General features: G+C 37.4%; 2 protein-coding genes across 2 annotated transcripts in view; one reads left to right on the top strand and one right to left on the bottom strand.

Moving 5' to 3' along the window:
- The window catches only part of LOC113314365 (AP2-like ethylene-responsive transcription factor PLT2), a 3,579-nt gene extending 275 nt beyond the window's left edge, over positions 1–3,304 (bottom strand). Inside the window, exons 1-8 of the mRNA XM_026563162.1 lie at positions 2,856–3,304; positions 2,378–2,768; positions 2,209–2,291; positions 2,053–2,061; positions 1,549–1,637; positions 1,374–1,447; positions 751–878; positions 1–639 (exon numbers count right to left, since the gene is read on the bottom strand). The exon at positions 1–639 is cut by the window's left edge and continues 275 nt beyond it. Coding sequence (XP_026418947.1) covers positions 1–639; positions 751–878; positions 1,374–1,447; positions 1,549–1,637; positions 2,053–2,061; positions 2,209–2,291; positions 2,378–2,768; positions 2,856–3,000 — 1,558 coding nt within the window. The 5' untranslated portion in view covers positions 3,001–3,304. The remainder of the gene's footprint in view (positions 640–750; positions 879–1,373; positions 1,448–1,548; positions 1,638–2,052; positions 2,062–2,208; positions 2,292–2,377; positions 2,769–2,855) is intronic.
- Positions 3,305–41,242: 37,938 nt separating this feature from the next.
- On the top strand, positions 41,243–41,629 carry LOC113312179. Its single transcript, XM_026560932.1, has one exon. It carries the CDS (start codon positions 41,243–41,245, stop codon positions 41,627–41,629), a length of 387 nt encoding a protein of 128 aa, XP_026416717.1.
- Positions 41,630–72,089: the final 30,460 nt, after the last annotated feature.

The raw sequence follows: 72,089 nt of genomic DNA, 5'->3' as shown, positions 1-72,089 counted from the left end.
GATCTGTCATTGATCCAATACCAGCACCAGCATTTCCTGTTGACGATGAAGTTGCCGTCAATCCAAGCCCGTTACCAAAATATGCAGCCTCATCATAACCATTGCTGGAACTTCCATTACTTCCCATCAACGATGAAGATGAACCCATTGTCATTAAACCGTGTAGCATGGTAGGTTGATTTTGATAAAAACCTTGATGAAATTGAGACCCACTTTGGCTTGAATGAAGTAAAGAAGAAGTGCTATTAGGGTTATGGAGCAACTGATGAGTTTGCATGTAATTTTGAAGATGTGGCGCCTCTTGGGTATAATGATGATAACTCTGTTGGTTTTGTAAAGCTAGTAATGGCTGAGAAGTTTGTTCAAACGGAGGTACCATTGGATAACCTTGGAATCCACCAACCGTTGAATTTCCATCGTAGAAGCTCGAACCAATAGCTTTAATTTCCTCTCTCTTACGCAGTGTTTCGGTGTCCTGAGTCTCCTTTAATCGCTTAGATGCTCCTCCAATGGGTAGTGTGTTGCTTTCAAGTATGCTTTTAACATCATATCTGTTCATGTCGAAGTTAGTTACCGCATTCAATCCTCTGAACTTTATTGCAGCAATATCATAAGCCTCCGCTGCTTCCTCTTCAGTACCTGCGCATTTTCATTGCCATATGTTGGTAGTAAGCATCAACCGCCACGTACATAGATTAATTAATTAAAGTATGGAATGTACAGAGAGAAATGAGACTAGAAAGAGCTTACTGAATGTGCCCAAGTATAGGTCCTTGTTTCCAGCCACCCTCCCAATCCTTGCTTGCCATCTACCATGTTGATGGTGCCTTGTAACTCCACGATACATGGAAGCACCCCTAGAAAAACCGCTACTTTTCCTGAAAATGTTTCATAGATGCAATTAATACTAATGCTTCTGTTACCACATAAATTGCACAAGTTCACTAAATCACATGACTGGGTTTTAAAGAGCAATGAATGTTGCTGTCACATATCAGCTAACTATATAATATTACCAGTTGTCATTAATGCTATCAGCATTGCAAACAAGAAACATGTCGATCGATGCAGAGACTATAAGACATACACGAAGACGGGGGATGACTAGGTTTGAAAATGTAATTAATATCTTTGTTGTTGTCTATGAAAAGAATCTGTTGATGCAAGACAAACTCACCTGCTAAAACAGTGCACAAAAATCAAGTTGTTCTTAAATATTTTGCTGTCACTAACCTAATCTATATGACATACTACTATATAGTAGTAGTGGTTTTCCGGAGTATCGATTTTGAAAAAAAAAACACATCAGCATTATATATATAGTGTTTGAGGAGAAACTCTAGCTAGCTAGCCAAAGTTTGGAATCAACTTACCTTCTGAGAGATGCAACAAATTCTTGCCTAGTCATATTCTTCATTTCTTCTAATTCCTTTTCATAAATACTTATCTGGAATCAGCACAACAATTATTTAAGAGACTAATAATATTGAAATATATAAGCAAAAAGAACAAATTAATGACAGTCGAGAATAAATCAGGATAACAAACAGGAAAATTTGTTGTTGTAGAGGTTCCCCAGTACTTCAGAGCAGCCAAATCATAAGCCCTGGCAGCTTTTTCTTCCCTGTCATACCCACCTGTGGAAACACCAAAACAAACAAATGAGTTGATGAATTTGTTTAATCTCTAGTATGATACTCTACTGATTTTATCTTAAACCTTTTTAGAACACTGATTTTAAATGACAATTTTCTGACTTAAATTTATAATAAAAAAACCATTTCTTAAAACTTATTCATTATATACAGTAATGGATTTCTTTTTTCATCATTCGTAGTCCAGCTTTGTCAGGACTCCGAATATATATATCAGAAGAAATATAGAAAAGAAATCTGCTATTCTACTTCCTTGGATCCCAGTGGCAGTGAGGTATATTTTTAGCTATTTACACTATTATGAAACAAACATAAAAGTGTAAGAATCAAATTAAATAAGAAAAATAATTCCATATGTAGGTAGAACTAGAGAAAAGTACAAACAAAATCAACTCACCAAGATAGACTGCAAGAATGAGGCAAGAATCAACCATGTAGATACCAAGATGAAAACCGAAAGTTAGTAGATTGATCATCAAAATGAAGGTCGTAATTTGAAAATTATAATCAAAACCGCGTCGAGAGATCGTCAAGAACCCTAGATAGTTTTTACCTTGTCGACCTTTTCTTGATTGACCCTCTCTACGGCAACTATTATCCCAAAGATGAGCTTCATATCGACCAGTCCATCTATGCCTACAAGTGATTTGTTTTAAATTAAGTTTTGTGAATTCAGGAACTATATCATCAGTAAGTAATGTTGTAACTAGTCTGCTACCTACTTTGTTACACCTCGGTATATAGAAGTTCGTTGCCCAAATGTATCAATAGCCCTTCTTGGTGCTTCTTCAACAACAGTGGTGGTAATAGCGCTATTTCCTTCATCAGTTGTGTTTGAACCCTTACCAGTGCCCATAGACAGTGTTAGTGACTGCAAATTTCCAACATTTCCTTGAGAAGATTTAAAGTCTTTGGCACTGCCATCAGAAGGAGATATGTCGGTAACTTGAGGATTGCAGTTAGACAAGAGATAATCTGCTTGAGTTGGTGTAGGTATTTGATTGAATACTAATGAGTCATTATGGTTATCTGATTTCTCAACACCAAGAAAATCTGCAACTTTCGGGACTTCATCGCCGACACCGCCACCATGAGCATTCATCAAGTTCCAATCTAAAAAAAATGAAAGTAAGAGGTGGGTTATTTCATGAATGAATATATGCATCAATCCAATAGTAAGCAAAGATAGAGAATAATTACCAGCAGGGTTTTCGAAAGAGTGGTCCATACCATCGGTTACTAACCCAAGCGAGAACTGATTATTTTGAGATGAATGCAAATGAGATAAGGAAGAGTGAACTGGAGAAAGAGGAAATGAAAGCCAGTTATTGTTCATTGAACCCATTTTTCTTGATGATGTTTAAGATAAGGCAGGTAGCATGCACCGAAATTGTACTAAAACGATAATGATATAAGAACTATGTCTAGATAGGTATTCAAAGAAAACCCAAGCTTGAAAGTGGAAGGCAAAAGAACAATTGGTTATAACTTTGGAGTTGAATTGTGCTTAAGGGAAATGGATCATGTCAGATGTATATATAGATAGTTGTGTCTATCTCTCACAAACTCCACCCTTAAGTTTCTTACTAGGAATGTCTCTCAGCTCTCACTCTTCTCAGTCTAATGGAGAAGAAGATGGGATTGATCACTCAGAGAGAGAGAGAGGGAGACAAAGAGAGAGAGATGATGTATATAAATATAGTGAAATATTTATATATGGGGGATATACGAGTTGGGGGCTGTTTTCAACTTTTCTCTCTTAGAGAGAGGGGATATTCCTAGACAGTTATATTAGTTAAATAAGAGATGTGATATTCTTAAACAGCAGTTTTGACAGACCTACAAGAGATGGATGCATGACTGAAACCCTAGCTAAGTAGGTCTGTGTTTTCCCAAGGCAAATCTCCTCATTGTGTGCATATGTATCCTGATCCCTATTCCAACTCATCTGATCTCAAACTTGTAACCCTAAAATATCAAAATTTTATGAAAATTGTCTTCTCGATTGAAACTTTTAAGACCCAATCAATGAAATGAATGCATTTCTCAAATTTCTTGAAGTTCTGAAATAATCCAAACCTCATGCTGTGACTGAGTGTATCATACACCTATCAAGTTGCTTTGTTTTTGAACATCACCATGAAGATAAGAGATGATCTAATTCTAGAGTCTGTTATTTATTCTATATATATGGGATCCTAGATGAACAATTACTTAAAATATAAGAGCTTCCAAAGATTATTAGTTAGTATTAATTAGATTTTAATGTGTATTTCACTGTGTGATCCCAAGCCTTGTTAAATTAGTCTCTTAACCTTAAATTTCATAACTTTCCTTAATTCCCTGACCTCCTAATCTTAAAACTACCTGATAACCCTACTGTTCAAGGTTCATACATAAATTTATGGCAGGTTGAATAGAAGGTATCATAGCATAGGTATTTCATGCATGTTTTAAGTTTATGATTATATTATTTTCTTTGACCGACATTAATTCTTAGATTTTGCTTTTTTTAAGTGGAGAGTTAATGTATGTATAGATCATCTATATATATATCCAGACAGAGAGAATGAGAAACAAATACTAACAATCAAAGTATAAGTCGTAATATATCTATTAGGTCGAAGTTTTGTTTATATCTTTTTGTTGGATTCTAACTGCAGATAGTATGAAAACAGATAATATTTCATGGACCAGGAAGATCAAATATATCTAGGAATATGAACTCTTCCGGCATATCTAATTTCCATTGAAATATGCAAATTTGTGTTTCTTTTAGTTTCACTTGTAATATTTATCCTTTAGCAAGAAATATTAAATACTAATCAATCAGAAAAAATCCGTGAAAATGACTTATATATCGTCCGACAAGTATAAATTTTCTGAAATAAATATATCAACCATGAAATAATATGATTTAATGAAAACTTTTAAGATATTGGGGAAGACTTCCTGACACTGTATATGCTAGGCTAGGGACATGCATGCTTCAAAAAAGAAAAAGATAAAGGGCATGCAAAAATATAGTTACTGCATGGGCATGGATGGCTATGAATTCCTACGCCTAATTTAAGCACTTGCAAGATGTACATACACTTTTTTCTTGGCCAAAAGATATATAAGAAACCGTAGAGTTGTAGTGTAGCTTCGATTTTCACATTTCCAAGAGTTTAGCCATTGAGGTTTTGCAATATAGTATAACACATCCTACCAGTGGAGCCTTATTCCGCCATGTTACCTTATGTTTTCGGGAAACTGTGTTATTGATGTACATGATGTTAACATATGCACTATGCATAGGGAAGTTCGTTAATTATCTACATCATTAATTCATATACATTAGTCATTAGAAACTAGGAATTCATAATAAACTATATTCAACGTGGACTTAATAATAGAAAGGAATAACATTGGTGCTAGTAAGCAGTAACTACTAAAGGAAGAAAGGCATGCTAATATTTTGGAACCCATCGATTTTTAAATAATCCCAACCCATTCCTTTAACAAAAATCTCATTAAACCTCTAAATTATTACAATCTTAAATAATCAGATACCTTAAGAGAATAGGCTGCATGCACTGTCTTTCGAGATGAAAGATTACGTCAAGTCTTCTACTACTATTGAGAATTGATTGCACATTTACACAGTTATTCATCTGTCTCATAGTTCAAAATGATCGGTTGCCAGCCGAGCAAATATAATTTCACTTTCTCAATCTACTAAATATAAATATAGTATGTGGTAAGAAAGAGTTCGTTCCCACAGAGAGGCTTTTGTTGTTATAAAATTTCAATTTCTTAATAACCAAGGGGGGATTTTGTTTTAGCAAAGCAACAAAAGTAATTGAAAGCAATAAAATAATTTGAATAATCAATAAGGAGAAGATATTGGTCACGGGATAGTATCATTCACAAACATGTATTTTCATCAATGACTAGAATTGATATTTTAATATCTCATTTACTAAAAGTCCTAGGATACCTTGATCGCAAGTATATCCCGTTAATTTCCCGATTTTATCACAAACAACATTAAAAGATGCTATTGTGAAATCTACCTAGAAAACAACCTAAAGTGTAAAAGCAAAATTAAGTTTAACTATCCAAGAGCAATAAGTTCTATGAAATAAGACTAATCAATGCAAACAAACGTGTAAAAGCACTAATTCGTTTTAACAAAGGTTATGATTCATATGTGACTAGTAGGATATATCACTACAAGCACTACTCACATTTATGCTACTTGTAATCAGGAATTATCACTTTTTCGTATAATAACCCTAATCTAGCAATAGAGATGAATATAAATCGGATTGATTCCGGACTCAACCAAACAAACAATCAAATCATATGACAATATTAATAATGAATCATAAACAATAGAGTATTGAGACAAAACTAATTCATTAAATCAAAATAACATGTTGGAAATCAACTTTATCCCATAACCAATAATATGTGTTTAGCTACTCATAGCTTTTGAGTTCATCATAATCAAAAATAAATTGAAGAAGATGAAAAATAAACGAAAGCAAACCCTAGTCGCGGCTATCTCCCCAAAGCTCCAAGAATAATACGTGATCCAAAGAAAGTAGAAAACTTTCCTTTTTGTAGCTCTTCTTAGGTCAAGTCTTCAAAAGCCCATCACCAAGAAGTCCACCAAGCCCGTGTGTGTGAAGAACCCATGTAGGAAATATGTCAAAAAAATGTCGTCGGAAATCGGCCGAAAAAGTGGTCGGAAAACATCTCAAGTGACCGGCAAAGTCCGCCCGGTCACCGGTCAAACGGGTCAAATCAGTCAGAGTCACTGAGTCAACTCGGGTCAACTCAGAAGTCAGACCGATTTGAAGTGAGTCAGGTGGTCTAGTCATGTATGTCAGCTCTGAGTCAGAGTCTTATCAGCTAACTCATCTGAGTTGGCTGAGTTGGTATTGGCCAAGGCCACTGCACTGGCTTGAGCTTGCTATTGCACCATGATCGTGCATCACTGCTAGCCATGACCACATTTCTTCTCTTCTGTTGCTTCAATAGCAGCTACATGTTGTAGTAATTCGATTGCGGTAAATAAGGATTCGATGCTCGGACTTGAAAAGATTTTTAAAGCAAAAATATATACAAAATTGTCACAGGATCAAGAGACACTAGGACTCAGGATTCCACCATAATCATTCATATAATTAATATATTTATTTCCAAAACAATTATAGCTCACATAAAAATAGGGACTCTAATTCTTGCCAAGGTAGATTTTTAGAAGATTAACTGTAAATCTAAAGCATGGCATATCAAAAGTACTAAGACCAAGCATAAACCATCAAAAGAAATGACAATCAATTAAGAAAAAATCATAAAACATTTAATAAAAATGCAAGAAGTCATAAAAGAATTAAATATAATTTTTATATGTGTAAAATATGGCTTCCTCCATCATCCCAGTATTGGGGTTTAGCTATTCATATCAATCACACACTCAAAATATTAATTCAAAGTTCAAAGTGTGATTAAAAGAGTCAAAAGTTATAAAATAGTGGTTCTGAGACTCACAAAACACGTCCAACAGAAACGATAGAAGATAACTGCAGCTAACTGCGACACTTCGCTGATGCTGTTGACGCTGCTGAAAATAAGTCTGCCCTGGAGAGTCTGTTCTTCGTGTTCTTGAAGCTTTTTAATGGCAGCAGCAGCAGCAGGTGAACATTGCTGTTTTTCCTTCTTCTTCGCTCCTCCTGGCTCTGGCTCGACCCCAAACTCTTCATCCCCCTTCTCTCACATAAAACCAACTATTTATAGGCTTTAAATCCCCTTGAAACTCGATCAAACCCCTTGGAAATCTCCATTATTCTTTACGGGTTGTTTGAAGAATAATCTTCTTCTTGTTGCGTTACAGGCTGTTTCTAGCTATTCTCTCGTCTCAAATATCTTCTAGGACTTTTACCCAACTGTTTTGATGTATATCCCACGCAAGATATCCCATAAATCTCTCAAACTAATCTCAAACCCTAAACAGAAACCGTGTGCACTGTCTTGACTTTGTGTGGATTTTATGACTTATCCAGCCCAATTAGATGGGTCTAATCGCTTCTAACAGGTCCCTTATGTCTTGTAGAGTCCGTGGGTACCAAATTTGCCCATTTAATCGCCTCCTAGGTCGCTCAAATCATTGATCCAAAACTGTTGACGCTGCTGCCTTTTTTCCCGCCAAAATCCAGTTTTGAAACTTTGAAGATGACCTCCCCCTATCCAGTTCCGGTGTCCCTTTAGTACATGCCCTGAAATGGGGTGCCCCTTAGTAATTAGGTTACCCCTTATCCAAAGTGAGAGTCCGTATAGTAATTTTCTCCCACGAGCGCAAAAACCACTTTTTAGCCAATTTCGCCGCAAAAGCTTATTTCTCCAAAAACACCTACAAAGACATAAAATAACCAAATAAGTACAATATCGAGTACTAACAATATATACAAATGAGCTATATTAGACACATAAATGCGTCTATCACTACACAAACCCATTCTGCTCTAATTTCCTTTGTCAGCAACACCAGCATTACTGCTTGCTTCAAACACAACAACAATGCCTGCAACCCCAGACCACCAACAATTCTTCTCTCGATGTGCTCCTTTCCACCAACACTGCATCTTCACCACCAACAAAGTGACCCTAGATTATAGTCCCTCACTGTTTCAACAACGGCGCAACATCAACTCCATTCTTGCTTCTGAAACCTCATCAATTCAATCTCCAACTGCAGCTTCAACCTCAACTGCCAATCAGCTACCAGCACAACTCCATTTGAGTTTCACTTCAGCTGCAATAGCCTCCACTTAGCTTCATTGCCATTCCACTGCATCTGTAGCTTCTTGCAACTACAGCTGCACTTAGTCAAGACCATCAGCTGCTCAAACCCATTGCAACTCAGGCCAACCTACACCATCTCTATTCAGCACTCAAGCTTGAGCTAACACCACCAGACCTTCTCATATATCATCACAGCTCCAATTTCAACCACTTTGCAGCTTCAGTTCTGTACCACCAACAACTGCTTTTCATCCCTAAAACATACATCTAAGAAGTAAGCCGTTCCACCTCAGCTGTACCTGCAAATGCATCTCAGGCCATCATTCACTGCTCATACAATCACCATCAGTTGAGACTATCATTACCACCACACAGAATTACACTTCCCACACTTCAACATCTCAGGCTCCCTTAGCATCAACTGCCTTGCTTCACCAGCTGCAATGCATATCACTGCCATCTTCTTGTTCATTGCAGCACCAATTTCTGCAACTGCAATGCCTCCATTTAGCTAACAACTGCATCACTCTGCAACAGAATCTTCTCAATACCAACACCTGCAACATATTCATTCCAACTGCTTAATCCTTGACTGCTCCATTGCCTTGACAGAACCAATTAGAGCAACATCACATCATTTCAACATTACAGCAACCACAAATCCCATCAATTGCAGCTCTTCCCTGGCTAGCTTCAGACCATTCAACCATTCTCATTTAGAACTGTAGTACTCATTATCACAGCACCACCCTGCATTATCATCACTGTCAACACCTGAACTGCCTGTCTCCATCTTCACTGTTCATTGCAGTAGTATAACATCACCAATTCTCATTCAATTGCAGGATTAGTTCAATCCATTCACTGTCACTTAAATCAATACACATGAAGACTCAACAAGCACCAGCAAGCACCAATTTCTTCTCCATTTGAAACTGCATAGCATCAAACCTGCAATCAACATCACTACATTGATCCATCCAAGTTCAGTCCCGTTCGTTCCCTGAATTCACACCCACTAGCACCATTTGAATCTCTTCACAATAAAAAACAACCCATGTCTTCTCGCAACTCAGATTCAAACCTATTCAAGAACAACACACAACTTCACCACCATGAGCAATTGTATCTCACTGCCAAGTTCACTTCTCAACTAACCTGAACATAGCATACAAACCCATCTCTGATTCTTGACAATTTCTTCAAAACATCACCAGATTCATCAATTTGTAAACATCTTTTCTCTAGCCATCACCCTGTAACACAATCGACCAAACCCTAATTTCTTCTCAGTTCAGCCTCGAATTCTTCCACCAACATCACCAGATTCAATTTCTAAATCACTCCAGGATTCATCCTCGATCTGAATTCTTCCGGTTCTTCTATTTAAATCGAAACCCTAACTGTAAATAAGAACCCATATACCATCACAAACCCATTCTCGAATCTCTAATTTCTTCATATGAACTTTCACGAATTCTTCCATTGATCCTAGTCGATCCCCACTGATTTTATTATCACCACCAACATCAGCCACTCCTCTCTCGATTTTCAGGTCGAAAAAAAAGAAATAATGAGAAATTGATTTCTACTGAATTCTAGGGCTTGTGTAATGGCCAAAACTGCTATAGGCACCCAGCAAGTTAACATGGCCACCAAACTCATATTTGACTTGTCAGTTTCGCAGAACTGGCAAGCTAATTCCTTTCTCTGCTCAACTGTCACCTTCGAAGAATTGACAGTTCATTCTTCACATCTTTCTCGTGCACCTTAGCCCGCTCCAAACATCGTGTGTGAATTGACCTTTTTGCCTTTCTCGCTCTAAATGGACGCTTTTCTCCTTCTTTTGCTCCCAGGGACTCCATTGCACCTAATAACTCAAAACTAAACATAAGAGATGCAATTCACAAGGATAATCACAAAGAAAGCATAAATACTAGATATAAAATTAGGTGTTTTATAACACCTATCAAATTACCCCACACTTAGACTTTGCTAGTCCTCGAGCAAATCAAACGAAACTTATTCTAAAGGATACATACAACTCCATGTCATGAGGGTTTACTAGAGATATACCCACAAAACTTGCTTTTCCAACTTACTAGTTCTCCGTAAAGATATCATCCAACGCGCTAAGAAGACATAGAGATTCTTCATACTAGTCATAAGAAGTTAGACATATAAATGAACACAATCTCATCTTTAAAAGTTGAGAGACAAATAACCATCCCTTCTCGAAAGAAATTCGGATTCAGAGTGATCAAAAGTCTCGACTCTGCCTCACAAGAAAGGGTTTTATGAAGTTTCTCTCAATAATAAATAGATCTTTATGGGTCACACATGTGTCAGGTAGGAGTGAAGAGAGAATCCTGCGACACGTTGAATGGTAGGAAGGCAAAAACCCTCCGAATCGTTTTGAAAACCCACATCTTTTATTGTTTTGAAAACCCATTTTTCTGACGTTCTCTAAGAAAGGAAATCAACCACTTAACGAAGGTGGGAATATGCTTACTTACCTCGTTATCCGTTCGACGTGCAGTTAGCACCACTCTCACAGCATCCATAGAGACGTCTTCGGTCTTCAATCGGCGTCTTCATCTTCGTCTTCGGTCTTTTACTAGTGATGATAACTCTTGAACTTCGTAGAATCTTGACAATGTGATTCTTTCCTCTAATTCCGTGTTGCTTGAAACTTCATTACGGATATTTCTTCTTCCATTGGCTTTATTGAATGAATACAAAACCAAAAACGAACTAAACAAACCAAAAATGATGCAATGATTTTTTTTTATTTTTTTTAATGCAATATAAAGTAAATACAAAATAAAAATAAACAAAAATACGAAAACTAATGATGAGCCTAACAAAAATTTTCTCTTGTCTTTTTTTTTTTTTTAGACAAGAGAAAATAATACAAATACAAAATAAAGATAAAATAAAAATGCAAGTACAAAGGCCATGGTGTAAGTACTTTACCGCTCGATTCTTCACAACTTGTATGTCTCGATATCATAAACTTCTTGAATTCTCATCTTGATAATCTTCATCTTGTACAATAGTCTTCAACTTGTAAAAATTCTGCTCCTTGTCTTGTTGCTATACTTAATCTGAAATCTGCTCTTTCTGTACTTTGCTTGTAAACCTTAAACGTCTTCAACTTTCCTTCGAATTTGTGATGCTCCTCTTGTTGATGATGATGGTGTTTCTATGGACCTGTTGGTGTAGAGAGATAAAGTGGATGGTGCTAACTGCGAACAAGATTACAAGTGGTATGTAAGTTAGCAATTCGATGTCACCATTCATGATTGATAAAAACACTCAAGAGATCAAAATAGTGCTTCTATTGGTGGGAGGTTGGGTAGCTCACCATTCTACCCGGAGTTTACGTACGGTGACACACACTCTAAAAGCACATATTTAGACAGGTACAAAGAATGAAGGTCGGTGCCTCTCATGATGTAACATGGGTAGTCTCCACTATAGGGGATCACAAATCTAATACCGAATTCAGTCTGCACCTCATTTGCCACTGGGATGGTTAAATCCAACTTTAACTCTCATACAAGTAAGAAACCCGATCATGTTCTCTGTCATCTCTAAGTTCAGCCACTCTTATGAGAATCTCGATGTAATCTTAGCGACATGTATACTATGTGACTCTAAACTAACCACAAGTTGGAGTTTTCTTATTCACTATTTTACACAAAAATCGAAAAATTTGAAAATTTTACAATGCAAATGCTTAACCACTCCCCCACACTTAAACTTTACATTGTCCTCAATGTAAATTGATTCATCTAAAGTAAGTCAAGGTGGGAAATTCTAACATGATAATGTGACAAGAAATCAGAAAAAGTAAATGCAAGACAAGACGAGAAAAACTAAAAACAAGACAAGAAAATAAAAATAAGACAAGAAATACTCATTCTATGGGTTGCCTCCCATTTAGCGCTTGGTTTAAAGTCGTCAGCCCGACTATCTCCTTGTTTTCTATGCCTCCTCCAGAGGGAGTGCATCCACAAAATTAGCTCCTTCCACCACTTCGAAAGTGAAATTCTCATAATATGGTTTCAACCGATTCCCATTAACTTTAAGTTCCTTGACTGTAGCTATGCTACGAATTTCCACTGCACCATGAGAAAACACATTAGTAACAATGAAAGGTCCGATCCATCGTGACCTTAATTTACCCGGAAATAAATGCAAGTGAGAATTAAACAAAAGCACTTTCTTCACAATGCAAAATTGTTTCCTATAAATCATGTTATCATGAAATGCTTTCGTCTTTTCCTTATAAATGCGCGAGCTTTTAAATGCATCATTGCGGAGATCCTCTAGCTCTTGGAGTTGCAACTTCCTTTTCTTTCCAGCCCCATCCATCTCCATATTGCATTGCTTAATATCCCAAAATGCCTTATGCTCAATTTCAACGGGTAAATGACAAGGTTTACCATACACAAGCCTAAAGGGAGACATCCCGATAGGCGTCTTGTATGCGGTTCTATAATCCCATAAAGCATCATTAAGTCGCATGCTCCAATCTTTCCTTGTTGGGTTCACCGTCTTCTCAAGAATGGATTTCACCTCACGGTTGGACACCTCGGCTTGTCCATTTTTTTTTTGGGATGATAACGTGTTGCAATCTTGTGCGACACATTGTACTTCTTCAACAAGGTTTGTAAAATCTTGTTTTTGAAGTGAGAACCCCCATCGCTAATTATGGCTCTTGGAATTCCAAACCTTGCAAAGATATTAGCTTGCACAAAATCTGAAACCACTTTAGAATCATTAGTCGGTGTGACCTTAGCTTCCACCCATTTCGAGACATAATCAACAACAAGTAAGATATAAAAATTCCCATGAGAGTTGACAAAATGACCCATAAAATCAATACCCCATACATCAAAAACTTCAATAAATTGAATAAAAGTTTGTGGCATTTGATTTCGGGCACCTAGATTGCCTGTTCTTTGGCACCTATCACAAGTTGTACAAAATGTATATGCATCTTTAAACAAGGTTGGCCAATATAAACCGCTTTCAAGTACCTTTTAAGCGGTTCTCTTACTCCCAAAATGTCCTCCACAAGCATAGGAGTGACAAAAAGTCAAGATAGAATTAAATTCAGAATCGGGAATGCACCTTCGTAATACTTGGTCGCTACCTTGTTTCCATAAGTATGGATCATCCCATATGTATTGGTTCCCTAACCTCTTAAGTTTGTCCCTCTCATCACGAGACAAGTTCTTTGGGATTTGTTTAGACACCAAGTAATTCAGAATGTCAGCATACCATGGTTCTTCAAAGGCAATTGAGAATAGTTGCTCATCTGGGAAACTTTCACGCAGTGGGATAGCTTCCTTGTCCACAACAAGACGGCTCAAATGATCCGCAACGGTGTTCTCAATTCCTTTCTTGTCCTTGATTTCAATATCAAACTCTTGCAAGAGTAAGATCCATCGTATAGGCCTCAGTTTCTCTTCTTTCTTCATTAGCAAGTACCTAAGTGCTGCATGATCAGAAAAGACAACAACTTTCGTACCAATTAGATAAGAGCGAAACTTTTCCAAAGCAAAAACAATAGCTAATAACTCTTTTTCAGTGGTTGTGTAGTTTTGTTGGGACTCATTTAACGTTCTAGAAGCATAATAAATAGCATGAGGTATCTTCCCCACACGTTGCCCAAGCACCACACCAACCGCATAGTCACTTGTATCACACATGAGCTCAAAAGGCTTGCTCCAATCCGGTGGTTTAATGATAGGAGCTGAAATCAAAAGTTATTTCAAACGATTGAATGCCGCCATACACTTTTCATCAAGGTTAAAAACCACATCTTTTTGCAATAAGTTGCAAAGTGGTGATGCTATCTTAGAAAAATCCTTGATAAATATACGATAAAAACCTGCATGACCAAGAAAAGAGTGTATCTCCCTCACCTTAGTGGGAGGGGTTAAAACACGAATAAGGTATATTTTAGATTTATCGACTTCCAAGCCTTTAGAAGATATTATATGGCCTAAAACTATGCCATGTGTTACCATGAAATGGCACTTCTCCCAATTTAGCACAAGATTTGTTTCGACACATCGTTCAAGGATTAGTGACAAGTTGTGCAAGCAAAGGTCAAATGAATCACCAAAGACACTAAAGTCATCCATAAACACTTCGACTATGTTTTCAACATATTCTGAGAAGATACTTACCATACACCTTTGAAAGGTAGCTGGAGCATTGCACAAGCCAAAAGGCATCCTTTTATAAGCAAAAGTACCAAATGGACAAGTGAAAGTGGTTTTCTCTTGATCCTCTGGTGCTATCATGATCTGATTGTAACCTGAATAACCATCAAGGAAGCAATAATAAGAATGTCCAGCTAAACGTTCAAGCATTTGATCAATAAAAGGCAATGGAAAATGATCCTTCCTAGTGGTGGCATTCAATTTCCTGTAATCAATACAAACTCTCCAGCCGGTTTGCACACAAGTTGGGACAAGTTCGTTCTTATCATTCTCCACCACCGTCACACTTAATTTTTTTGGTACTACTTGTACCAGGCTCACCCACTTGCTATCGGATATGGGGTAGATAACACCCACGTCCAAAATATTTAGTATCTCCTTTTTCACAACTTCCATCATGGGAGGGTTCAAACGACGTTGCGCATCCCTTGTAAGCTTTGCATCGTCCTCCAAGAGGATTTTGTGCATACATACGACAGGGCTTATACCCTTGATATCAGCAATTGTCCATCCTATGGCCGTATTGTACTTCCTTAGCACCCTTAGAAGTTTTTGCTCCTGTAATTCACTAAGCTTGTTAGAAACAATCACAGGTAAATCTTCCTTGTCACCCAAGTACAAGTACTTTAGGTGATCGGGAAGAGGTTTCAATTCTAACTTTGGAGATTTAACAATGTAAGGTACAAGCTTTGCATCACTGCATGGTAAAGAAATAAAAGAGATATTATGAGTTTCCGGGCATCCTTGTAGTGAATTAAGATCACTAAGGGCTTCCTTGACTTCATTACCACACTCTACACCATTATCCATGGATGTAGTTAAAACGGTTTCCAAAGCATCATCACCATTCAATTCAAACACTTGTTGTGCCAATGTATCCATAACATCAATGGAGAAACAAGAGTGGACATTGCTAGGATATCTCATCCCCTCGAAAATGTTGAAACGTATTGTTTCTCCATCAAACTCCATATTTAGTGTTCCATTGTCCACATCAATAATGGTTTTCGCCGTTTTCATGAAGGGACTCCCAAGTAGCAATGGAAGAGACGAGTCCGGTGAACCTTCATTCATCTCTAACACGCAAAAGTCAGCTGGAAATACTAATTGATTAACCTGAACAAGGACATCCTCAACAATACCCATTGGGTAGCCATTAGAACGATCGGCTAATTGCAATACAATTCTAGCCTTTTTAAGAGGACCTAACTCAAGTGAATTGTACATAGATGCAGGCATAACATTTACGGATGCATTTAAATCCAACATAGCTTTGTTAAAAGTAGTGTTACCAATTGTGACTGGAATGTCAAAGCTACCGGGATCCTTACATTTCAGTAGGAGTTTGTGTTGTAAGATTGCCGAAGCATTCTCCCCCACACTTAGCACTTCGTTATCTTTGAGCCTTCGCTTATTGGTACACAAGTCCTTCAACACTTTCGCATACTTGGGAACTTGCTTGATAGCATCAATGAGTGGTATGTTCACATGAATCTTCTTTAGAACGTCTAAAATCTCCTTTTCTAGTTCCTCTGTCTTGGAACTTGCAAATCTGCGAGGGAAAGGTAAAGGAGGAACATAAGTAGAAACCGGAGTTTTAGAGTTAGGAATAGGTACCTCGGGTGTTTAGGGAATTTCATCCCTCTTTTCCTCCAAAACCGGCTCCTTTGGTGTTTCCACCTTGCCCGAATCGGTAACTTCGGGTTACACAAGTTGTGTACCACTTCTCAACGTAATAGCATTGACACCCTCTTTTGGGTTGATAGGTTGAGAAGGGAGTTTCCCACTATTTTGTTCCTTCAACTTGTTTATATCAACCGCCATGGATCCCATTTGTGTCTGCAACTCCTTGATAGCATTCTTAGTTTCTTGTTGACTTTCCTTAAACATGGTAGAAATGCCTTGCATAAAAGTTTGAAGCTTTGCATCGATATCGAAACCCTGATTTTGCATCGATTGTTGTGGTTGCTGAAATTGTTGATGTTGCGGCTGGAATTGTTGTTGTTGTGGTTGAAATCCACCCGGACGGTTGAAAGTAGGTTGTTGAACCGCGCCTTGCTTGTTTGCATAGATAAAGTTTGGGTGATCTCTCCATCCCGGATTGTAAGTGTTGGAGTAGGGATCATACCATCTTTGTTGATTTGGAAAGACCGCACTAGCTTGCTCCAACTTTTCACCATATGAAGGTAAAATAATCGCAGCCATCTTTTGCATCACTTGCTCCATGTTATCCATCCTTTGATCACAGTGTGATGATGACTCCGTAACTTCATGCACTCGCCTAAACATTGGTTCACCTCTTGTGTAGAATTGTTGCGAGTTCGCAGCCATGCTTTAAATCAAATCGGTAGCTTGGGCCACCGTCTTGTTCACTAGATCTCCACCACCCGCTGCATCAAGAAGATATCAATCACTTGGTTGGAGACCTTCGTAGAAGTATTGTATTATCATAGCGTCACTGAATTGGTGGTGTGGACAGCTTGCCACCAATCTCTTGTATCACTCCCAACATTCATACAAAGATTCTCCTACGTGTTGCTTTATCCCACAAATGTCTTTGCGAATTTGAGTAGCATTTGATGCAGGAAAATACCTCTCTAGAAAGAGTTTCTTCAACCCGTTCCATGTAGTGACACTTCCGGATGATAAATAATACAACCACTCCTTAGCATTGTCCGCCAAAGAAAACGGAAAAGCTTTCAACATTGCTCCATCCGCATTAGTCTCCGGTGGAAGCATAGCCATGATAACGTTGTGGAAATCCATGAGATGCTTGTTTGGATCTTCATTCGCCATGCCATGAAACTTCGGTACTCTCTAATCAACCCCGGCTTGATCTCGAAGGTTGAGTTTGTCTCAATACACCACCGTTGTGCATCAACCCTATGAGAAGCCAAGTCCTTGAGTGTACGATTTGCATCACCCATTGCTTCTTCTTCTTCTTCTTCTTCTTCAACTAGTGGTTCTTCTACAAATGGAACCTCTTGTTCTTCTTCTAGTTGTAATTCTTCTTCCACTTCTAACTCTTGTTCTTCCATCGTGTCTTGACTTGGTTGGAGTATTGTTCCTCTTCGAGTAGCTATCCCGCACCTTGGATAGTTCCAATCTTTAGAAGCCAGGGATTAGGTACCTGAAAAAAATTCTCGCAAACAAGTGAAAAACAAGACAAGAAAACAAAAAGCAAATATGAAAGCATAAATGATGATAAGAAACTAAAAACTTAATAACAAGCTGTATGCCTCCCCGGCAGCGGCGCCAAAATTTAATCGGTTGTCAGCCGAACAAATATAATTTCACTTTCTCAATCTACTAAATATAAATATAGTATGTGGTAAGAAAGAGTTCGTTCTCACAAAGAGGCTTTTGTTGTTATAAAATTTCAGTTTCTTAGTAACCAAGGGGGGATTTTGTTTTAGCAAAGCAATAAAAGTAACTGAAAGCAATAAAATAATTTGAATAATCAATAAGGAGAAGATATTGGTCACGGGATAGTATAATTCACAAACATGTATTTTCATCAATGACTAGAATTGATATTTTAATCTCTCATTTACTAAAAGTCCTAGGATACCTTGATCGCAAGTATATCCCGTTAATTTCCCGATTTTATCACAAACAACATTAAAAGATGCTATTGTGAAATCTACCTAGAAAGCAACCTAAAGTGTAAAAGCACAATTAAGTTTAACTATCCAAGAGCAATAAGTTCTATGAAATAAGACTAATCAATGCAAACAAACGTGTAAAAGCACTAATTCGTTTTAACAAAGGTTATGATTCATATGTGACTAGTAGGATATATCACTACAAGCACTACTCACATTTATGCTACTTGTAATCAGGAATTATCACTTTTTCGTATAATAACCCTAATCTAGCAATAGAGATGAATGTAAATCGGATTGATTCCAGACTCAACCAAACAAACAAACAAATCATATGACAATATCAATAATGAATCATAAACAATAGATTATTGAGACAAAACTAATTCATTGAATCAAATAACATGTTGGAAATCAACTTTATCCCATAACCAATAATATGTGTTTAGCTACTCATAGCTTTTGAGCTCATCATAATCATAATCAAAAATAAATTGAAGAAGATGAAAAATAAACGAAAGCAAACCCTAGTCGCGGCTATCTCCCCAAAGCTCCAAGAATAATACGTGATCCAAAGAAAGTAGAAAACTTTCCTTTTTGTAGCTCTTCTTAGGTCTAGTCTTCAAAAACCCATCACCAAGAAGTCCACAAAGCCCGTGTGTGTGAAGAACCCATGTAGAAAATATGTCAAAAAAATTTCGCTGGAAATTGGTCGGAAATCGGCCGGAAAAGTGGTCGAAAACATCTCAGGTGATCGGCAAAGTCCGCTTGGTCACCGGTCAAACGGGTCAAATCGGTCAGAGTCACTGAGTCAACTCGGGTCAACTCAGAAATCAGACCGATTTGAAGTGAGTCAGGTGGTCTAGTCATGTATGTCAGCTCTGAGTCAGAGTCTTATCAGCTAACTCATCTGAGTTGGCTGAGTTGGTATTGGCCAAGGCCATTGCACTGTCTTGAGCTTGCTATTGCACCATGATCGTGCATCACTGCCAGCCATGACCACATTTCTTCTCTTCTGTTGCTTCAATAGCAGCTACACAAACCCATTCTGCTCTAATTTCCTTTGTCAGCAACACCAGCATTACTGCTTGCTTCAAACACAACAACAATGCCTGCAACCCCAGACCACCAACAATTCTTCTCTAGCTGTGCTTCTATCCACCAACACTGCATCTTCACCACCAACAAAGTGACCCTAGATTATAGTCCCTCACTGGTTCAACAGCGGTGCAGCATCAACTCCATTCTTGATTCTGAAACCTCATCAGTTCAATCTCCAACAACAGCTTCAACCTCAACTGCCAATCAGCTACCAGCACAACTCCATTTGAGTTTCACTTCAGATGAAATAGCCTCCACTTAGCTTCATTTCCATTGCCCTGCATCTGTAGCTTCTTGAAACTACAGCTGCACTTAGTCAAGATCATCAGCTGCTCAAACCCATTGCAACTCAGGCCAACCTACACCATCTCTATTCAGCACTCAAGCTTGAGCTAACACCACCAGACCTTCTCATATATCATCAAAGCTCCAATTTCAACCACTTTGCAGCTTCAGTTCTGTACCACCAACAACTTCTTTTCATCCCTAAAACATACATCTAAGAAGTAAGCCATTCCACCTCAGTTGTACCTGCAAATGCATCTCAGACCATCATTCACTGCTCATACAATCACCATCAGTTGAGACTATCATTACCACCACACAGCATTACACTTCCCATACTTCAACATCTTAGGCTCCCTTAGCATCAATTGCCTTGCTTCACCAGATGCAATGCATATCACTGCTATCTTCTTGTTCATTGCAACACCAATTTCTGCAACTGCAATGCCTCCATTTAGCTAACAACTGCATCACTCTGCAACACAATATTCTCAATACCAACACCTGCAACACATTCATTCCAACTGCTTAATCCTTGTCTGCTCCATTGCCTTGACATAACCAATTAGAGCAACAACATATCATTTCAACATTACATCAACCACAAATCCCATCAATTGCAGCTCTTCCCTGGCTAGCTTCAGACCATTCAACGATTCTCATTTAGAACTGAAGTACTCATTGTCACAGCACCACCCTGCATTATCATCACTGTCAACACCTGAACTGCCTATCTCCATCTTCACTGTCCATAACAGTAGTATAATAGCTCCAATTCTCATTCAATTGCAGGACTAGTTCAATCCATTCACTGTCACTTAAATCAATACACATGAAGGCTCAACAAGCACCAGCAAGCACCAATTTCTTCTCCATTTAAAACTGCAAAGCATCAAACCTGCAATCAACATCACTACATTGAGCCATCCAAGTTCAGTCCCGTTCGTTCCCTGAATTCACACCCACTAGCACCATCTGAATCTCTTTACAATCACAAAAAACCCATGTCTTCTCGAAACTCATATTCAAACCCATTCAAGAACAACACACAGCTTCACCACCATGAGCAATTGTATCTCACTGCCAAGTTCACTTCTCAACTAACCTGAACATAGCATACAAACCCATCTCTGATTCTTGACAATTTCTTCAAAACATCACCAGATTCATCAATTCGTAAACATCCTTGCTCTAGCCATCACCCTGTAACACAATCGACCAAACCCTGATTTCTTCTCAGTTCAGCCTCGAATTCTTCCACCAACATCACCAGATTCAATTTCTAAATCACTCCAGGATTCATCCTCGATCTGAATTCTGCTGGTTCTTCTCTTAAAATCGAAACCCTAACTGTAAATAAGAACCCAGATACCATCACAGACCCATTCTCGAATCTCTAATTTCTTCATATGAACCTTCACGAATTCTTCCATTGATCCTAGTCGATCCCCACTGATTTTATTATCACAACCAACAACAGCCACTCCTCTCTCGATTTTCAGGTGGAAAAAGAAGAAATAATGAGAAATTGATTTCTCACTGAATTCTAGGGCTTGTGTAATGGCCAAAACTGCTATAGGCACCCAGCAAGTTAACATGGCCACCAAACTCATATATGACTTGTCAGTTTCGCAGAACTGGCAAGCTAATTCCTTTCTCTGCTCAACTGTCACCTTCAAAGAATTGACAGTTCATTCTTCACATCCTTCTCGTGCACCTTAGCCCGCTCCAAATATCACGTGTGAATTGACCTTTTTTCCTTTCTCGCTCTAAATGGACGCTTTTCTCCTTCTTTTGCTCCCAAGGACTCCATTGCACCTAATAACTCAAAACTAAACATAAGAGATGCAATTCACAAGGATAATCGCAAAGAAAGCATAAATACTAGATATAAAATTAGGTGTTTTATAACACCTATCAATAAACATTTAAAATGAAAATCCGATACTCATATAAACTGTTTTCACAGAACCCAATAATATTTGGTTTTCCTGATTGATCATGCATCAAAAATAATGTTCAGTTTCATTAGAGTAAGAAATTTAATAGGGAACTGTCTTCGTGATTGTAGAGCGTCCACTTTGGGTAATAGCATTGTCTTCGTTGAGTTACTCCTCTTATATGTGTACGTCCTAAAATCAAAAATTAATAAGATACTGTAAAAAAGATTGATGAGACCATCCAGACAAAATTAGACGGATTGTATAATATTACACAAGTTGAAAGCAAGTGCATTTGAGACAGACGTTTGCGTTACTGATGTCAAGGAAGGGAGGTCGTCATCGGCTCCTCCTTGTCGCCACACATCGGCTACTAGAAAGCAGTTGTTGAAAGCTGGAATTCTCCACAGATTTAGCAACATATAATTGTTACTTTTTAAAAAGTGTGAATGTAAGTTGAAAATGGAAAATACTGACAAAAATACGTGAGGGACCAAGAACGGTTAGCTTTTTTCAGTTTTTATTATTGGCAATAAAGGGAACAAAAAAAAAGAATCGATCTTCCGCATACGTACTCCTAGAATTAACTCATATCTTATGGAACAAGCTAGGATTTGTATTGTAATGACCCATCCCTCCACCGATATTGTCCCCACTTAGCCACTGCGGTTATCCTGCAGTGTGGGGTTTTCAACGGGCATCGCTGCGGTAATCCAGCGGAAACTTTCCGGATGGTCACCCATCCATGGATTACTCCAGCCCGAGCACGCTTAACTGCAGAGTATTCTGCCAACTCTGGAGCCAATTGTGCTGAAAAGGCCTAGGTGTTTGGAAAGGACAAATCATTACTTATATTCCATTCGGCCATCCACTACCGAAATATCGGGGTATTACAATATCACCACCTTAAATTGGAGCCGTCCTCAGCTTCGGAATATATTCAAGACCAAATCTCCAACGTTCACTGCCCCTCATGAGAAGCACCTGGAACAACCCCGTCCAACGTATCTTCCTACCCTCGGCAGGTGAACCATCGTCGACTCTGATACCATTTTGTAATGACCCATCCCTCCACCGATACTGTCCCCACTTAGCCACTGTAGTCATCCGGCAGTGTGGGGTTTTCAATGGGCATCGCTGCGGTAATCCAACAGTAACTTCCCGGAAGGTCACCCATCCCAGGATTGCTCCCGCCCGAGCACGCTTAACTGAAGAGTTTTCTGCCAACTCTTAAGCCAATTGTGTTGAAAAGGCCTCGGTGATAGGAAAGGACAAGCCATTACTTATATTCCATTCGGTCAACCAGTGCCGAATATCGGGGTATTACAATACCACCACCTTAAATTGGAGTCGTCCTCGACTCCGAAATATGTATACTAGCCCAGATCTCCGACGTTCCCTGCACCTCATGAGAAGCACCTGGACCGACCCCGTCCAACGTACCTTCCCACCCTCGGCAGGTAAACCGTCGTCGACTCTGATACCATTTGCAATGACCCGTCCCTCCACCGATACTGTCCCCACTTAGCCACTGCGGTTATCCTGCAGTAAGGGGTTTTCAACGGGCATCACTGCGGTAATCCATTAGATACTTCCCGGATGGTCACCCATCCCTGGATTACTCCAGCCCGAGCATGCTTAACTGCAGAGTTTTCTGCCAACTCTGGAGCCAATTGTGCTGAAAAGACCTCGGTCTTTGGAAAGGACAAATCATTACTTATATTCCATTCGGCTATCCACTACCGAAATATAGGGGTATTACATGTATCGAGGGTTTTCTTTGTTTGGCTGTTAAGTTTTGTTCATAACTTAGATTTTGGCATCAACATAACAACATTTATCTAGGTTGGGGTGTACGTAGTACTTCGATCAAGCGTTAACTGGCATTGACTAAATTTCTATAAATGTATCTTCTTTTTTTCTGGGTTTTGTTTTTGAAGAATGAGATAAATATTAATATTAAGAGGCAATTATACGATGGTGGGTGAAACCCAAAGAGTCATCTATTACAATTTGATTGATGCTCGGTGGGATTATATGGTCTAAAACAAAGTTGTAAGGTTTTCCAATTGGCTGTTTTCCGCTGCAAGATTGACTAGTCTGTCCAAAACTCGATTATCTTCCCTGTAGTGGTGGTTGATGGTGCCTTGGGGGATCTGGATCATGCTTTTTTTGGTTTTAGAGATCATTTCATGGTGGTTCGACATCTGAAGTCAGGAATCTAAGCAGGTTTTCCTAATTAGTTTCGAATTGAACCTTTGACTAGCTTATTCTTTAGTTGTACTGGACCCTATGAGCATGGCCCAAGATTAAGTTCTTACACCTCGTTTGGTTCAAAGAATTGGATTGGTAGGAATTCAATTATGGGGTAATCCAATTCTAGGAATTGAATTCCAAGGAATTGTATTCCAATCCAATAAATTAGCGTTTGGTTGAGGTAATCCAAATACTATTGTTTTTACCTTGGAATCCAATTCCATTGCACTACTAGACCAATGCAATGGAAATCTATTATTTTGGAGGGAATTGGATTCCTAGGAATCAAAATTCTCAATTACATGGAGTTGATTCGGGTTGCTTGGTTCAAGGAATTGGTGACATTCCCCCGGAATTGGATTACCAAGAATCCAATTCCTTGAACCAAAACATGCTCTTAGGGAAGTGGTGATTCCTAGCGGCATGCTATGGCTACCAGGGTATTGGCAGATACATCCCTGCAAATGAAACTGCTCTAGCTATTTCGAGGAGTCCTCCCGCTACTCCGTTCGTGTTCATATTGATCCAGTCTAGATTAGGTTTGACCAAGCCTATTAAGATGGTTGTCGACGTCCGCCTTCCATTTCCAGGTTTTACGGGAGCAAGCATTCCATGTGATACAGGAGGGAGATTATCCTGTGCCCAGGTGAATTCCTGTTGAAGATTGAGAGCCATCCGTGCTAGGTTACCTATAGTTAGTTTCTTTTGTCGATAAATGAAATCATTCCTAGTTATCCATAAGGACCAGAAAAGGAAACATAAGGTGATATTGACAGAGTGATGGGATTTTAATTGCAATATTTGTAAGAAATTGATCTAGGGTTTGGAAGGTTGGAAAGATTTTGAGTTGTGGTTGAATGAGTAGGGAGTCTTGTAAGGAATATGTTCCATGCAGCCACATCCACTTTATAATGGAGGAGAATGTGACCAGCAGATTCCGGATCAGAATTGCATTGTGGGCACATGCTGGTATCAGAAAGGTGGATACGGTTTTGGATGGTGAAGGTCGGAAATCCCTCGTTGATTGCTTTCCACAAAAATAACTATAATTTTGGAGAACACGAAAGTGTCCAGAGAAACGTGATTGGTGGCAAAGGGTTTTGGTGGGAGTGATCCGATGAGCTGGTTAAGCAATTGTATCCAGATAATGTGGTGTACTATCTGGGATTTGGTGAAAGGCTAGGTGATTCTATCACAGTGGTTGATTTGGGGAGGCCCATATTCACGATTCGTTGAGTGGAGTGAAAAATTGTTAGGAAAGAGGAGGTTTCATTTGACGTGGTTCCAAGTGTGAGTGAAAAAACCAACGAGATCGACGACCTTTTGAATTAAGTAACAGTTCGCTTGGTCTATGATATTAGCGAATTGCGGAATTTATTGAACATGGATTATTAATCTATTTTCTATTTTGTAGAAATCCGGGATGTTAACTTCTCCCATTATATGTCGACAATTACTACCCGCCCCATAGAGGCACACGTTAGATTTATTTGTCGATAATGATCTTTTGATTATTTTCGTTTTTTCAAAATTACTCGTTTAGTAATATTTTGACTTATTTATAGAAATATGCTGCTTTAAAAAAATTATCAAGAAATATTATTGTAACTTTTGGATTCATTTTCTATGTTGTGTATCCAGTAGGAAAAAAGTAAGTATTACTTTATAAATTATACATGATACATTATAAATAAACAACTGAACTCTTCCTTGGATAGATCTTGATCAAATCTCTAGTTGGATTACATGGTGTAAAATCTAACATATACTTCTTGTTGAATGTCTTGAGTATAAACAAATCAATTAATCAAAACCTAGCTAGCTAGCTCTTGCTACATTCCATTTGATTTCTTGGAACTCTCTTTTGCTCGAACTTACCAACAGATGACACCCTAAACCCCAGCATTTCCTTATCACACAAAGCGATCTCTACATAAAGCTACTTGTCTTTTCCTTTCTGTCTCGATCATTTTCTTAAAAATAATAATTTACTCTGGCTAGTGTATGAATGTTACCGATTCATAATATATCCATACGCCACACGCCGTAGTAGCTCCACGAAGGTGCATTGTGATGTAAACATCACTTTGGTGATGCATGATTGCATGCTATACACCGCAACACTGCAACTTTGCAATTACTCACCGTATTTCATAAAGATAGGCTTTGTTTGGCTGTTACAAGAAAAAAGAAAACTAAAAAAGCATACAATAAATATAGCCGCTTTTTTTCTTCCATGTTTTACCCTTTAAATTTTTTTAAAAACAGAAACAGGCATATATGTCGACTATAATAAAAGGTTTTTGTTAACTTATATACATGTATACATGTTAAGGTTTAATAAATAATTATTTTATATCTTTGGAAATTGTGTTTTTTTGTCATATTCTACTAGATATTTGTTTTTTTTGCACTAAAAACAACAAATTTTGTTTCAAATGTAAATAATTCTGTTTTCAATGCAATAAAATAAAAAAATCTTGTTTCTAATGAAAGAAATTGTTGTTTTAGTGAACCTTAACATGTATATGGGTATACAGATTAACAAGACCCATAATAAAAACAAGTTTATCCTTGTGAATACCAGAAGGAGCGTTAAAGCTATGCAATCACACTTATCGAACAATTGTATGCCAAATTTTTAATGTTTTGAGCAGATTTAACACTTGAACTTTGCATGGGATCCAGTACTGACGGCCATACTAGTTTTAGTGAGGTCCTGTTTGCTGATATGAATTAGTAGTATCATGTATTACAGTTAGCGTTGTGAAAGTGCACTGTTCTTGTATTGTATTTCATCTGCCCGAGAATTAGTAATGTTTTCTCTTTTTCTTTTGCCCAAGAAAGTGATGATTTTCTTTCCATATGATTTATTGCCCAAACAATCATCTTTTCTTCTTAGTCATGTTTATACTCGAAAATCTGTACGATGCATTTTCTAAGTTTTTCATTTTTTTCTTATTTTTTTTTGGAAAAAAGAAAAAACTCCGTAGTTAAGAGAAAAATGAAGACAGTATAAATAATACTCCCTCCGTCCCACTATTAAGTGACATAGTTCAAGTTTGCACAATTTTTAAGGAAAGTAAGGAGAAAAGTATTTTTAAGCATTTTCTACAGTTATACCCTTATGGATAATAAATAGTGAAATTTTGAAATTGTTTATCTCCCAAACTACATCACGGATGTTCGCAAACTTCGTACCATTGAATAGCATTTTAAAACACCTACGTAACGAATATAAACATGACTATCAAATTATGCATATTTCTTATATTTCTTATAATCAATTAAATGATAATTTTAGAAATATCTCATTGTTTAGTGATAGAAGTCACTTAATGGTGGGACAAAATCTAAAAATAACTAGATCACTTATTAGTGGGACGGAGGGAGTAGGGGATAAAGAGTTGCCTATTCAAAATTGGGCATACATGTTACTTTTAGAAAATCAGGATCGCATACTTGGGCTTGATGTGGTAGCTCACCGCTGTTGATAATCTGAACCGCTTTGATGATGATCATGGTGATAATCAGTTAATCATATCCATCAACAATAACAAATGGAAAATTTCTTTGTGTGCTCTTTAGCTGTATCTTGTATGCACCAGTGTACGGAAAATAATTAAAGAAGAAGAAAACTATAAAAGCTTAATTGATTTAACGAGTTCTTTTACGTTCCCCATATTAGGAGAAGTTGACCAGGAAATTGGAAACCACAACCCAGTCAAATTCCATTCGTTGAAAAGTTAAAAATGATAAATTACCGTAAGATAAAAACTTTTGTAGCCTGCTCCAGAGTCCAGATTAAACACCATGAAACCCATTGTTGATCAAGCTTTCACGGCTTAAATACACACACATATATATATGGCTCCCATGCATGTTAATGGTCTTTTGAGTTTTATCCACTCTAGCTACAAGCAATACAAGGTTAAATGGATCCAATTGCAACGACATTTTGTGCTAGATATTTTATACTACCATAATTACATAATTAATCTATACATACAAACTATAATAAGAATTCACAAGTACTAGAAAGGTGACAGTAAGTGTTCACAGACGTGTGTGTCTGATAGACACAGTTTAAAAGGACAAACGCACGTACCCAGTCAGAACTAACACAGTTTATGTAGATATTCTTTTTCTTTCTTAACTTAAAGCTTTGAATCTAATCTTTGATAAATGAAAGCTCAAAGTAGCAAAAAGTTAGAAACTACGTTGACTGAACTGTAGCACAATATGGTAGCAAGACCCATGTCTCCCGCTTAAATCTCTTTAAAAAACCCTTTTCCTTGTGTTTCACGATATTCAACGCGTTAGCTTCCAAGAAGAAAATCCTGATTCATTTCATCCTACACTTTTAAATATTTAGTACTAGTACTAAAACAAGATACTTAGATTTCATATATCTACAGAGCGTGAAAACGACCAAAAAGAATAGTCTGTTTTCCTAATTAAGCTTCTGACAGTCAAAAAGAACCCTCAGATATTTTGTCTTTCCGACTCACGTCTTCGGGAACTACGCAAGAAGACGGAGATTATTGTATGAGAAAGGGACAGCGAGAAGATTATTTTCTTCTGCGTCTCACGATACTCACCAAGACACCTCTTCTTCTATTAGTGATGCTGTTAGCTGCATTGTCACTCACGCCTCGTTCAGCTTAAAGACAGACAGTGGCTAGGTTCCGAGCACAACTACCGACATTGGTCGGTCTTTCCGGCTCTGGTGGATCTAAAATTTGCTTGGTGGGCACTCGATTCAACCGCCACAAAGAGTTACCGTTTCACTTACTAAATTTCTTTACTGTTTTTATATTAAAGAAAAGGGTATATTTTAAAGATTAAAGAATAGGGAGAAGACCTACACAAACGTAGAGAAATAGAGATTAGCTAGAGAGATATGTAATCACCTTTGAAGCTAGCATAGTGTGGTGAGGGTATGCATGGGAGAGAATAGCGGAATCCCTCGTGCCTCCTCGAAGTAAAGCACGTGACGACATTGTAAGTATGCCGAGTATGATGTTTTTGCTTTGCCTTCCGTTGCCACTTCCATGTACAACAACCAATGTCATTTATATTATTTTAAAGCTTAGGGTTAGAGAGTTACTACTAGCTAGGTTGGTTACAATTAAGCCAGAGTAAATAATCTGATGGAACAACTCCTGATTTTTTATTCTTATTGATAAATGGATCCAACACCTCCCGAGTTATGTATCCAACACCAACACTGTTAAGATCGATCAAGAACTAATGGCTATATCTATGTATACGGTTGTTGTTACATTACGAATCCAAGACAAACGCATTCATATATATATATACACACATGATGGTACGAGGCTAGCTAGATCGACGCAGATGGATCAATGAAATCATCACGCATCACCTATATAGAAAGGAAAACCTAATTCGATACAAACTTCGATTTATTTACAAGAGTTTGTATCGATTTATTAATTTAGTTAATCTCCATATACTACAGTATATGGTACGTAGTATGGTTTACCGGTTTCTCCAAACTCACTGTTTCAACCGTTAGATATAATTAGTATTTTTTTTTTTTCAAAAGAATAATTAGTATCATTCATACGACAATTCCTGTTTTCTAATCACAAAATTAGTTAAAAAAACCAAAATCAACAATTTATGGGTGAAAAAGACTTGTACATTTTGATATTGTTTAAATGGACAAAATTAAAAAGATACTGTTCAAATGGACAAAAATATAAAAATAGCCAGGATGTAACCAGTTTCATCCTATCCATTTTCAAATATTTTTTCTTATTTTTAATTTATATCAGGATGCATCCGGTTTCATCCTTGCTATTTTTTAAGTTTAAGCCGCGATGAATCCAGTTTCATCCTTGCTATTTTTTTTTGTCCATTTCACCCATACTAATTTTTACTCGTCCATTTGAATCATGGTTTTAATTTTTTTGGCCAAATGACCCATTTTCCGTTTTCTAATCAGGTACATTATCTCTTCATTTTGATCCATTCATAGAACTCGATCATTCACGTGCAGGGACCATTACGCGAGAATTAGCCTTTCCGTGGTGCTTAACTTAAAATGAAGGGAATCTCTATAGATTTATTAATAAAATGATAACTAACAAGTCAGTATATAAGGGCATGTGCATGGCATTGTTTTGTTTTGATAAATTTAACATAATTTAATTAATTAGAAAAAGGATCTATTGTAATTAGACTATATTAATTAACTAAAAGCTTAATTATTATTGTTGCGCACATGAGATAATCCTTGATAGATGGTAGAAAGAAAGATCTAGCTCCATCTTAAAATATGACTTCACTTAGTTGATAGTTTGATACAGCCAAGGATTTTTGCTCACGATGGCCCCAAGAAGATCTTAAGTTAAAATAAGTTACCTAGTCGAATATTATTCTTCAGTTTTCAACTGATTTAATTTATATATGTTAACCAACTCTGAGTTAGTATGAACTGTAACCAATAATAAATCTGGAGGATTTTATTTCTTGCATTTAGGGGTCACTCATGCCAGTGGATGACCGTACGAGCAAGGCCGTCCAAATTGAGTTCAAACCAAAGAAATTTCACTACATGAAATTTAACGTTCAGCAACAGGAGCAAGATGTTGCAAAACCGGATTGAACACCAGTCAGCCGTTACAAAAGGAGGTGTAACTAATTTTAGCAACGCTCTCATTGCCGTTACTAACTGAAAATTATAACGGACTCATGACCGTTACTAAACAATCAAGCTCTGCCTGCCGTAGCCGATCTGATACAGACGCGAGATATCCTTGCTGAGAATCAAGGAGACATGATCACTGGAGTTACTCAAAATTTTCTCAAGTCTCTGAGCAACACCAAACTGAGCAGACCAAGAATGCTTCAGCATCCACTGATGATCCTAGAACCTCCAAAGCTCTTATCAAAGGAGATGATGAAGCACCGATTAAGTTCGTTGAACGTTCATCATCAAAGGGGCAACAAGTCAGTTTCATCACGCGTGAAGAGTGTCAGGATCCAGACGTTGGACTGTCATGATCCAAATATCACTAAACAACAACTTTTGGAGTTATGCATCAACGACATGATTCCTGCATATCGAGAATTATTGGAAAACTACTCACGTTTTCAAATGTTCTATGGACTCCATGAAGCGGCCAAACCATTAGCTACCACGTCACCTGCCTTGTTGGAGAGTACCAGTTCCACCAAGACTGAAGAACCTCATGAGACTCGTTGAAGCATACGTCATCAAAAAGCAATACAACCTTCGACATTTTGTAAGCAATGTCCTTGAAGGAACAAGAGGAAAGCCACCGCTTCAGAGACTTAACATCCTATGCGTGCATCCCCACCATCTCCAACTCCAGCATCACAGGAACGACCGCCGTCAATATCAAACCAAGTCCGAGCTACACCAGCTTTGGATCAACGCCAACAAAATTAACAAGTGAGAGATGCTCAGACAGTCATAAACTTTCCTCTCCCCTTAAAATAAGTAATTGAGTTTATGGAGGTGTGGATTCAAGGTGCAATCAAGTTACCTCTTATCATATGATCACCTACTGAACAAGAAATGAAAGATCCCAAAATACTGTCATCAGCCATCCTACCAGTGAATGCAATGGATTTAAGCATGTATTCAAGGAAAAGATTGATTCAGGAGAATTATACTTGGGGACTGAAGGAGTGCACAAATACCCTTTCCCTGTCAGGAGCTTCACCATGTATGCAGAACTCATCAATCAAGTTCAGTATAGCCACTATAAAATAACAGCGTCGGGACCGACAAAATTTATCAATTTATCGCGATATTAAATAATCGCATAAATTATATATGTAAGGCTTCTGTTAGAGCATTGCTCGGTCGAACTCGTATGCGTTTCTATCTCAAGCATGTTTGTCATTGTTAGTGATCAAAACTATATGTCTTGATTTCTAGTTTACTTATGACTAAGTCTCGGTCTATGATAGTTAGGTGTAGTTGAGCTCCAGACTCCATGGCGATTATCTTACGAAGAAGAAGAACTACTCAAGGAACCAGTGAAACTTCATCCGACCAAAAGGTATGTGGAGACTTGAACTCATCTGTCACTCAAAAGTCTATCTACTCTATCTCCTACTCTTGAGACAAAAGTCGTATAAGTATGATAGTTTTCATACATACACATTTGCTATTTCGAGCCGAGTTTACTCGCTTATCTTTTTATCGAAATATGTATTAGTAAGATTTTGCTTTAACCATTTTCATCTTTACCCGTGACGAAAGTTATGATGAGGCTTCAATCTTGAAAATAGCTTTGATGACGATAGTCGATTCTTTTTTTCTAACGACTATTATAGCATTATATAAGAATGTTTCAATGATTGAAATGTAGAGGTGAGATTACGTAACCAACTATGGATATAGCATATATAGTGTGTTCGCACATTAGTGTATAAATCCATGTGCCGGAAACCAAGTGTGTGCATATGTGTGCATGCGGTATTGGTGAAGGAGAAAGGTTAGGTACGCGTACTGGCGGAAGTTTTCATACCGAAAATTTCTGTTGTAGTTTGTGAAGTTTGCAAACTGAAAACCAGTCACCTAGGTATGCGTACCCGTACGCATACCCACGGAAGTTTTCAAACGAGAATTTCTGCTGAGTTTCCAAACTCAAGTTCGGTAGCTATGGTACACGTACCCGTACGCGTACCTAAGCTTGTTATATTTCTCAAATCGGTAGTTTCATGAACTTAAACAATAAATCAATAAGGAATGCAATCTTTGCAAACCGTGGCTATATTGTTCATGAATTGATTCAAGTGAATCAAACAGATTTTGTTTAAATTGTGTCTATGTATAAAGATCTAAGCAATTGAACAACTCTTGAACTAGTTCTTATGAGTTATTTGAACTAGTTATGAGAAAGATGAATACGGTTAATATGAAAGTGCTCATATGGATAACCATTGGTTAACTATTTATGAACCAACCCAATCTACACGTTTATGTACAGTTACTCAAACCTAAATGAAATACATTTCATTTGTGTGTGAGACAAGCTAAGTTTCGATCTAACGGTTGAAAGATATTAGCTTGGATAAGTCAGCTTTTTCATCTAACGGTGAATATTGAATGCTTTGTTACCAAGGTAACCAAGACTGCAAACCCTGATTTGAAAACTATATAAGGGAGACGTCTAGCAACTGGAAAAACTAATCCCCATACCTCCTGTGTGATACTAGTTGGTTTTGCTAGAGTCGATTCTCCTTTAACCGTAGATTTCTTCTCGAGACCCTATCGGTTAACGACTTAAAGACTTCATTGGGATTGTGAAGCCAGACGAAACTACTTCTCTTATAGTTGAGAGATCTGATCTTGCCATTTTCTATCGTACGAGTTCAATTGAATAGTTGACTTGAGATTATATCTCTGATAGGGCAAAATATAAAGAAATCACAAACATCTTCGTCGCATCGTTTGTGATTCCATAATATCTAGTTTCACTACCATACGATTTCGATTATTCTGAAGTGATTGATAATACTAGGTTGTTCTTCGGGAATATAAGTTCGGTTTATCAATGGTTCCTGTTCACCTTGATTTATATCAAAAGACGGAACAAAATTGTAGGTTTATCTGTGGGAGACAGATTTAACTATTATCGTGGACTTTTTTTGTGTGATACAGATTTGTTTATTAAAGTTTTCGACTTTGGGTCGTAGCAACTTTTGGTTGTGGGTGAGATCAGCTAAGGGAATCAAGTGCGTAGTATCCTGCTGGGATTAGAGACGTAAGGAGCGCAACTGTACCTTGAATCAGTATGATATTGATTAGGGTTCAACTGCAGTTCAGACCGAAGTTAGTTTGTAGTAGGCTAGTATCTGTAGCGTCTTAATACAGTGTGGTGTTCAATATGGACTAGGTCCCAGGGTTTTTCTGCATTTGCGATTTCCTCGTTAACAAAATTTCTGGTGTCTGTGTTATTTCTATTCCGCATTATATTTTGTTATATAATTGAAATATCACAGGTTGTGCGTTGTATCGATCAATTGTGAAATCCAACCTTTGGTTGTTGATTGGAAATTGATTGATCCTTGGATATTGGTCTTTGGTACCATCCAAGTTTATTATCCTTGTATTTGATAAAGACTCGCAAATTCTTATTTGCTTGAGTAAAGATCAAATCAAGTGAGAGAGATATTAACTCCTTGATATACCTTTCTCTAGATTGAGTCTGACTGTCGAGTTGATTCTCTAGAAAGTATATTGGAGTTAGTCCATACAGATTGCTAATCGAAATATTGGGTGTGGTTGTTAGACCCCCGCTTTTTCAATTGGTATCAGAGCAGGCAAACACATTAAAAGACCTTACCAGTCTGTGTTTGTAGCGATCTGACTAGATGGACAGTAAAGTCTCTATAAACGCTTCACCAGGAATTTATCACAATCTTAGAGAATGTTCTAAGAACCTTGTTATTTTCCAAAGGAAGTTGGATAAATAAATCCGGATCAACCGTGATCTTGCTGCAGAAATTGCAAAGCATAAGGATTTGAAGTCAAGTGTTAAACAAAGTATATGCTTTGAAAAACTTGATAGAAGGAAGAACTTCTTAAATAAGATTATTGATGTTAACCCTAGTATGTTTTGTGAGTATCACAATCACGCTCAACATACATGTACATGTTTTTAGAAAAGTATAAAAGTTGCGAGAAATCTTCACAAGAAAGATGAACAACTGGTTACTTATCTAAAAAGGTGTACAATACTGACAAGAAATCCTAAACAGGAAAGTAATGTTAGTATGGGAGCCTTTTCTTTAAAATCAACATCACCCTTTCAATGGTTTCTTGACAATGGTTGTAGCCGACACATGACTGGTGACCTTTCATGGTTTGTATCCATAAACGACTTTGAAGGAGGACCAGTTACCTTCGAAGATGTGAGTTGTTGCTACATTGGCAAGAAGGGTACGATCAAGCTTCCCGGAGTTCCAGAAATCCATGATGTAGTATACGTCAAAGGTATGACCGCAAATCTTCTTTCTATTAGTCAAATTTGTGACAAAGGCCATAGAGTTGTCTTCAATGCAAATGGATGTGACATTGTGGACAAATATGGAAAAATAATTTTTCAAGGAACTCGTGGTAAAAATAACTGTTATCTTCTTGATACTCAGTTTAGTAATTGTTGCAATTTGACTAAGGTGGAATCTACACATCTTTGGCATGAACGTTTTGGTCACATTAATTATCGTCTCTTAACTAAGATCATTAACAAGGAACTTGTTAGAGGCGTTCCCAAAATCAATGCAAAGATTGACGGCGTATGTGGTGCCTATCAAAAGGGTAAACAAACGAAAGTTCACCATAAGTCATCTTGAGATATTCTCACTAAGGCTCCACTTGATTTAATTCATATGGATCTCTTCGGACCAATTCAACAATCCACTGTTGGAGGAAAGAAGTATGCCTTATTTATGGTAGATGACTACACTAGATTCACTTGGGTAGCTTCCTAGCTCACAAGAATGAAACCCTTGGTGAATTCAAGATTATTGTTAATAGGATCCAGAATGAACAAGGTCGCAAACTAAATAAAATTAGAAGTGACTGTGCCACTGAATTCAAAGACACCAAAGTATTTGAATTCTGTCACAAACTGGGGATTATTCAACAATACTCACCACCCATCACTCCTCAAGCTAATGGAGTCGCTGAAAGAAAGAACAGAATATTCAGGAAATAGCCAGGGTCATGTTCCATAACAAAAACTTACCTCTAAAGTTTTGGGGAGAAGCTGTTTTCACAGCATGTTACTTGATCAACCGTGTTTATCTACGGTCTAAAACCCTAAACACTCCATATGAGTTGTGGTATGGTAGGAAACCCAACTTACACTATCTTAGAGTGTTCGGAAGTAAGTGCTACATCCTAAAAGATCGAGAACAGAGAGGGAAATTCGATACTAAAAGTGATGAAGGTATCTTTTTGGGGTATGCGTCTGATAGTCGTGATTTTCAAGTATTTAATCTCAGAACCCAAGTAATGATGGAATCTGCAAACATCATCATTGATGATATTAGCGATTTTCATCATGATTTTTCTCCTGCTGAATTGCCTCCAACCGAGACAACTGAGAAAGTCAAAGAAGTTCCGGATTCAGTTGAAGTTACACCTACTGTTACTGATCCTGATCTTTCGAGTGACGAGGAGAAAAATACTGATCAGACTGTACTTGTTGAACAAGAACGTGTCCCCCACGACACCTCTGGGTTCAAAGAAACCATGATCCGAACAGTATCATTGAAGGAAGAGATTCTACTGCAAAGATTAGAGGACAACTTCAAAATTTGTGCAATTTTAGTTGTTATCTCTCACAAGTAGAACCAAGGAATATTGATGAATCTCTTAGCGATCCCTTATGGGTAAATGCAATGCATGAAGAGTTAAATGAATTTCAAAGACAAGATGTATAGAAGCTTGTACCTTGTCCTCCAAATATCAATATTTTGGGCACCAAATGGATATTTAAGAACAAGTTTGATGAGTTTGGCATTATTGTCAGAATCGACTTTGACAAAACCTTTGCTCCTGCGGCACGCCTTGAGTCCATCAGATTGTTATTAACTCATGCTTGTTTTCTTAACGTAAATCTAGTTCAAATGGACATCAAATCCGCCTTTTTAAACGGAACCTTAAAGGAAGAAGTCTATGTAGCTCAACCTAAGGGATTTGAAAACCCTGGCTTCCCAGATCACGTCCTTAAACTCAATAAGGCGCTATATGGGTTGAAACAAGCACCTTGTGCCTGGTTCGAAAAACTGACCTCATCCCTTCTTGGGAAAGGTTTTTTGAGAGGAGGAGCTGATAAAACTCTATTTACCAAGTGGAGTGGAAAAGATGTTGTGATTGCTCAAGTTTATGTAGATGATATCATCTATGGATCAACATCAGAGAAACTTGCACAAGAATTTCAAGTATCACTTGGAAAGGAGTTTGAAATGAGCAATGTTGGTGAATTAAAATTCTTTTTGGGATTACAAACTCAACAACACAAGGATGGAATTTACTTATCTCGAGAGAAATATGCTAAAGATCTCGTCTCAAGATTTGGCCTCGATAAGTCCACTCCTAAACTAACTCCTATACCTACCACTGGTAAACTGCATCGAGATGATAAAGGTGTAAATGTGGATCAAAAACTTTATCGATCTATCATTGGAAGCCTTTTATATCTTACAACCACTCGACCTGATATTCCTTTTAGTGTTGGTTGTTGTGCTAGGTTTCAGGCAAATCCGAAGGAATCTCATCTTGCAGATGCAAAAAGGATTATACGCTACATTAATCACACTGCATGGTATGGTCTATCTTACACTTTTGATACTAACACTGATCTTACTGCCTATTCAGATGCAGATTGGGCAGGATGTGTGGAAGATAGAAAAAGTACTTCAGGGGGTTTATACTATGTAGGAATGAATCTGGTAGCTTGGCATAGCAACAAGCAAAATTCACAATCCCTCTCAACATATGAAGCAGAATACATCGCTGCAGGCTCATGTTGTACTCAACTTATTTGGATGAAACAAATGCTTGTTGATTATGGAATCAACACTGGAGTAATGAGAATCTTATGCGACAATACTAGTGCAATTCGCATAACAGAAAATCCAGTTGAGCACCCAAGAACTAAGCACATTGACATAAGGTATCATTTTATTCGAGATCTTTATGAGAATGGTATCATTACTATGGAATTTGTGCCCTCGGGACAACAATTGGCTGATATTCTTACCAAACCATTAGATACTGCTATGTTTCAAAACTTACGGCAGTCTATTGGTGTTTTTCTGGTTCATTAATCGTCCATAACTCTTTCCCCTGCGCTTATCTCGATCCTTTGGGCAATTGAGTTTGGAACTTCTCGAGGTATAAAGTTATTTTCCACATTTGTTTCTAGTAGAAGTATCTTCTAAGTATCTTAGTGTTATCTTAAAATCCTTCTTTTCTTGTAAAAGTAAGGTCGCTCTTGTTGTTCTTTCGGGAATGACATCAAATGGGGGAGAGTTCTTTTGAACTTGCGCTTAATTTCCATATCTTTGCGGGGAGTGCGGTTGTGGAACTATTTAGGGGTTATCTTGTATCTTTATAAACTCCTTGATGAATGCATTTAGCTTCGGCTTTATGATTGCATCTAAATAAGTTGATATGTACTTTTCTTTGGTCTTGAAGCGTCTTCGTGGAAATTTCATTAGGATCCCGTTTTCGTACCTTTGCCAATTTTATTGACAAAAAGGGGGAGAATTAATATGTAGTTCACACTATAAATACATATGATTTACGTGTTTTACGGGACATTATGTAAGGGGGAGTGGTTTTCATGTTGAGACGAAAGTATTGACTAAGGGGCAGTCATACATATCACCATAGTATTTTTTTCGAAGTTGTGATATAAGAACTTTGATGTTGTGTAATAATACTATGATACTGTATAACAATGATCGAGAGCTTTTGTTTTCTCATTGTTATGGCTACGGAACTTCAACAACTGTGATGCTGAATTGAACATCTATTGAATCATGGGAGTATTTGGAAAAGACGAAGTTTTCGAGTAATGTTAAAGCACCAAGGATATCAAGCATGTGGACGAGAAGCTACAAAGTTTTATCTATTTTGTAATCCATATGTATTGATATTTTTGTCACTAAAATTGACAAAGGGGGAGATTGTTAGCGCATTGCTCGGTCGAACTCGCATGCGTTGATATCTCAAGCATGCTTGTCGATGTTAGTGATCAAAACTATATGTCTTCATTTCTAGTTTACTTATGACTAAGTCTCGGTCTAGGATAGTTAGGTATAGTTGAGCTCCAGACTCCATGGCGATTATCTTACGAAGACGAAGAACTACTCAAGGAACCAGTGGAACTTCATCCGACCAAAAGGTATGTGGAGACTTAAACTCATCTGTCACTCAAAAGTCTATCTACCCTATCTCCTACTCTCGAGACAAAAGTCGTACAAGTATGATAATTTTCATACATACACATTTGCTATTTCGAGCCGAGTTTACTCGCCTATCTTTTTCTCGAAATATGTGTTGGTAAGCTTTTGCTTTAACCATTTTCATCTTTACCCGTGACGAAAGTCATGATGACGTTTCAATCTTGAAAATAACTTTGATGACGATATTCGATTCTTTTTGTCTAATGACTATTATAACATTATAGAAGAATGTTTCAATGATTGAAATATGGAGTTGAGATTACCTAACCAACTATGGATATAAGCATATAGTGTGTTCGCACATTAGTGTATAAATCCATGTGCCGGAAACCAAGTGTGTGCATATGTGTGCATGCGGTATTGGTGAAGGAGACAGGTTAGGTACACGTACCCGTACGCGTACCGGCGGAAGTTTTCATACCGAAAATTTCTGCTGTAGTTTGTGAAGTTTGCAAACTGAAAACCAGTCACCTAGGTATGCGTACCCGTACGCGTACCCACGGAAGTTTTTAAACCGAAAATTTCTACTGAGTTTCCAAACTCAAGTCCGGTAGCTATGGTACACGTACCCGTACGTGTACCTAAGCTGGTTATATTTCTCAAATCAGTAGTTTCATGAACTTAAACAATAAATCAATAAGGAATGCAATCTTTGAAAACCGTGGCTATATTGTTTATGAATTGATTCAAGTGAATCAAACCGATTTTGTTTCAATTGTGTCTATGTATAAAGATCTAAGCAATCGAACAACTCTTGAACTAGTTCTTATGAGTCATTTGAACTAGTCATGAGAAAGATGAATACGGTTAATATGAAAGTGCTCATATGGCTAACCATTGGTTAACTATTTGTGAACCAACCCAATGTACACGTTTAGGTACGGTTACCCAAACCTAAATGAAATACATTTCATTTGTGTGTGAGACAAGCTAAGTTTCGATATAACGGTTGAAAGATATTAGCTTGGATAAGTCAGTTTTTTCATCTAACGGTGAATATTGAATGCTTTGTTACCAAGGTAACTAAGATTGCAAACCCTGATTTGAAAACTATATAAGGGATACGTCTAGCAACTGGAAAAACTAATCCCCACACCTCATGTGTGATACTAGTTGGTTTTGCTGGAGTCGATTCCCCTTTAACCGTAGGTTTCTTCTCGAGACCCTATCGGTTAACGACTTAAATACTTCATTGGGATTGTGAAGCCAGACGAAACTACTTCTCTTGTAGTTAAGCGATCTGATCTTGCCATTTTCTATCGTACGAGTTCAATTGAATAATTGACTTGAGATTATATCTCCGATAGGACAACATAAAAAGAAATCACAATCATCTTCGTCTCATCGTTTGTGATTCCACAATATCTAGTTTCGCTACCATACGATTTAGATTATTGTGAGGTGATTGATGATACTAGGATGTTCTTCGGGAATATAAGTCCGGTTTATCAATTGGTTCCTGTTCACCTTGATTTCTATCAAAAGATGGAACAAACTTGTAGGTTTATCTGTGGGAGAGAGATTTATCTGTTATCGTAGACTTTTCTGTGTGATACAAATTTGTTTATTAAAGTCTTCGACTTTGGATCGTAGCAACTCTTGGTTGTGGGTGAGATCAGCTAAGGGAATCAAGTGTGTAGTATCCTGCTGGGATCATAGACGTAAGGAGCGCAACTGTACCTTGAATCAGTGTGATATTGATTAGGGTTCAAATACAGTCCAGAACGAAGTTAGTTTGTAGTAGGCTAGTGTCTGTAGCGGCTTAATACAGTGTGGTGTTCAATCTGGACTAGGTCCCGGGGTTTTTCTGCACTTTTGGTTTCCTCGTTAACAAAATTTCTGGTGTCTGTGTTATTTCTATTCCGCATTATATGTTGTTATATAATTGAAATATCACAGGTTGTGCGTTGTATCGATCAATTGTGAAATTCAACCTTTGGTTGTTGATTGGAAATTGATTGATCCTTGGATATTGGTCTTTGGTACCATCCAAGTTTATTATCCTTGTATTTGATAAAGACTCGCAAATTCTTATTTGCTTGAGTAAAGATCAAATCAAGTGAGAGAGATATTAACTCCTTGGTATACTTTTCTCTCGATTGAGTCTGACTATCTAGTTGATTCTTTAGAAAGTATATTGGAGTTAGTTCATACATATTGCTAATCGAAATATTGGGTGTGGTTGTTAGACCCCCGCTTTTTCAGCTTCCAGCAAGGGATTTTATTAGAAATCGAATAGTTACATCAAAATAAATATTAATTTATTAATTTATCAAAATATTGTTTAATTCTAAAAAAAAAAATTATTAACAAAATGAACCAATACACCTTATTTCATTGCAAATTGTTTTCGTCATTGTAAGATTTGTTCAATGGATGACACCGCATCAAAGTATCCAAGTAAAGCGTTAGATTATGAAGGAACTAGAGAATTGCAAAATTTAATCAATGGATTGAATTATGACAGTGGAATGGATGTTGCATTACTTTTAAACTGCTCTCAAATGGATATTATTTCAGATTTGTTGACTGGCGAAGAAATAATTGAGAGTGTCATGGGAAAAGACGAAAGTGATGATGTGGAAGTCGAAGATGAAAGTGTAGTTATAGAGCCACCTTCCCCTAAAGAAGCTATCAAAGCTGCAAAGATATTGAATAGGTTTTTAGTGCATCAGGAAACGACAACACTAAAATCTCTTCTAATGTTAATAAAAATCCAAGATGAAATTCAACGTGACATCAATTTTAAGAAAAACTAAGTCACAATTTAATCATTCTTTACCAAATTAGCATAAATGGAAAACTAAATTTGTATAAATTGGAGAGTTATTATCTTATATATTCGAAGGGACCTATAGAAAGATAAACAAAAATTATTATTTTATAAATTTAGCGAATTATTTATTTAGCACGTTGATCCTGACTCGGGACAGGTAAAATTTATTAATTAATCGTGATTATTAATTTATCGGGAAATTATTTATAGGGGTTTCACCGTTGTTCAGTATCTGATGGAACAAGATTGTCTTTTCTAGATGAAGATGGGACACACCTGTGAACCTGCTCAAACGGGAAAGGAAAATAAAAGTGTGACTGGGAACTTCTCACCACTACTAGTCTCAAAGATACTGAATTTGGCAAGACAATAGTAGATGCACGCGCCGCTGTCAGTATCATCTCATGAAGACACTCAAAGTTGTAGAGATACTCAAGAGAGCAGACATATTATCAACATCCAGTGATATGCTTGACCATCTATGAAGTGCGACGCATACATGAGGACGGCTTCATGCTTGATAACTCAGACGACTCTCATCAACATCGGATTCAACTCCAACTTTCATCCAAATTCTTTCTCTAACCTAAGCTTATCAGCACCAACCAAGGATACAGAGAAACCCTATGAAAAGACCAAGTGGATAGAAGCATGATAGATCCATCAAATCGTTTCATATCTGGTGGATTCCAAGTAAGCTACTCGGGGACTGATATCGTCCCAACACAGTCATCTAATTCAACCAGAAGGTCCTGGCTACCTACATGTGTTCAACTCCGGAGCATCTCATTCATCTCTTTTATCACGCCAAGAGTGGGGAGTACACCCCTGCTACCTACTCCACTCAACGGTAATCTACCTCCAAGGACATGCTTTACCAAACTTGAAGTTCTGACTATCGTTGATAACAAGGCAGACACAACTATCTCCAGACTCAATACTTATGATGATGCCAACCTCGAGACTTCTTTCGTTACCGCTACTCTCACTACCTCATGAAATGAAGATAGTCTCATACTATACATCCCAAACCCTCATATCAGATGCTTGCTTTATACTTAATTATCATACCAATGAAGTCTCCTGTCGAAGCCTTCTGGCATTACATGGTTTCCTTACGTTTATCTTCTTCGCCAGCAACAGCGTCTAACAAGTTGAAAGCTCATGTTAAATTCAACAATGGGTACTCGTGGGAAGGGCCTGCCTTCCTCTTTTCAATTCCTTTCATAAGGTCCCCGTAAACTTCACTACCAGCATCGAGGATGACTAATCTTATTGCTGATGACGCCTGCCTTACCATTCTGAGACCATCATCGAGATTAAATAAGATAGTGAGAGTCCATGCTCGACTCTATATCTACATAATTTGTCCCAGAATGAAGAATTCAGGATGTACTAATTGATAAACGAAAGCTATTGCATAGTTGAAGTGGGCCCGATGGTATAGACACTTGGATGATGACATGACCTTCTCCTTCCGCCTGAACTCGTGCCAATACATACCACAAGCTACTATCATCCTCCACTGCCGACGATGCTAATTTTGCTCGCTCCCAATGTACCAGAAGCGTACACGACTGCCGACATCTGAGAAGCGTAAAGAGTCTTATACACTTAAGTATACATCAAGGACGCTATTGGGTCTATCACCAGCTTATTTGGTTGCCTCAGCCATCTTGTGTTGATGTTATCACTCAATGCATCTCCTACCGCTGCTAGCTCCAAGGAATGAGATGAGCTCAACCACTATATGAGGACTGTTCTACTGGTGCTCATGACTACAACGAAACATGTAAGTATTCCCGCACCTCTAAATCGATATATATATATATATATATAGTTTATAAATGTTCTTAAATCCACAAAGAATTTAGACTATGAACTTAACTAAAAGCTATATGTACTCTAAATCGATCCCATAGCCTCTATGTAAAGCATATTCATCTTTTATGTATATGCAATATAAATACTGTATAACCCAGTATCTACATACGTATAAAATTATCAGAATAGTGCTGGTGCATGCTGCAATACTCCCATATATTTTATAATTTTATATTATAAATCACAAAGCTCATATATGGATTGTCCACTAGTATAGAGCAACATTGAACTTGTTCCAAGATGCAATAGTTCCACAACAAAATTCCTTAGACTCATTTCATATATTAATATTTAGACTCAGCAATATTGAACTTGCTTCAACTAGCGGAACTTCAATGGCTGAATTCTTTGAACTTGTTATGTATATCAATTCTCATATTCTAAATATCCTAACGTCTACAATATATTTCCTTAACCCTTATCTCAGTTTTGTCACGACATCAACTTCCTCAACACCTCAATATAGTGTTCACGGCTCAACTTCATGAACCCTTCATCTTAGTGTTCACGTCTCAACTGCCTGAACAATTAATCATCATCCTAGTGTTAATACACACTACCTCCTCAACACTCACCTGTGTTACCAGGATTCACTTCCAACACATCATCCTAGTGTTGAGAAGCATTACCTCCTCAATATTGACATGTGTTGTCAAGATTTACTGACTCAACATACCATCCTAGTGTTGAGATGCAGTACCTCCTCAACACTCACATGTGTTATCAGGCTTCACTTTCTCAACACATCATTCTAATGTTGAGACGCAATACCTCCTCAACACTCACATGTGTTGTTAGGCTTCACTGCCAACACGTCATCCTAGTGTTGAGATGCACTACCAAATCAACACTCACCTGTGTTATCAGGTTTCATTACTTCAACACATCATACTAGTGTCGAGACACACTACCTCCTCAATACTCACATGTGTTAGGCTTCACTTCCTCAACACATCATCCTAATGTTGAGACGCACTACCTCCTCAACACTCACATGTGTTGTCAGGCTTCACTACCTCAACATACCATCCTAGTGTTGAGAGGCACTACCTCCTCAACACTCACCTGTGTTGTCAGACTTCACTGCCTCAACACATCATCCTAGTGTTGAGACGCACTACCTCCTTAACACTCACCTGTATTGTCAGACTCTACTGCCTCAACACATCTTAATAGTGTTGAGAGGCACTACTTCCTCAATACTCACCAGTGTATTGTCAGGCTTCACTACCTCAACACATCATCCTAGTGTTGAGACACATTCCTTGTTCAACACTCATCACTGTGTTGTTACGGCACAGTCGCCTCAACGCTCACTTTAGTGTTCTGACGTATTACTGCCCTGACAGTTATCCTTGATTCATGCTCTTCAGGCAATGTATTTCTCATCTCTCTTTACCGGTCATTGCTCCTTGGACGATTACTTGACATCACTACGCTGGGACTATCAAGGAAAGTCAATTACAAGGCCTCTGGTAAAAAATTCACGGCTAAGTTAAATTACTTATTTTGCTCCTCTTTATAATATCACCATTTAGTGCTTACCACGCAACAATGTTACTGTTCCGCGCTAAGCAGGGGACTTAATGTTGATGGTGGATTTTTGCCAAAGGGTAAAGCATTGATCTTAGGTGAATTTTCAGACCATGGATAAAATAGTAATTTTACGTATCATGGGGAAAATGGTCATTTTACGTATCATGGGAAAAATGGTCATTTTATGATTCGAAGTGAAAGTCATGTTCATCAAGTTTTGGACCAAGGGAAAAATAGTCATTTTAAAAAATTTGACCTAAAAGGGCATAATGGTCATTTTGGAAATTTTCCTGAAATACTTGATTGTCAAAATGTTTTTGTGCTACACTCCCTACCTGAATTCCTAAAGCTTACCTGAAATTTATGTTCATTCTCAGTTGAATGGTATAAATTAATCATCTTGCCCTAAAATTGGCACAAGCGTGATATCTCAATTCCTATTGGTTGAGACTAAGCCTAGCCAAGTTATGAGTTAACCAACCTTGTGGTCGGTGCGCACAAAACCCTAATCAAGGTCGAAATTGGTGAAAGTTGAATTAAGGCTAAAACCGTGACTGACGAGGTTGGCCGCGCCACTTGGCCGGCTAATTTGATAGGCTCAACGCCTACTGTGACGGACCGGAAAATTACGCCTGGCGCGCCTGGGCGCGCAGGCCATAACTTCCCCGATGCGCCATGATGATGCTATAGTCTGGGCCTTAAAGCTACGCAAATGCACGTTCATTTTCCCTTGCAAGCATGCTCGTGGAGCATGATGCGGCTAACTTAGCTTCCTCACCATTCCAAACTCACCCTTTTCCGCAAAAGGGTATATGCCCAAGTCCAAGGCATACATAGGGAGGGGTAGCTGGTTGAAGGTGCATATGCGTACCATGCACCAAGTAAGCTTCATAGCTTAGCCGGAACGGTGCAAATGATGCTTAGGCCTTATTTATAGTTGTGTAGCCTTGCCAATGGAGCATGTTAAGCATGGGCATTACTATGTGATGAGTGCCAAATATTGTATATATTTGCACCTTTTTATTGGCATTTCACTCATCATTTGTGCACTAACGCTCCATTTTATCCCATATTCTGTGTTTTCGTTGTTTTCAAGAATAAATACTTTTCTCAATTAATTTTGCATCTTTAGGTACTAAATAAAGCCTGGTTAACTCACGGAGCGAAAAGAGCAAAGAAACGGCGAAGACTCCCGCAGAAAGGCAGCGAAGAATGATGTTTGCAAGAGCCGGATCAACTAGAAGTGGGCTTGAAGAGGAAGAATTGTCCTTAAAGAAGATATGGGCTTGGCATACCCAAGGCCCAAAACCTTTACCCAAATCCATTTCCATTATCCATACCCATTCCCATGAGAGCCGTTAGATTGGATCCATCTCATCATCCAACGGCCACCTCATCATTGTGCATCAAAATCCGAAGCTCATGTCAAACACATAGTACCTAACTCCATCTGAAGCCGTCAGTTTTGTTGTATCTCATAATCCAACGGTCGCTACATACCTCTCCATCGTAGCCGTTCGATTCAATCTATATGGGATCATTCAACGCTCTTTACTCGCTGTGCATCAAAGTTCGCTACTCCCGCTCAACACCCAAACGCCAAACACCTACACCACAAACCAAACAGCCGCTAAACCATTCTTCATCGACCTCTTTCTCCTCTTCTCCCCAAATTCCTCTCTTCCCTATCACCTGCAACTTCCGCCACCACCATCTCCTGCCATCACTGCCACCACCAGACCTCGAACTACACCACCACCACAACCACCCGACAAATCCACCATCTCTCTACCTAGCTTAGGTGTTTCATCAAATTCACATCCCACTGACCTAGGGTGTGGAGTTGATAAGACGACTCGAGCTAGGGTTCACAGTTCACAAAGAAGAGCATCAAAAGCAGTAGAACAAGTGGGAAGAACAGAAGAAGGTATGGGTCGAGGTGAAATCGCAAGTGGGTACGTCAAATTGAAAATCCCCAAAATAAATTTTAGGTTTTCAAAAATTAGGGTTTAGAAATTTGGGGATTCTGCACTATAAATAGAACATGGTGTGTGTAATGTTGGGGGTATGCCCGGATTAGCCGGTGCACCAAGATGTAGTAGTATATTGTGTTCATCATTTTCTAATTACTTTTTCTAGGGTTGAGATGAAACCATTAATTTACTGCTAAGTTTGATTCATGTTTCTGATATTGTTCTTGTTGTGCTTTACTTGTTTAGGATAAATATAATCTGAGCTCTTCATCATTTTACTTTCACAGTGTATGTCATGCATCCATTGTAGTTAGAATACTTCTGTGATGAATGTGCTGCAATTCATGCTTCATTTTCTGTTATTGATCTCTTGACTAATTGTGCCCTGAAAAGACAGTTAATGCTTTGGAAAGATACCCTAATTGCGATTAGAATATCCATCTTAGGAAAGGTTTAATTATCTAAGTTATCAAATTGATCTGTGATTAGTTGTACTGTGAGAAGACAGCTAATACTAGGGATTAGTTAGTTGGCTTAGTTGATATTAATCCATCCATTGAGACCCTGGATAAACGACAGACTTGCATCTTGTCCGGTGTCCATAAAAAGGGACAAGAACATTATTGAAACTGAACTGACTTAGCTGAGATTAGGTGGTGGATTCGACTTCCCTAGTGCCCTTTAATATGCATTCTTGTTTTCTATTTTGTGTTACATAACCAACATCTAGCCGTAACGGCAAACAAAACCCCCTATTTGTGTTACTTCTTGTTCTGAAATCAGTTGTAGTGAGACCATAGTTTCAAATCTACACCCACCTTGTCCCTGTGGATCGACCTGTGCTTGCCCTGTGTTACATTGTGACACTGTGCACTTGCAGTTAGACATAGTCGTAGGTATTCTTTCAAGTCCTACCAAGTTTTTGGCGCCGCTGCCGGGGACTTGGCTGCTGTGTAGTTGAACTGTTGTCCTAACTGTTTTCTGGGCTAATTTCTGTTATAGCTGTATAGTTTTGTTGTGCATCTTAGTCCCTGTATCTTAGTTCCTGTGCATCTTAGTTCCTGCATATTTCTGTGCATCTTAGTCTCACTTGGCATAACTTAGTTCTGTAAGCATTTAGCTCACTTGTTGTGCATTTAGTGTAAGCTCACTTGCTGTCTTGTTCTTTGCATCTTTTAGCTTAGTGCTATTCTTGCATCTTTTAACTAAGTGTTGTTCCTGATTCTTGCATATTCATCTTACTTGCATCATCTTTGCTGTTCTGCATACTAACTTGTCTGCATATTGTTTTGCATTAACATGTTCATCTTAGCTTGTTCATCTTCATTGCTTTTCTGAGCTAGTTCTTAGCTAGTTCTTGCTGTGTAACTGCATCTTAGTGTAACTTGCATATATTGCATAGCATATGTAGCTTAAACCCACGTAGTAGCTGTAACTTTTCTGATACGCATCTTAGTGTAGTAGTTTTCTGTAGCTTTGTAAGCATCTTAGTGTAATTTTGCTTGTTTCTTTTTCCTACACACAACTGAACTTCCCTATGTGAAGGTTCTGACAAGCTTCTTTGAGCCACTAGGTACCTGTGGTGCTGCTGAGGAAGAAGCTTGTGTTGCTGCCTGTTACTGCTGCCAGCTGCTGCTGCTGAGTGCTGTGTAGCCCGGCTGCTGCTGGTGCTGCTGTGGCTCTTGCTGTTGTTGAGTTGCTGCTGAACAGGCCTGGAACATTGATGCTGCCAAGGCTGGGAGAAAAGGGAAAGGAGTAGGAGCTTGTGAACTGTGAGTTGCTGCTACAACAACCAAAGCATACAACCCAGTTTATTGGGTTTGGTGTTACAAGCTGTTGTTGGGCTGCTCTTGGAAGAGCTAAGAAGAAGTGGGCTAGCTAGTTCTGTTGCTGGGTTGTGCTGTAAAGATTAAGATCAAATCCCAACTGGGCTTGTGCAACAAAAAAGGGATAAAAAGCCCAACTGGGCTTCCCTCCAAAAATCAGGTAAGCCTAAGCCCAGTAGGAAAACCCAATTGTCTGTTGGGTTTATATTTTTGAATTCTGGGCTTGTAATATTAAACCCAACAGTTGGGCTTGTATTTTCTTTGGGCTTGTAACTTTGATTATTTGTGGGCTTGTAAAAACTTTTGTTTCAAAACTTGAGTAGTTTTTAAAGCCCCAAATGGGCTTCACTTCACAAACTTTTTAAAACCCACTTCTCAAAACCCAACAGTGGCTTCAAAACCAGGGCTTCCTTCCAACTCCCAACAGTGGGCTTCAAAGTACAAACTTTTAAAGACCCAATAGTTCAAAGTTTTCAAAAAATCTTTTGGGCTTCTTTTCAAAACCAAAAGTGGGCCTTGCTCAAATTTCTCCCATTTTGAAACCAAAAGTTTCAAAACCCAACAAAACCAAAAATTTCTCCCATATTCAAACCAAAATTTTGCTCCTAATTCAAAACCAAAGCTTTGCTCCACCAATGTAGGCTTGCTCCCAATTTTAAAACCAAATTTGCTCCCAATAACCAAAATTTTTCTCCCACATTCAAACCAAATTTTCTTTTCAAAACCCAACAAATCCAAAAAATTTCAAAACCAATCAAAACCAAATTTTTCTGAAAACAATGGGCGAGTATGTGAATAAATCCCGTAGTCTCCATGAATACATGTACTCTAACAGAATAAGTCAGTTATCATGTATCGTCTTACCCCAGACTGATGGCCCATTTGAACTAAATGCAAGCATGATACAAATACTTCCTATATTTCGAGGGTTCGATTCTGAGAATCCCTATAATCATGTAAGAGAGTTTGAACAAATTGTCCGGGCTATACAACCTGACTATATGTTTGAAGACTCTTTGAAATTGCGTTTGTTTACATTTTCTTTAAAGGAAAGGGCTAAAGCATGGTTTTACAGTCTGAGACCGCAGTCAATCACCACTTGGGACCAACTCACAAATCAATTTGTCAAAAAGTTCTTTCCCCATCATAGGACCATCTCTATTCGTCAAAGTATTAATTGTTTTGTCCAGTTAGATAGAGAGACACTTTTTCATTATTTTGAACGGTTTAATGATTTGTTGTTTGAGTGTCCTCACCATGGCCTTGAGAAGTGGAGACTGGTCGCCATTCTTTATGAGGGACTAGACTTTAAGTCTCGAGCCTTGGTTGAATCTATGTGTAATGGTGAGTTCATTGATAAAACTGTGGACGATGCATGGTCATTTCTAGCTGAAGTTGCAGAGAAAACCCATCAGTGGGAAACCTATAGGGAAACTAGGACCATGCCACATGATATGGGTAATCACCATGAGTCAGATGTTGATTTCCCAATGAGCTTAATTCTGGATATAGTGTTTCATACCCTACTGCTGAAAATGTCAATCCATACTCACCTATTTTAGAGGCAGATGTATGGACGAAAAACACTAACGACTTTGACAAAGTAGGATTTTCATGTATTTGTGATGATGATGATGATGATGATGATGTTATGTTAGAAGAACACGTCTATGCTGAAAATGTTATGGAACCTTTGGGTTCAAATACATTAGGCTTTTCTACCCCGACCTTCATGAATGATGTTTCTTCTAGTATTCCATATACAAGTGATGAGGCTACTGATTTAGATATTGTGCAGTTATTCTGTGAAGAGCATGACTTAGGTAATGTTGAATCTTCTGTGGACACTAATGATCCTATGCATGAAAATATAGTTGATGTGTCTGATTCCATACTTAAGCCACAATATTTGCTTCTTTTGATGCTGATTTGGATATTTCGGATAACCATGATTCTGAATTTGGACTTGTGCAATTGTTTTGTGATGATAAGCATGCTACACAACTTGATTATGACTTAGAAAATGTTGATGTGACTGATAATATTGGTACTCTTGATCTCATGCATGTGAGAAACTTAGATGTCACCTTCCTACTTAAGTCACAATCTGATAGCCTTCCACCCAACCTAGATTTGGTTTGTAACAATATTGTAAAACCAACTTTTCTGAGAATACCTAATCTAGGCCTGAAAATGTGTGCCTCCCAAGTCCTCTTGGACTATTTTGCATCTAAATACAACACCTTTAAGGAGCCACAGTTGGAATATGCATGTTTGCCCGTCTCTAGCAAAGTCCATTTCGAGTTAGACCTTGTGCATGATGAACCCCCAAAACTGCGAGATTTTGTATCCAATAGTATATCTAGTGTAAAATCCAGGTTTAGGGGTAGCTCATTTGGTTTTTCACTCTCACTCGCATTTCAGTCCAACTATAGTTGTTTGAAACTGTTTATGTTTCAACACTTTGTCTTTTGGGTTGATCCTCAACTCTTTAGACTGTATGTATATAGTGAATTGTTTGTATATAATCTGGTAGGTAATGTTTAATGGAATCATATGTTTCTTGTATATATTGTGCTAACCCAATGTGAATTCAGTTGAGTTACTGTTGGGTTTTGCCTTGAATAATGGAGTTCAAAACTTGCTTTCGCCAATATCCGGTAATCTCTTTCCTTTTTCTACACTTAGCATCGTTCTCATGGTATGTGTTATAATCATGTTTATCTTTTGAAACATTGAGGACAATGTTTAGTTTAGGTTTGGGGGTGAAAAGTAGATACTTTGATAACATGCTATAATTGAAAACAGAACTCTTTCTTTTTGAAAAAAAAAAAAACACACACACACACATAAAAATGGAGCTCATTTACCTTGAAATGTTGACTCTTGTGCATGTATGTAAACATAAGGATTCTTAGTCTAGATATTTAGGCACCCTGATTCTAGCACAATTCACATAGTGATAAGAAACTTGCACGCGCACGATCTACCAATACATGTATAGCCTCATCCTTGAGGTGTTCTATCGGAAGTCACGATTGCCAATCACTTTAGAATACTAAACGAAACTTGACTAGCTTGTTCTTTGGTTGGTTGGGATACAAGGTGGAGGTTACATTAAGAAAGACAACCATCGAATTTAACTGGGTGCATTAAAAAGGGCTACCTCTTGCAAAGTGTCATGTAATTTTTTGTTTCTTTTTGATTATGTATCAAAAGAGTTACCTTGTTATCAATAATTTTTTTCAAAAAAAAAAAAAAAAAAAAAGATGTATATATTCAGAAAAATATCAAAAAAAAAATCAAAAAAAAATAAAAAATAAAATCAAGTATTTATCAATTCCATCCTCTCTTGTTCCAAAAATAAAAGAGAGTAGTCAATGTAAATAAGAGTCATGTAAAGAGTCATCTTTTGTGTTTTTGTGTTATAAGCAAAGAAGGGTGTATGCCATTGATGTACAACGCGAGTAATTGTGAAATACCTCCAACTCATTCACAATTCTCGTAAAGTCCGGACAGCTAGCTAGATTTCGACCTCGGTTCTTAGCCTGAGAAACTATCTCTTGGTGATTAGTAGTCATAACATCCGATCTTTCTTTACACATGTGTAGATACACTTTACACTCTTATCACATGTCTTTATTTGTTATCAGTGCTAGGATTGTGCCTTTGATAGCTAGATTGACATCTCCATTTTGCTGTGAGCTTCTATTGTCTTGCACATGTCACATTTCATGGAATCTGAGCTTATATTTTGTCCTAGAACTTTGTAGGTACGTTCTAAGCAAACCTTCACGAGACTTCAACTCGTCCACTAGGGACACTTAGTGGTTTAAAAGGCTTATTGCATTCGCTAAATGCAATCGAGAGACCAGCGACAGTGGTATAGGTAGGATTTCCTTAGTTTTGTTTTACTTGAGGACAAGTAAAATTCAGGTTTGGGGGTATTTGATGAGTGTCAAATATTGTATATATTTGCACATTTCTATTGGCATTTAACTCATCATTTGTGCACTAACGCTCCATTTTATCCCATATTCTGTGTTTTCGTTGTCTTCAAGAATAAATACTTTTCTCAATTAATTTTGCATTTTTAGGTACTAAATAAAGCCTGGTTAACTCACGGAGCGAAAAGAGCAAAGAAACGGCAAAGACTCCCGCAGAAAGGCAGCGAAGAATGATGTTTGCAAGAGCCGGATCAACTAGAAGTGGGCTTGAAGAGGAAGAATTGTCCTTAAAGAAGATATGGGCTTGGCATTCCCAAGGCCCAAAACCCTTACCCAAATACATTTCCATTATCCATGCCCATTTCCATGAGAGCCGTCAGATTGGATCCATCTCATCATCCAACGGCCACCTCATCATTGTGCATCAAAATCCGAAGCTCTTGTCAAACACATAGTACCTAACTCCATCTGAAGCCGTCAGTTTTGTTGTATCTCATAATCCAACGGTCGCTACATACCTCTCCATCGTAGCCGTTCGATTCAATCTATATGGGATCATTCAACGCTCTTTACTCGCTGTGCATCAAAGTTCGCTACTCCCGCTCAACACCCAAACGCCAAACACCTACACCACAAACCAAACAGCCGCTAAACCATTCTTCATCGACCTCTTCTCCTCTTCTCCCCAAATTCCTCTCTTCCCTATCACCTACAACTTCCTCCACCACCGTCTCCTGCCATCACTGCCACCACCAGACCTCGAACCACACCACCACCACAACCACCCGACAACTCCACCATCTCTCTACCTAGCCTAGGTGTTTCATCAAATTCACATCCCACTGACCTATGGTGTGGAGTTGATGAGACGACTCGAGCTAGGGTTCACAGTTCACAAAGAAGAGCAGCAAAAGCAGCAGAACAAGTGGGAAGAACAGAAGAAGGTATGGGTCGAGGTGAAATCGCAAGTGGGTACGTCAAATTGAAAATCCCCAAATCAAATTTTAGGTTTTCAAAAATTAGGGTTTAGAAATTTGGGGATTCTGCACTATAAATAGAACATGGTGTGTGTAATATTGGGGGTATGCCCGGATTAGCCGGTGCACAAAGCTGTAGTAGTATATTGCGTTCATCATGTTCTAATTACTTTTGCTAGGGTTGAGATGAAACCATTAATTTACTGCTAAGTTTGATTCATGTTTCTGATATTGTTCTTGTTGTGCTTTACTTGTTTAGGATAAATATAATCTGAGCTCTTCATCATTTTACTTTCACAGTGTATGTCATGCATCCATTGTACTTAGAATACTTCTGTGATGAATGTGCTTCAATTCATGCTTCATTGTATGTTATTGATCCCTTGACTAATTGTGCCCTGAAAAGACAGTTAATGCTTTGGAAAGATACCCTAATTGCGATTAGAATATCCATCTTAGGAAAGGTTTAATTATCTAAGTTATCAAATTGATCTGTGATTAGTTGTACTGTGAGAAGACAGCTAATACTAGGGATTAGTTAGTTGGCTTAGTTGATATTAATCCATCCATTGAGACCCTGGATAAACGGAAGACTTGCATCTTGTCCGGTGTCCATAAAAACGGACAAGAACATTATTGAAACTGAACTGACTTAGCTGAGATTAGGTGGTGGATTCGACTTCCCTAGTGCCCTTTAATATGCATTCTTGTTTTCTATTTTGTGTTACATAACCAACATCTATCCGTATCGGCAAACAAAACCCCCTATTTGTGTTACTTCTTGTTCTGAAATCAGTTGTAGTGAGACCATAGTTTCAAATCTACACCCACCTTGTCCCTGTGGATCGACCTGTGCTTGCCCTGTGTTACATTGTGACACTTGCACTTGCAGTTAGACATAGTCGTAGGTACTCTTTCAAGTCCTACCACTATGCCATGCCATGGGATCGATGATGCATACCCTTTATGCATTTTGACGGAACGACATACACGGACTAGGCCATTGCCACTAATGCTTGGCCACGGCCTTGCAAACAAGTTTGTCTTAAGTTTGTTGTCCCTTAGATGACGAACTATAGTCTGTGCTTGATACATTTAGATTAGGGAATGGTACATAGGCAGCCGCAATGAGTTGCAGCATTGTCGGTCCAGCACGTTGGCCCCTTATATAATCTAAGCTCGGTAGCTCGATGCAAGAGATGATTGCGCCCAAGCTTGATGAGGCTTAGTTGCATGCCAGCAAAGGGATGATCATACTTCCTATCAAGCTACACAGAGTTGGTAACACAGTAGGGAAATGGCAATAGGATTAGAGCGGCCTATGCCTAAATTTCCTACGTTGAGGCAAAGCCAGTGATGCATGCAGTATACATTGGCCTTGGCCTTATGGCCTTATACTCTTTTGCGGACAAGGGTACGTCTGGAACGGTGTGGAATCTAAGTTAGATGCATCATGCTTATGGAGCATGCTTGCAAGGGAAAATGGACGTGCATTTGCCTAGCTTTAAGGCCCGGTAAGCAGCATCATTATGGCGCATCGGGGGAGTTATGGCATGTGCCCCCTGGCCCGCCAGGTATAATTTTCCAGTTCGTCACACCTACCATGCTCGACCAATAAGGTATCATGGTGACTACCTATCACCATCTACTTTCCCGACCAATCAGATCGCTTCTAGCCTACATGCTCCGCTCACAGTAGTCGGTCAAAGTAGGCTAGCCGAGCTGTCTAATTCTATTTAAAATTAAATCATAACCGCTTAGCTCCTTTCATGCTTGACCAATCAGGCACCATGGTGACTACATCTCTCCCTTATATCTTTCTAGCCAATCATGTCGCTCATAGACTACCTTCTCCGCTCCCAGTAGCCTGCCAAATAGGGCTAGCCGAGCTGCCTAATTTTATTAGGTTAAGTAGTACTGTCCAAGTCAGTCGCGAATTGATCCCAATTGCTCGACTTCGATTGCTGATCTAGCCGGCCTAGCTTCAGTTTTTATCGACCAATCAGGTGTCATGAATGCTACTTGTCACCATTCTTCTCAATTGCCAAGCAGGTCGTCCATAGCTTACTTGCACAGCTCCCAGTGACATGCCAAAGAAGGTCGATCGAGCTGCAGTTTTGACCTTTAAATATGCCCGCGACCCATCTAGGACGTCTAATACCCATAGGTTGCAAACGATACCTTGCATGTATCGAATACGTTTGAAAGACTTACTCAATGTAAGTTGTTTACCTAAATGTGATACTTTACATATATCGAATTCATTTAAATAACTTAAGTTATTTAACCAAGAGAACCACGTACTGGTTTTTTGAGTACTTCTCCTGGAAAGTCATATGAGACTCGACTTTCCACTAGCTACCTGCAGCGTAGCTCGCATATAATTGATCAAAACATGTAGGTCTTACATACGCGATCAACATCACATACTTAGTTGTTTGGATGACCACACATACTCTTTTCCACTCTTCATGATCACTTCTCACATGTCATGGTGTTGGACCCACTAAGCAACTACCACGTTCCACATTACTGGTTCATTCAAATTGTGACACGACTTACTCTCATAACCTACTGACTTCATCAGTTAGGTAAAAGGAGGCCATGAATGTAAACCTTAGCCATGCAGGTAAGACTTGGTCATGCAGGTAAGTATTGGTCATCCAAGTAAGCTTAGTCATGCAGGTAAACCTAGTCATGCAAGTTATATTTACAACCAAGAATTATTTTCTACCAAAATACTCGAGATGTCAACAATGTCACAAGTGGGGGATGTTCATTAGGGTATTGGTCTAGCAGTCTACGGAAATGCGGTGTGCAGTATACCCATTATGAGAAAGTGTCAAGAAAAGTGGATAGTTAACAAGAGTAGAGGAGAGGAGTAGTGGATGTGAAACCGTCTAGTCTTCCCTCAATGATAGGGACACGGTTTCATCCCTTTTACACGATATCCACCTTCTTACTCCTCCACAACTTCCACTTCCTATGAGATCAGGGTGTACATGCATGATTATGCATAACGCAAGTATCCATAAAACACATAGAACTTACGGCTTACCATTTTTTGCAAGAAAATTCTATCTTCTGATACACAGTCATAAACAACCACACCTTACAGAGTCTATCACTCTGGTCTCAATACCTTCTTTGCTTCCCTCCTTAAGATCAACCCTTCTCCTTCTTTTGTGACAGGGCAAGATTGGAATGACCATTTCTTGGTTTAGGCCAGATTGTACATATTAATGTCTCAAATCTAAAGTACTCCTGTGCAGTACATTTGTTTAGGGTTTAGACTCATTTCTCATCAAACTACCCTGTTTTACCATTTTTATCAGAATCACTTTTTACCCTACCACAACATGGTAAAAGCTTCATACTAGGTACAATATCTAGTATTATGGCCATAACTAAACAAATCAAAATAATTGCTAACCATTTAGGATGAACTTTCTCTGTTGGAATAATATGAACCTGCAACAAATCAAAAGAGCGGATAATTATGCATACAGTCCCCAATAATCTTCACCACCTGCATTTGGGAACAATTACATTCAGTTAAAACTATTCAAACTTGAACAAGTTATAAATGGAAGTGAAACACATAAAGTACAAGTACACACCTCGGAAAATTCAATCTGATAAACCCAAAATGGTTAGATTTTCATGTATGTAAAATACCCAAAATTTAACAACCAATAGAAAACAAACATACCTAAGTAATTAAAATCCAAAATATTAAAACTAAACAAACCGTCTTGCTCTTCGCGATTCTCAACCGTTTAATTGAACCAAATTGCTTAAAAAACTCTACAAAAAAAGAAAATCAAAACCCAAATTCAAAATAAGAAATTTAAGCTAAAAATATGGAAATCACAAAGTAGATTAGAAGAAATGCCTCAGTGGAATCATACCTTCCATTTCCCTTTCATAGAAACCATGAAGGATTCTACCAATATACAAAACAACAGTTGAAGTATCCAATGGTTTTCCACTCTATGGTAGTTTTTTAGCTGGTTCGCCTTGTATTGGCTATCAAACAAAAACAAAAAAAGGTAAGGGTTCTTAATAATCTTCAAAAACTAACGAAAAAAAATTTGATTTTTATTAGGGTCCATATCGATTCTTCATATCATCCCAGTGATTTAGAAGAAATGGGCTTTCACCTTGTAAAAAAATCTTCAATATCTAACCAGGTTCATCAAACGAAAAACCCATAATTAACAATGAAGTTAAACAATGATAATTAGATTATGATAAAACAGAAAACGTGAAGAGAAAAGATAGTTGACAAAACTTAAGTAAGAAAAGAACAAACCAATACTAATGCGTATCATATCATATCATCCATTCATTTTTTCTTTTGTCAACTTTAGTTTATTTCCAATACTGATAAATCTCTCCAACTCCTTTGTCCGCGCATCATCTTATCCATTCTAATCAAATTAATTAAAAACTTAAGTAAGAATACTACAAACCAACATTACATCGAACAAAAGAGCCAAAAAAAAACAAAAAACAAAACAATAGAAGAGCCTTTCTGAATAGAAGTGCCTAAATCTCCAGCTGAGTAAGGTTCCTGCTTGAGCACCTATTGATAGAGGTATATATATAATACAAAACTTTGCAACTAGTTTACGTGCTAATACACACTTCCTGCTTCAGCACCTGTTGGAAATCCAAATTGGAGAAGAAAATGAGTACAAAATCAACATACATCCAAATTTTGCCTCAATTTTTTTAAGCATGATGGGATCTCCTCTTTCCAACAAATGCAGACGCAGAATCAACGAAACCGCAGTATGGGTTTCACTCATACATTCTCCATTAATTTTGATAATACCCATACCCAAAATTAATCCATCAAATAACAACAAAAACAGCAACAAAATAAAACAAAGAACCAATTCTACAACAAAAACATATGAAACTAAACATTTACAAACGATGATAAGATAGGCTCGAACAAAGAGAACTTTGTGGTTTTCATCTATCTCGTTCCTTATCTGAGATTACTAAAACCTCAAAGACTAATAATAACAAGATTCAGATAACAAACTATCAGATAAAAGATAGTCTGACTGGGCTTCACGAATCCCTAAGTGAAGTCTTTAGAGTTGTAACCTAGAATACAAATCTATAAAGAACCTAGGTTATAGAGGATGACTCTAGTTTGAAACTAGGACACAAGAATGCCAGGGATTGAGAAATCATGTTGCAAGAGTCTCTCTATTTATATATTATTCGAGGATCCAGGTAGCCTTGGGTTGAAGCTATGATTGCTTGGAATTCAAGCAACTTTACACTTTCTCAGTTCAGATGAAATTCTTGTTAGGGATTCATGTAAGTAGATGAGAAGTCTTCCTTGAAATTACATAGAACAATATGCACTATGGTCCAGGGTTCTGGAACCATGCACAATGATAGTCCATGATGGCAAATACGCCTTTTGAACTTACAAGAATAAGTAGTGTTGAATAATATTCAAGACTTAAAAAATAATCCACAATCCCAAAATATTTTGTGAATAAAGTTATGTTAGAAGTGACTATGAGACTTGTAGCAAACATGAACATAGTTATGAAGCAGTTTGTGACCTTCTGTTATATCAGAACTGGTGGGTACGCATACCGGGTATACATACCTATGGTCAGTTCACGAAGTCAGGCTTAAGGGGTATGCGTACCATTGTCAGTTCATGAAGTCAGATCCAAGGGGTACATGTATCGGGTATGCATACCTTTCCCTCAATCCCGAATTCAGATCCAAGGGGTATGCGTACCTCTCAAGTTCACGTAATTCCAGATCGACTTAGGTATGCATACTAGGTATGCATAACTTGCACCATACTTGAATCATATTTCGAGAGATAATTTATCAAGACAGGCTTGAACTCGAAATTTCTTATTTTCAATATTAAATGTACTAAAACCATACGACAGAGTCTCATAATATAAAATGGTAAATGTCGTGAGTAAATAGGATAGGTTAGTCTTCACATACCTCTTTGTTGATAAAGTTCTCATGAATGTCTTCGTTTGTTCTTTAGTTTTTATTCTTGTAGGATCATTCAGTGATGTCTGGTACTCAACTACCATACTCAAACCCTAGTCCAAGACTTGAACTTAGTATAATAGAAACCAAAATATAGTTTTGTGCATCTAACATTGACAACAAACTTGAGAGTTGCTAGTTCGACCGAGCAATATAATGCTCTAACAGAAACTGTATTAGGTTACGACTTTGGAGTATTCACTAAGGGATTCATGAAACCAGGTAAAACTATCTTTTACCTGATGGACCTTTGTTATCTAATGTTGTTCTTATTGATTGTTGTAGTTTCTGAACTATAGATCAGGAACAAGGAAGATAGAAATCGCAAAGTACTCTTCGTCTCAAACTTTGTGGTTCCACTAGAATATATCTAAAACACTTAAATTTTGATTTGTTTAGATTGTTCTTGTGAGATCGAATCGATTATGTTAGAGCACAGCTCGGTTGAACCAACCAAGCGTTTGTATGTCAAGTTTGGTTGTCATATTTTAGTATAAAAACTCATCTAGAGTCGCTTGATTAAATACTAGAGTCAATTTCGTTTATGTTAGACTAGAAAGTCTAGGAATGTTGAGACATACAAGTATTACTCTGAAAACCTGAAGAATGAGAAGAAGTAACGACTACAACGAAGACATCATCCTTCCAATCGAGGTTAGCAATATTGACTTGACTTGTTTCCATTCCTAACGTATCTTTCAAGTCGTATTATATTGAAAACATAACATGTGAAGCTGTATGTATAAGATGTTATAGTTATTATACTTGGTCATATCATTATAATCAAAGTGTCAAGGAATTTATTGAATTACGAAGTATAACACTTATCTTTTGAACTTCGTAAATACGACATCAACATAATCAATATATTTAGTTACTTGATTATGTGTAGGATATAGGTGTAATTGCATCCTAGAAATATATGTATTATTGCATTAGTTTAAGGAAGTAGATGTATGAACTTTTTTCATAATCTAAAGGGAAATCATGATTGGCCCTTAATTAAATTAAGATACGTAATTCATATCTCAAATTCCTCTTTCAGGAAAAAAAAATCTCAAAACTACTTTTTGTGGACGGAAAAAGAACCCCAGCTGGGTCAGTGGGTTCACTGGTTGAACCGTACTGGTCACCAGGTTAACTGGGTTTTTCAACATATTAGTAGGTCATAGATGAACCGAACCGTTTTTCCTGCTGGTTCACCAGTTTAACCGTCCGGTCCGATTTTTAAAACACTGGTCGTAATCGGTCACAAGCTACTTTGGGAAGCAAGGTGTACCCGATACCCGATAGCAGGCTAATTTGGGAAGTAAGGTATAACCGATGACAAGCTACTTTGGGAAGCGTGGTGTAACCGGTCATAACCTAATTTTGGAAGCATTGTATAACCTGTCATAATAACTTAAATTTTGAATCATGGTATAACCGATCCCAAGGAGCAAAACCAAGTTTCCAATATTCACATATCTCTTTATGTTTTGTGTGATCTTGGAATTAGGGTTTGGTGAGAGCAAATTCTATATGTAGACATTATTTGAACATGTACATAACTCTTATCATTAATTGTTCAAAGATATTCCTTGATACTCAACGTGATCCCAAACCGAAATTTTGAAAACATTAAATTATGATTTTAAAATATATATCTTTTAATTACCAGCAATTAAAGCATATCCTCTGGAAAAGGTTATTAGTTAATGTGCAAAACTAATAACAAGATTTTTTCAAAGAAAGATTTCGGAAATATGTTTTGGCATTTAATTGGAAATAGAAAACCGAAATTAGGTAATTTAATGAAAAATCTTGAGAATATTTTCGGTCTTGGAATTTCCTTGTTTTCCAAACAACCTTGGTCTATAAATACTTGAGTTTGTGTTTCCTTGTCATTCGTGTTGTTTCTGGTGGAGCTGTCTATTCAGAGAGAAAAGTATCCTAATTAGGTGAAATCTCTTACAACCGCTCGTTTAAAAACTTCGGTGGGATCAAGAAGCTCTACGAGTACCATTGGTGGGGAACTAGATAATTGCAGTTTATTATTAGTTTTCAATTGATTTGACTGACTAATGGTTATTGGACTTTGATTGCACCTATGAAAAAATGGGGGTACAACAACCACACCCAATATTTCGCTTAGCAATCTGTATGGACAAACTTCAATATACTTTCTAGAGAATCAACTAAACAGTCAGACTCAATCCAGATAAAAAGTATATCAAAGAGTTTATATCTCAATCTCTCGATTTGATATATACTCAAGCAAATGGAAATCTGCGAGTCTTTATCAAATACTAGAGAGATAACTTGGACGGTACCAAATACCAATATCCAAGTGTCAATCAATTTAAATCAACAACCAAAAGGTCGGATATTCTAATTGATTAAACAACGCACAACCTGTGATATTTCAATTATATAACAAAATATAATGCGGAAAATAAATACCACAGACACCATAATTTTGTCAACGAGGAAACCGCAAATGCAGAAAAACCCCGGGACCTAGTCCAGATTGAACACACACTGTATTAAGCCGCTACAGACACTAGACTACTCCAAATTAACTTCGGTCTGGACTGTAGTTGAACCCCAATCAATCTCACACTGATCCAAGGTACAGTTATGCTCCTACGTCTCTGATCCCAGCATGATGCTACGTGCTTGATTCCCTTAGATGATCTCACCCACAACTAGGAGTTGCTACGACCCAAAGTCGAAGACTTTAATAAACAAATCTGCATCACACAGAAAAGTCTACAGTAATAGATAAATCTGTTTCCCACGAATATACCTACGAGTTTTGTTTCGTCTTTTGATAAATCAAGGTGAACAGGAACCGATTGATAAACCAGACTTATATTCCCGAAGAACATCCTATTATTATCAATCACCTCACAATAATATTAATCGACCGCAGCGAAAAAAAGATATTGCGGAATTACAAACGATGAGACGAAGTGTTTGTGATTTCTTTTATATCTTGCCTATCGGAGATATCAATCCCAAGCCAATTATTACAATTATACTCGTACAATAGAAACATCAAGATCATATCACACAACTGCAAGAAAGTAGTATCGGTCTGGCTTCACAATCCCAATGAAGTCTTTAAGTCATTAACATGGTTTCGAAGAAGAAACCAAAGGTTAAAGGAGAATCGACTCTAGCTTAGCACAACTAGTATCACACAGAAGGTGTGGGGATTAGGTTTCCCAGTTGCTAGAGTTCTCCCTTATATAGTCTTTCAAATCAGGGTTTGCAATCAATGTTAGCTTGGTAACTAAGCATTCAATATTCACCGTTAGATGAAAACCTGATTAGATTCAAGATAATATCTTTCAACCGTTAGATCGAAAACTAGCTTGTTACACACAAATGAAATGCACGTTTCAAGCTTGTTACCCAAACTTGTAAATTTGTTGGTTCAACAATAGTCAACCAAATGGTTAGCCATATGATCACTTTCATATCAACCATATTCTTCTTCACCATAACTAGTTCAAGTGACTCAAATGAACTAGTTAGAGAGTTGTTCAATTGCAAGGAAATCTTATGTAACTACACAAGACACAATTGAAGCAAAAACTATTTGATTCACCCGAATCGGTTCATGAACTATATAGCCACGTTTTGCAATTTGCATTCCTTAGTTTATATAAGAATAAGTTCACAAACATCGTTTTTAGATATAACCTACTCAAGTTCGCGGAATGGGTTCACAGACTTAAGTTCCCGGACGGAGTTCACAAACTCCAGCAGAATTTCTCGGATCGAGAACTTCCTCCAGTTCGCGGGCTGAGTTTGCGGACTTGTCTCACGCCACAATTCCGGTTCTCTTGATCAACAAAGTTCGCAAGCTTCGGTTCAAGGAATAAGAACTTATACATATATGTGTTTCCACAACAATGCTTATATCCTCCAATGGTTATATAATATAAACTCTCATTTCAATCATTTGAAACATTCTTAGAGGACGTTGATATTCTGTAGTTGTTATTCACAAACTATTTTTCGTCAAAGTAAGCAATTTTCAAAGTGATTGAAACTTGTCATGACTTTCGTCACTAGGTAAAGATGAACTTGGCTAAAGCGAAAGCTTACCAACACATATTTTGAGAAATAAATAAGCGAGATAAACTCGGCTCGAAATAGCAAATGTGTATAATCTAAGTCTATATAGCAAAACGACTTTTGTCTCAAGATAGGAGACAAATAGACTTTTGAGTGATAGATAAGTTCAAGTCTCCACATACCTTTTAGTCGATGAAGATCCACCGGTTCCTTGAGTAGTCCTTCGTCTTGTATGATTATTGCCATGGAGTTCTTGAGCTCAACTACACTTTCTATCCTAGTCCGAGACCTTAGATATAGTAGACTAGAAATAAAGACTTACAATTTTGATCACTAACATTGACAAACATGCTTGAGATAGCAACGCATGCGAGTTCGACCGAGGAATGCTCTAACAACCTAGTTTTTTTATGCTTGAGAATTTTCTCTTCTGATATAAGATTCACTCAAACTAGATCAAAGTATCGACGGGGATCTTTAGACTGTTTGTAGATCTAAAGACATCTTGTGATAATCCATCGTTAACAGACTCCGTTCTGTGTGTGATTGATCACAAGAGATTCAAGTTGTTTGTGTGCAGGTGTTTATTGAAGATCTAAGAATATTTGAAGACAAAAAAGATTTCTTATTTGAGTTCATAATCTTTGGTGTGCACAAAACTTGATCGGCTTGGGATCCAACTATAATCGGTTTATCTTTTGATAGATTGGATTGATTAGTTGTGTAGATCGGCATCAATACATTTCTTTGTGATTCATAGTATTGATTGCATAGTTTAAATAATTACTTTGGTATTTATTGAATAGATTTATCTAGAACCCGAAAAATGAGTTTATTGGTTAAACGGAAGAGCCTTTTGTCAAACTCATATCACGTTGCATGAAAAGAGTTGTTACCGAACAGATTTGTTGTTCCTTTACTGTTTGGAATACGAACCAAAGGAATTGTTACAAGTGCGTGACTTATTGCAAGTTGGAGGCGCAGGGATACTGAGAGAACTAGGTGAACTATAGGTTTAGTTGCTTGGTCTCAACTATACGAAGTTGTTTCGATTTTGTATAGCGGCTTAATTCTGAGAGTATTCAATTCTGGACAAGGTCCCTGGGTTTTTCTGCATTTGTGGTTTCCTCGTTAACAAAATCTTGTTGTGTGTTTTACTTTTCTATTTCCGCAATTATAATTGATTTATTATAATTAGAAGTAAAATACACAAACGTTAACTCCTAATTACCTGATAGCAACCCTATAGTGTTTGGTTAATTCCGAACCTATTATCAAGTAATCAGACTTCGTTGTTGTATTATCTCGATCTTGTATCCATATTCAATCATGCAAGTTATCTTGTTGTCGTATTGTCTCGATCTCGTATCCATAGACGATCACGCGAAGCGTGAACCGATTTGTTATATTGTCTCAACTCAGTCCATAGAAAATCACTTTCGGAGAACGAACTTATAGGTGGAAAAGTTTTAGATTGAGGTATATTTGGGTACCCTCGTCTTTTCAATTGGTATCAGAGCAGGCAAACACGAAAAGATATAACAATCTGTGTTTGGTACGATCCAACCTATAAGAAATAAATCTTATGAATGATTCAGTTAACGTACCACCAAGATTTAATGGGAAGAATTACCCATTTTGGAAATCTGTTATGAGAACTTTTCTTCAATCCCGAGATTTTAATACTTGGCTATTAATCGAAGACGGATATGAGAGACCAAGAGTAGAATATCCAGAAGCAGAGTTTAAACGCTTAGCATTCTACAGTTATGAAGAAAGATCTCTTGCAAAGAAGAACTCTGATGATCTAAATGCCATCATACACGCAATAAGTGATGATCTTCTTCTTCATGTTCTGTCATGTGAAACTTCTAAAGAGGCATGGGATATTCTTGAGACTGTATTCGAAGGAAATGATTCCAAAAAAGAAGCACGACTTTTGTCACTTTCTTCTGAATGGGAATACCTTAAAATGGATGATAACGATACCTTTGAGGAGTTTAACACTAAACTTTCTGAGATTGTCAATTCTTCTTTTTTACTTGGAAAGACTATACCTGAAAAGGAAATAGTATGCAAAATACTCAGATCGTTACCATCCAGATATGAGTCTAAGAAATATGCCATAATATAAGCAAATGTTATTTCTATACTTTCTCGAAGCTCTCTTATAGGAAAGTTAAAAATCTTTGACAGAGAAATTCTGCTGAAGAGTCAAACTGAGAAACGTTGTCAAGAGGAGAAGGTACTTGTTGAAAATGAGCTTGACTCAACAATTATGCTTCTAGCGCAACGAATTAAGGACATGTTATCTAATGATAAATATGATCCTGATACATTATCTTTTTGTCATAAAAAGGATAGTGAGGAAATCCAATGCTTCAAGTGTCGTAGTTTCAGACATATGGAAAAACAGTGTTTAGGCAGGAAATGCTCAGAAATGCCATAAGGCTTACATCTCTAGTCTAGATGATATCCCTGAGGATAAACCCTATGAAGGAATATCTAGGTGTAATGCACTTTTTGCTAATTCTGACAGTAATAAATCTTATGAGTCTAATCAACTCCTGACAAACTGTTTAAAAAAACTTGAGAGTGGGGGATTAAGGAAAACAAAAGATTAAGTCTAGAACTTAAAAATCTTATGAAATCCCTGTCAGATAAAACTCTAGATGTTAAATCTGAGCAAAAGATGTTGGTCAACAAACCAAAGATTTAAGAAGATAATTATGATAATATGACAAGTTCTTCATGTAGTCATACTGCAATGCTCCATGAGAATTCCCTACAAAAAAAATTCATCAAAGGTCTTCGAAAGAGCAAAAAGATGTTGAAGGGTGAAAAGTTTATTACAACTCAGAAAGGAGCGGTAGGCTCTTGCAATAACAAGAGAAAGAAAGAACACAAGGAAACACAATCTATTGTGTTTATAAATCATCCTAAGGATGTCTTTGTTGGCTCTGGAGAGATTAATCCTCACCACAACATACGATGATTGTGTTGAAAAATGCATCCTCACTTGTGACCAAAATCCTGTTTGTGAGGAGGCATAAAACTGGACAGAATGTACAAAACTGTACATCAAGTAACAATAATTGGTATCTTTTTCATTTGGGTTAAATATATTCGGTTTCCATAAATCAAATATATTACCCTTTGATTTTCTCCTATTATATATTTATATATATTTTTCTTGTCTGGAAGAAGACAACTTGCATCAATGGAGAAATCAGTAAAAGAAGGATCATCTTTTGATGATTTAGCACTTTGTGCATCAGTCATAACTGAAACTCAAGATGTCTCACAATCTGATAATCTTCAAGATTCTCTGAGAAAACATATTCTTACGGTTAAAATTTGTATTAGACATCATGAGCTAATGATAAAGGATTCAAAAGAAGTACTAGCTGATCTTCATTCTCAACTACTTGAGATGACCAAAACCTCTACTGGTAAAGAAAGTGCTCGGAAAAATTTGAATCCAGTATTCGAAAGCGAGCTTCACAAGACTCGCGATTAAGTCAAGGAAAATAGAATTCAGTTTTTGATTTCTTTCAATAATTGTATAAGGTCTATTTTGAATAAAACTATCTATTATTTATGAGTAAAATTATTATTCTATAATTCTTCTTGTGATAGTTTTTCGATTACATAGCCTGTGCTTGAATGCTTTATATTATTGCTATCTGTTTATGGGATGTTTGATTTCGGTTTTCTTAACCTTAATATTCGATCTCATATTGTGTGAACCCTTATGGTTTGGGTGACTTTTTGATTTAGCGGGATTGATTTCTAGCCCATGTTGGTAGGCTTTATCAGAGGATCATAAGGGGTTCCGATTGAAACTCATGTGTGAAAAAGTCACAATATGTTGAATCGTTTTTGGTTTAGCATAAAAGCATATGTGTTTCGGGTTTTTAACTTTTGTTTTGCATTAGTTAAAACCGATTTCAACCTTTCTTTGGTAAAGGTTGTTGTTGTTGTTCTTTTGTTCTTTGCGATAGGATGACAACACAATGATATTCCTCCTCAAAAAGATGCGAAGAAAAGGAGAAGAGGATGCGGAACTTGAGGTAACGAATTTGTTAGTTAATCGTTTTCCTGTTTAAGAAAAGCCTGATTTTATTGCATATATTTTGCTTTTGCTTAAAAAATAATCGGTATGTTTATTCCATTATTTGTGTATGGATGTGTGTGTGATTCAGTTGTTTCCGGTTGAGAAAAACTATTGTTCTCTTGCTTTATTGTGTGGTATCAATTGTTTAGGCTTAACGAAATTTTCGGTGCAATTGCGGTACTTTAATATCTATGTTTGTTTCAATTGCCTCCGGTTAAGATAAATAATTATGCAAGTTGATTTATTTGGTCTGTATGAATTGTTTATGGCTTAATAAAAAAAATTTGGTATCATTTGTTTAGTCCAATTCGATTCCGGATAAGAGAAACTAAGTTAATTCTGATCTTAGTTAGACTTATCAAAGTGGAGGACTCGGTTATTCAAGTCTAACTGAATTCCTTAACAAGAAATACCAGTTAACTAACCTTGTACTTGTCTTGTTTAAAGTGAAAGTTCTAAGTTATTGTTCGAATAATTAGAACCTGATGAGAAAAATAGAGTTAGTTCTGATCTTTATTTTGGTCTTATCAAACAAGCGATTGTATTTGTACAATCGGTTTAGAAAAAGAACTAAGGTGCTTAGTCAATTTTTAATTTGCTAAACTATTAGGGAAAGTTGCTTCGGGCAATTGTTTCCTTGATAACATATCAAAATAAAATTACTTTGTAATTTCGGTTTTGATATTGGTTATCTAAAATGGTATGTGAAACCTTCGTGCTTTACTCTTATAGGTTATGCAAGTCTTTTATATTTGTAAGAACCTTTCGGTTTATCCTTTATTTGCTCGTACCTTTGTCATTTTGTGACAAAAAGGGGGAGAAATATATGGAGTAAACAAGTGATGTGATTCACTAAGGAAAGGACAATGGTGCTAAAACGTTATATCTAACAAAAGAGTAAAGCATTGACTAAGGTGGAGAAACATGTCATATGATGATTTGTAGTTATATGGACTACAAGAGGAAATAACAAAGATGTGCGGATTGAAAATCTACCTATCTCACCTTTAGGGGGAGTATTAGCTTTGTTATTATAATGTCAATAACGGCATTTATGGATTGAATATATGCAGGTTATTGTGTTGTTGAAACTTGGAATCAAGCGTATGTGTAATGAATTCTTGTAATTTGTTTATCCATATGATGTAAGAGTTTTGTTACTAAAATTGACAAAGGGGGAGATTGTTAGAGCATTGCTCGGTTGAACCCACCAAGTGTTGGTATGTCAAGTTTGGTTGTCATATTTTAGTGAACCAAAACTCATTTAAAGAGTCGCCTGATTATTTACTAGAGTCAACTTCGTATAGGTTAGCTAGAAAGTTATTAGGATATGAGACTTACAAGTATTACTCGAACACTTGAAGAATGTGAAGAAGTAAAGAGCTATATCGACGACATCATCCTTCCTCTTGAGGTTAGTAATATTTTGACTTGAATTGTTTCATTCCTAACGTATCTTTCAAGTCGTGCTATATTGAAAACATAACTGTGAAGCTGTGAATGATTATACTCTAGTTAGACGTAGTATTAAGGAATTATAATATGAAGTATAACGCCTATCTTTTGAACTTCGTATATAAGACATCGACATAATCGTATGAATTCTATTGTGATTATGTATGGGTGAAGATTTCGTCCTAGGAAACAATGTTTTTACATTCGTTTAAAGGAAGTACAATTCATAAACTTGTTTTGTGAATCGAAAGGGAAATCGCTAGGCTTATTGGTATTGTTATTCATTGCAAATATTTGGATTACCAATATGTGTGTTTAGTATAACCGCTCATAACTTGTTTATGTATCTTAGTAAAACTATTCACAATGCCTGACTTATGTATCGGTATGACTTTTATTAGTGAAACCAATCTTAAGTAATCACCTGAGATGGTATGATCGATATTTCTAATTGGTGTGACCAATCCTAGACATTGGGTAACCGATCCTAGTACTTGGTGGGACTAATCACAAGATGTGTAATCGATCCTTGTAGTAGTTTAACAAGTTTTAGTAATTGGTGTAACCGATCCTATAACTTGTGCAACCGATCACAAGTAATACCATAAGATAGTGGTAACCGATCCTGGTACTTAGTTAACCATTTTATGGAAACTAGTGTAACCGATCCTAGTAGCCACTTGGAGGTAGAACCGAATCTTGTGTTTGGTAGAACCGTTAAACCCATGAATTGTGATTGAATGTTTTTGATCAATCACGTAGTTCTTGGAAATCAGATGAACCAATTCTAAACTCGTTTGGAAGTGTGGCAAATCCGTTCCAAGATTGTAAATATGAAAAAAGATTTACAAAGTAAAGATGTCGACATACTTTGAACGTGTGCAGTAATTCTTATCTATTATTGTTCAAAGATATTCCTTAATAACTAAAGGAGAATCCCAGATCGAAATAAATTGAGAATCTTTTAATTAAGGTTTTTAATTTTATATGCTTTTAATTTCCAACTGTAGGATCAGAATCTCGCAACAATTATGTCTCAGCGAAATTATCAATGGTACAGCACAATAGCGTCGCAAAATAATTTCAGAAACGACGTCAGTAAGGAACATGAGAAAGATGTGATAGTCTTGCGAAAATTAGAGAGCTTGCGAAGTTAACATTTGTAAGGTTGCGAGAATGTCGCAAACCATATCCGAAAATAAAGGACAGATTAGATGTCATCCATTATGTATTTCCTTATAAATAGTCATTCGAGTTGTATAGGAGGGGGGAGATCTTTTTGAGTAAGAAACAAGTAAATAGGAGAGAGAAAGTTCAGAGTAGAGATCATTCTCGACTTTGTTATCTTTCTTGTAAGAACATTCAAAAATTAATCAATAAAATTAATAGTGTAAACCTAAAAATGAGCTGATCAACAATGAAATCATATGAGCGGTGTAGTGTAGGATTTCCTGCAACTACATAATGGCGCTAGAAACAGGGACGAATTGAAGATTATTATAGAGAAAGCTAAAGATTGATATTAAGATTTGTGAAAATTTAAAGTGATTGATTAAGAATTTTTTATAATTTCTTGCAATACTGTTAGCATTGAAGAAATGGCTAGAAGAAGAAATACATCTGAACAACCGACTACTATTAGAAGAAGCAAGAGAATTGCTGGAAGAGAAAGAAGTGAAATGGGAGAATCTACTAGAATGAGAAATAACAGAGAAAATCTAATTCAATCGCCAATTCAACAAACGTTAGTTCAAGAGAGGAATACAGATTATGACGGAGTGAGGGTACACACTTGGCGATCAAATTCAGCAGAGGAAATAGAAGAAGAGCAACAAAATAGAAATTATAGACAGGAAGAGAGAAATCAAGAAGTAGATGAAGGAATAATTCATGGAAATGAGGAAATTGGAGCGTTAGAAACATTGAGACGAAGAATACATGAAGAAAGAAGAGCCGAGGCAGAAGAACGTGCGAATTTGACAAGGCAAAATCACGAATTAAGGATGGAGAATATCAGATTGCAGAATAGAAGATCGAGAAGTATTACAAAATCATATTCCAGATCGACTAGAAAGAAATGAGGCAAAATTCACCCACGATCAATGCTGGAAACAATATTCAAGAAGAAATATCAAATCCTAATGAAGAATATCGCGAAAATAGAGAAAGAACTGATGATCGTTACATTCCACAAAATGAAACTTTTGATGATGGGCAAATTGGAGGAAATCAAGAGAACGGGAAAATCAGAGACAAAATAACCAAGATGGCGAAGGAAATCAAGAGGAGGAAGAAGAATTTTACATGTGAGAGAAAATCAAAGAAATCAACAGACAATTGAAGAAAAATTGAAAGACATAATGCTGAACAAGCACGTTTAATCTGCGAACGTGAAAGATTGAGAGCGGAAATGGAAGAGCAAGAGCTTCAGGAGACAATTCGCCAGAACAATCATGACAATCGAGAAAGAAGGCGTATACAAAACCGGAATAATGATAATCTCAATGAGGAGTATGATAGAGTGAAAGAATGGCTGAAAGACAGCGAATTGAGTTGATAAGAAATGAACAAAATTATGGAGGGGAAAATGAACGACATCATCATTTGCG

The sequence above is a fragment of the Papaver somniferum genome, chromosome 9, assembly GCF_003573695.1.
Source record: "Papaver somniferum cultivar HN1 chromosome 9, ASM357369v1, whole genome shotgun sequence".
Classification (NCBI taxonomy): domain Eukaryota; kingdom Viridiplantae; phylum Streptophyta; class Magnoliopsida; order Ranunculales; family Papaveraceae; genus Papaver; species Papaver somniferum.
Note: the sequence above shows the minus strand (reverse complement) of the source record. Positions and strands in the feature narration are given on the sequence as shown.

Excerpts from the sequence above, each read along its gene's own strand:
- LOC113312179 (XM_026560932.1), top strand. The coding sequence starts at position 41,243 with ATGGATGACACCGCATCAAAGTATCCAAGTAAAGCGTTAGATTATGAA.